This window comes from Miniopterus schreibersii, assembly GCF_964146895.1.
Source record: "Miniopterus schreibersii genome assembly, chromosome: 11".
Taxonomy (NCBI): Eukaryota; Metazoa; Chordata; class Mammalia; order Chiroptera; family Miniopteridae; genus Miniopterus; species Miniopterus schreibersii.
In genome coordinates, this window is record NC_138111.1 from 67880714 (window position 1) to 67952802 (window position 72089).

A 72089-nucleotide genomic window follows, 5' to 3' on the forward strand; every position below is an offset into this window, starting at 1 on the left:
AATAAATAAAACAAACAATAGCAAATGTTGACAAGGAAATGGAGAGAGGAGAACTCTTATGCATTACTAGTGGGAAGGTGAAATTGCACAGCCACTTTAGAAACCGATTTGCAGTTTCTCAAAAAGTTATACATACAAATACTATAAAACCCCACAATTCCACTCCTAGATATCTATCTATCCAAGAGATATGAAAACTTATGCCCACACAAAGACTTACAGAGAAATATTTATAGCAGCATTATTTATAATTTTCCATAACTGGACACAGCTCAAGTGTCCTTCAATAGATGAATGGACAGACTATGATATATCCACACAATGCAACAGTATTAAGCAACAGAAGGAACAAACTACTGACACAGGCTACATCATGAATGAACCTCAAAAACATTAAGTGAAAGATGCCAGCCACAAGAAAACACATATTTTATGATTCCATGTTTGTGAAGTGTATTTAAAAAGCAAGTTTATAGAGAAAGAAAGTACATCAGTAGTTGCCCAGGGCTGGGGTTATGAATGGCAATTAATTCCAAATGGTTATAAGGGGACTTCTGAGGAAAGAGTAAAAATGTTCTAAAATTGATTTATGCTGATGGCTGACAACTAGATAAAACTACTAAAAATCATTACATTTGGCATTTAAAACGAGTGATATTTTTTGTTTTACTTTTATGTAATTAACATTCCAGAACACCACACAAGGGAACACCTTTTGGGATCTTAAAACTCCATCAAAATTAAATCATAACAATATAGAAGATAAAGAATTAGCAATAAATGTACAGTTACCAAAGTAAATAGCTATATTCACCACTGGGCATTTTCTGGCATAAATCAGAATTTTTGTATCTAAAGAAAAAACAAAACAAAAATATTTGAAACTTTAAACTGTCACAAGTGTTCACTGTCACTGGCAGCTCTATCACCAGGCTCTTCTGTGTTGAAAGTCTTTTGGAAGTTTGTAACTTACAGTAGAAGATGCTTACAGATACTATTCATACATTTCCTATATTAAAGCCAAGATATTCTCAGATCGATTAGACTGGCGTAGTGATGTGGAATGAGCATGGAAAACAAAACTGAATTTAACACCACTTCCTCTCTGTCATTTTTGGCGAGTTTGAATTTTGGTTTCTTCATATTTTGACTTTAGACAGATAATCCAAAGCTTATCTGTAAAGTAGATAATATATAAGGTACATTATAGGTACAAATAAGTTATGAATACCACTACTATCATTATCATTAAATCGTGCAGTCTGCATAATAAAACTAAAACTATTTAAAAGCATATTCACAGGGAAACGAGGAGGCAATCTATATCAGTGTCACCAGCCATCGTGTTTACATACCAGAGAAGCCATTTCTTGGTAGTTCCCCATATTTCTCAGAAATTTCTTTAATAAGCGTAATTTCATTGTTAAGTCAGTTTTTATATTGAAAATTTCTCTTATGCTTATCAATAATATATTCTACTAGGAAAAGACAACCAAATTATATGTTGGTTTATATAAAATATAAAAATACTTTTTATATACTTTATATTTGAAATGTCCAGCTGGCTCACTTCTACTACCTCTGTAACTTTCTAAATAAACTTTCTCCTGTAATTTGAAAAAAAGAAAAAGAATGAAACCAGCAAGACTTATGTTTTCTTCCTGTCCAATGACTGAGGCAAGGACTTCCAGTATTAAGTTGAATAACAGTGGTGAAAGTGGACACCCCTGTCTTGTTCCTGTTTTTAAGGGAAATAGTTTTAGTTTTTGACCATTGAGTTTGATGTTGGATGTAGATTTGTCATATATGGCCTTTATTATGTTGAGGTATGTTTGCTCGTTTCCCACTTTGCTGAGAGTTTTTATCAAAAATAGGTGCTGGATTTTGTTTTACTGCATCTGTTGCTATGATCATATGATTTTTGTCCTTCATTTTATTTATGTGATGTATCACATTTATTGATTTGCAAATATTATACCAGCCTTGCATCCCTGGAATAAATTCCACTTGGTCATAGTGTATGATCTTTTTAATGTATTGCTAGATCTGGTTTGCTAGTATTTTGTTGAGGATTTTAGCATCTATGTTCATCAGGGTTATTGGCCTGTAATTTTCTTTCTTTGTCATGTCTTTATCTGGTTTTGGGATTAGGATGATGCTGGCCTCATAAAGAGAGCTTGGGAGTCTTCTCTCCTCTTGAATTTTCTGGAATAGTTTGAGGAGAATAGGTGTTAGTTCTCATTTGAATGTTTGGTAAAACTCTCCTGTAAATCCATCTAGTCCTGAACTTTTATTTGCTGGGAGTTTTTTGATTACTGCTTCAATTTCATTAGTTGTTATCAGCCTATTCAGGTTGTCTGATTCTTCCTGATTCAGCTTTGGAAGATTGCATGTTTCTAGGGATTTGTCCATTTCACTCAGGTTGTCCAGTTTGTAGGCATATAGTTGCTCATAGCATTTTCTTACAATACTTTGTATTTCTGTTGGGTCAGTTGTTATATCTCCTCTTTCATTTCTGACTTTATTTATTTGGGCCCTCTCTCTTTGTTTCTTGGTGAGTCTGGCTAAAGGTGCATCAATCTTATTTACCTTTTCAAAGAACCAGCTCTTGGTTTCATTGATTTTTTGGTATATATTTTTTTAGTCTCTAGGTCATTGATTTCTGCTCTGATCTTTATTATTTCCTTTCTTCTACTTCCTTGGTGCTTTTCTTGCTGCTCTCATTCTAGTTCTTTTAGTTGTTGTGTTAGATGGCTTATTAGATCTTTTCCTTGTTCCTTGAGGTAGGCCTGTAATGCTATGAAATTTCCTCTCAGGACTACTTTCGCTGTGTCCCACAGATTTTGGGTTGTTGTCTGTTCATTTTTCATTTTTTGCCATGAAGTGTTTGATTTCTTCCTTGATCTTATTGGTAATCCATTCATTGTTTAATAACATTCTATTTAGCCTCCATATGTTTGAATATTTTTGAGTTTTTTTATAGTGGTTGATTTCTAGTTTCATGCCATTGTGATCCAAGAAGATGCTTGATATTATTTCAATCTTCTTGAACTTGTAGACTTGTTTTATGTTCTAACATGTGGTCTATTTTTGAGAATTTTCCATGTGCACTTGTGAAGAATGTATATTCTGCTGCTTGGTGATGAAATGTTCTGTATATGTCAAATAAATCCATTAGGTCTAGTGTGTCATTTAAGGTCTCTGTTTCCTTGTTGATTTTTTGGTCTGGATGGTCTACTCAATGATGACAGTGGGGTGTTAAAGTTCCCTAGTATGATTGTGTTGCTGTCGATCTCTCCCTTAAAGTCCACCATTTTTTTTTACATATTTATGTGCTCTTATATTGGGTGTATGTATGTTTATAAAAGTTATATCTTCCTGTTGGATCCTTTTTTTTAGTATTATGTAGTGACCTTCTTTGTCTCTTGTTATGGTCTTTATTTTGAAGTCTATTTTGTCAGAAATAAGTATTGCTACTCTCGCTTTTTTTTTGTTTCTATTTGCATGGATTAATTTTTTCCATTACTTCACTTTCATTCTGTGTGATTCTTTTGCTCTCAGGTGGGTCTCTTGTAGACAGCATATATACAGGTCATGTTTTCTTATTCATTCATCTACCCTATGTCTTTTTATTAGAGCATTTAATCCATTTACATTTAAGGTTATTATTGGTATGTACTTGTTTAATGTCATTTTCCCCCTTTATGCCTATGTCCCTTACTCTCTATATTTCTTCTTCTTCTTACAGCAGGCCTTTTAGCATTTCTTGCAGTGCTGGGTTGGTGGTACTGAACTGCTTTAGCCTTCTTTTGTCTGGGAAGCTCTTTATTTCACCATCAATTTTGAATGATAACCTTGCTGGATAGAGCAATCTTGGCTGCATGTTCTTGCTTTTCATTACTTTGAGAACTTCATGGCACTCCCTTCTGGCCTGAAGTGTTTCTGTTGAGAAATCTTCTGACAGCCTTATGGGAGCTCCCTTGTAGGTCACTGATTGTCTGTCTCTTGTGGCCCTGAGGATTCTCTCTTTGTTAACATTTGCCATTTTAATTATGATGTGTCTTGGTGTGAGTCTCTTTTTGTTCATCTTGATTGGCACTCTCTGTGCTTCCTGAACTTGTGTAGCTTTTTCTTTTACCAAGCTAGGGAAGTTTTCTGTGATTATTTCTTCAAACACATTCTCTATCCCTTGCTTACTTTCTTCTCCTTCTAGTATCCTTATGATGTGGATACTTTTATGTTCTACATTGTCCCAGAGTTCCCTTAAACTATCCTTATTATTCTTAATTCTTTTTATTGCTCTGTTTGGATGTTTTTTTTCTATCTTCCTTTCAAATCACTGATTCTATCCTCTGCTTTGTCAAGCCTACTTTTAAGTCCTTCCAGTGTGTTCTTGATATCAGATATGGTATTCTTTATTTCCAACTGGTTTTTATTTAGAGTTTCTATTTCATTCTTCATGTTGATATAGTTGTCATTGAATTCTTTGTGGTACTCACTAAGTTGTTTGGGCATCCTTATAACCATTATTTTTAACTCTATATCTGGTAAATTGAATGGTTCCATTTCATTTGGTTCTTTTTCTGGAGATTTTTCTTTTTCTTTCATTTGGGAGTTGTTTCTTTGTCCCTCCATTTTAGCTGCCTTTCTGTTTTTGTTCCTATGTGTAAGATACAACTACTATGAGGCACAGTCTCTGTGGGGTGGCTTTATGTAGCAAGTGTCCTGTGGGACATGGTGGTAAAGTCGCCTTGCACTGCTGAGCTGAATGCTCTAGTAATGTCCCTTGTGTGGGTTATGTGGACCCTCCTGTTGTAATTGGGAGCTGATTGTTATTGGCCCATTCATGGGTAGGGTTGATTTTTACCCCACAGAACTGAGCTTAGCAGGATGGAGCCAGCTGGAGATGGGAGTGCAAATTCAATCCTTCCTTTGAATGGGGTGACACAGGATTTCATACCTCGAGAGGGGAGCTAGCTGTTTGCCTTCTAACTCAGCAGTACCCTGTCAGATACCCTGAGTGGAGGCTCCAAGGGGGTCACACCAGATCTCCAGGTCTAAGATATGTCCCCTTTCCCCTGTGTCGCTTCCCCAGCAGGGATGTGCAGGCAGAGCTAGGAGGAAGAAGACAAGGCTTTCCCCCTCCATTTGGGGTGTCACTTTCCCTTGGGAGGAGAGATAGGGTTGCTCTCTTCCTTCTGTCTCTGCTTCACTCTGCCAGAGGCTTTGCTCCTTTTGAGTCACTTCCAATGTCCAAGCTCTGCTTTATACCTCCTTCCCCCAGTGGATATGAGATTAGCTGGGTGTTGCCAGTAGAATCTGGGGATGCTAGTCTAATCCACCCTTTGACTGAGGTGGTGAGGGTCCTTAACCCTCAAGAGTGGAGGTAGGTGTTCTCCTTTAAGCTCCACTCCAGAGCTCTTGAAGGGAGGCTCCTAGCAGGTCGCACCAGATTTCCCAATTCTTATTTGTGACCCATTTTCTCTGTGAGTCTCCGGGCAAGATGGTGCAGGTGGGGTTTGGAGTGACAGCACAAGGCTGACCCCTCTGCTTGGGGTTGATTTGGTATTATGATCCCTCCAACTCTGTTCTTCTTTCTCAAGATTGCAGTGGCTATTTAGGATCTTTTTTGGCTCAATATAAATTTTTGAAGTGTTTGTTCTAGATCTGTGAAATATGCTGTTTGTAGTTTAATAGGAATTGTATTGAATTTATAGATTATTTTGAGTAGTATGGACTTTTTATAATATTAATTCTTCCAATCCATGAACACAGTATATTCTTCCACTTGTTTATATTTTCCTCTATCTCTTTTCCTAACATGTGATCTATCTTTGAGAATGTCCCAATGTGCACTTGAGAAGAATGTATATTCTGCAGCTTTGGAATGGAAAGTTCTGTAAATGTCAATTAAATCCATCTGATCTAGAGTGTCCTTTAGGGTCACTGTTTCCTTGTTGATTTTTTGTCTGGAAGACCTATCCAGTGAACTCAGTGGGGTGTTAAAATCCCCTAGTATGACTGTATTGTTGTTGATCTCTCCCTTAAAGTCCTCCAGAACATTTTTTTACATTTAGGTGCTCCTATATTAGGTGCATATATGTTTATCAGGGTTATATCTCCTTGTTGGATCAATCCCTTTAGTATTATGTAGTGACCTTTCTTGTCTCTCATGTTCTTCATTTGAAGTCTGTTTTGTCAGATATGAGTATTGCTACCCCAGCTTTTTTAAATTTCCATTTCCATGAAAATTTTTTCCCATTTGTTCACTCTCATACTGTGTGAGTCTTTTGTTCAGAGCTGGGTCTCTTGTAGACAGCATATAGTTGAGTCATGTTTCCTTATCCAATCATATATCCTATGCCTTTTGATTGGAGCATTTAATACATTTCCATTTAAGGTTATTATTGATAGGTACTTATCTATTGCCATTTTAATTCTTTATACTTATATTTCTCTCTCTCTATTTCTACTTCTAATTACAGCAGTTCCTTTAACATTTCTTGCAATGCTGGTTTAGTGGTGATAAACTCTTTTAGCCTTTTTTTTTTTTTTTTTGGTCTGGGGAGCTCGCTATTTCACCATCTATTTTGAATGATAGTCTTGCTGGATAGAGTAGTCTTGGTTTCAGATCCTTGTTTAGCCTTACCTTGAATGCTTCATGCCATTCCCTTCTGGCCTGTAGAGTTTCTGATGAGAAGTCAGCTGATAACCTTATGGAAGCTTCTTTGTAGGCAACAGATTGCCTTTCTCTTGCTGCCTTTAAGATTCTCTCTTTGCCTTAGATTTTTGGCATTTTAATTATGATGTATATGGGTGTAGGCCTCTTTGGGTTCTTCTTGCTTGGGACTCTCTGTGCCTCCTGAGCTTGTGTGTCTTTTCCTTGACAAGGTGTGGGAAATTTTCTGCCATTATTTCTTCAAAAAATTCTCTATCCCTTGCTTATTCTTTTCCCCTTCTGGCACTCCTATGATGTGATTATAAATATTGTTACAGTTCATGTTGTGCCACAGCTCCCTTAAACTGTCCTCCTGGGGTTTAATTGTTTTTTTTCTTTTTGGATTTCTGAATAAGTAATTTTTTTCTCTCTGTCTTCTAATTCACTAATCCAGTCCTCAGTTTCCTCTAATCTTCTGTTTATTCCTTCCAATGTCTTCTTTATTTCTGCAATGTCATCCTTCATAGTTTCTATGTCTTTTTTCATGCTTTCAAGCATCCTCACAATCAGTGTTCTGAACTCTATATCTGATAGATTGCTTATCTCCATTTCACTAAGCTGTTTTTCTGGAGACTTCTCTTGTTCTTTTAATTGGGGCTTGTTTTTTTTTCTCCCCATTTTAGCTGCCTGCTTGGGTTTGTTTCTATGTATTAGGTGGATCTGCTAGGACTCTCAGTCTTTTTAGAGGGTCTGTGGTACAGGCCAATGTCACATGCTGTTTGTGACTGGCCTTGAGTACCCTGTTTGGAGCTATCAACAGCCAATGGCTTTTATTTTCCCCTGCTGGGGTGGCTTATTGTGCCCTCTGCTAGGGCTGTGTGGGTTTAGACAGGACCAAGATGCACACCAAACTCTGCTTTTCCAAGGCCCAGATCCAGAAGCAGATCAGGCAAAGACTCAAAACTCCCAGAGGTCTGCCTCTGCCTACAGGCAGATTGATCTTAGTCTCCTAATGAGCCTCAGGATGCAGACCGCAGCAAAGGGTAAACTTCATAGGGTGGGGGGAGAGGTTTTCCAATAGGTGTGGCAATTGATTCCCTGCCCCCTGCCCATGCAAAAGCTGGCTGGCAGGCAAAATCTTCCCGAGCAAGGTGTCCTCTGCAGCATCAGAGAATGACTCAGCACAGGAATCCAGATAGCCCCCCCTCTGAGTTCCATCTCCAGAGTCCGAAATCCTGGGTTTTTCTCACACCGCTCTAGTCCACTCTGCCAGAGCCCAAGGTGAGTGGCTGCACACAAAACTTTGTGCATTGGCCCTTTAAGAGGGTGCCTGCATTTCCAGCCATCTCTCTCTGGCAGACAGAAACCCTGCTGCTTTTCACAGCTAGACATTATGTGGGCACCTTTCTTAGTTCTGGTGCTCTGGGCTGGGAAGCCTGGTTTGGTGTTTAGACCCCAGAGTTCTCACTGGGAACACCTCACAGCTGAGATATCCTTCCAAACTTCAGCTGCTGCTGTTGGGAACCCAGCCAGCCCTCTCTCACCTCCGCACTTCCTACTAGTGCCTATGTGGTCTCTGCTTTAGGTTTTTGGTTATGAAGGTGCTCTACAGCTAGTCTTCAGTTGATTATTCAGGATGTTTTTTCTATATTTTAGTTGTAATTCCTGTTTGGTCCTGGAAGATTGTCAGTGTAGCTTCTGAGGCTTTGGTTTTCTACAGTGTCTTTGTTTTATGTGCTTATTGTCTTTGGCTTGCCAAAAAATTTGTAAAATGAGTTTGATCGCTGCAGTTCTTACAGCTGCAATCTTGTGTTTTTATTCATGCCAACTCTTTCCTCATGGTGATGTGTGGGGGAAGAAAATGTGATACCCTATGATTAAGGCTCAGTCCTTAATGGGGCTGTGCCACATAATGTCTCCTTCACAAAAGCTTCTCTGCTTTCCTCCCCACTAAGTGAGAAAGAAAGGTTAAAGAGAGTTGAAATTATATATTTTCATGTAAATAAAAAGGAAAAGAAAGCTGAGGCAACAGTATCAGGAAACATAGTATTTATTTATTTACTTTTAAATATGTTAATATGTACATAATATAATAATATATTTTTATTTTTTAGGATAGAAATTAATTTATTCCAAAATGAATAAATGTTTAACTAAATGCCTACAAAGTGGAACATTATATCAAGTTCATTAATTGATAGATTTAGTATTTATAAGAATTTTTGGCCAACTATCAGCTATGAGCTTGTTCTCTATATCTATGGGTCTGTTTCTAATATTTTCCTTTTTTTTTTTAGATTCCACACTTAAGTGAAATGATATAGTTTTTATCATTCTCTGTCGGATGTGTTTCACTTAGTATAATACCCTCTAGGTCCACCCATGTTTTTGCAAATAACAGGATTTCATTATTTTTCATTGCTTGATAATATTCCATTTTGTATATATGTACGATTACTTTATCCATCCATCTATAGTTAGACATATAGGTTGCTTCCATATCTTGGCTATTACTAGTAATGCTGCAATGAACATAAGGGTGCAAATATCTTTTTGAATTAGTGTTTTAATTTTTTTCTGATAGATGCACAGAGGTGGAATGCTGGATCATATGATAGATGTATTTTTTAATTTTTGAGGCATTTCCTTACTGTTTTCCAGATTGGCTGTACCGATTTATAATCCAAACAACAGTGTATGAGGCTTCTCTTTTATCCACATTCTTGCCTGCACTTGTTATTTGTTGACAGGTGTGAGGTGATATCTTATTGTGGTTTTAATATGCATTTCTTTGATGAGTAGTGATAGAGAGCATCTTTTGATATGTCTGATGGCCATCTGTATGTCCTAATTGGAGAAATGTCTACTCAGGTCCTCTGTCTGTTTTCTAACTGGATTGTTTGCTTTTTTGGTGGTAAGTTGTATAATTATTATATATCTTAGATGTTAACCTCTTATTGAATACCATTTGTGAATACATTCTCCCATTCAGCAGTACTGGTTTAGTGGTGATGAACTCTTTCAGCTTTTTCTTGAAGCTCCTTATTTTTCTTTTGATTCTAAATGGCAGCCTTGCTGGGCACAGCAGCCTTGGTTGCAGCTCCTTGCTTTTCATCACTTTGAATATTTGGTGCCAGTCCCTTCTGGCCTGCAAAGTTTTTATTGAGTAGTCGGCTGACAGTCTTATGAGGTCTCCATTGTAGGTAACTAGCTTTTCTCTTGCTGCTTTTAAGATTCTTTGTTATTTCATGCAAATGTGGTACAGAAAAGAAAGAGTCTGAGAAATTGAAAGAAAAATTTTGGACATTAGAGTCTGCTGGCACCTTGATCTTGAAATTCCAGCCTTGAGAACTGTGAGAAATAAGTGTTTGTTTAATAAATAATGTTGCTCTTCAGGTCAAGATGGAGAAGCAGGAAAACACTGTGCTTGCCTCCTTCCATGACCACATTAAAATTACAACTAAATTATAGAACAACCATCCTTGAGAACCACCTCAAGACTAGTCAAACAGGTCTATAACTAAGGATATAAAGAAAAACCCACGTTGAAACTAATAGGAGTGGCAGAGACACAAAATGGTTAGCCCTACACCCACATGTGGCCATTAAGAATTGAGAGGAATATTTCTGCTGTGGAGACGCCCTGAAGAGTCAGGAGTCCCAGCCCCGTATCAGGCTCCCCAGCCTAGAGTGCCAGTGTTAGATAGAGGAGTCCCCACAACAGCTAGCTGTGAAAGTCATCAGGGACTCAGTCCTTGTGAGGCGCAGGGCTGCGCTAGACCCAAGCATCCTCTTAAAGGACCCGAGCACAGACTCACCTGCTCACAAACACAAGCCCTAAACTCTGGTGAAGGGACAGGAATTTAAAAAGCACCAGGGACATATGGGGATGAACCAAATTATCTGGCTTTGAGGCAAGGGTTGGAGGGGCAGCTCTCTCAGGGACTAAAGTGCTGGCAGGTGCCATTGTTCTTCTGTGAAGTCCTTGGTCCCTACACATACAGCCTGTAGGTGAAAGCCAGCATCAAATCCCAGTCTCCATTAACGTGGATAACACAGCTCTCCCTCTACACTGATGATTCTCTGAGCCATGCCTCACCCGATTCATGGACCAATCAGAACTCCTTTCAGAAGTGAATCCACACAAGCTATTGGCCTGGGACCACAATGCTGATTTTCCTAAAATCTACCAAAAGTCACAAACTCCAAATAAGTAGTGGTGGGTCTTAATGAGCCCTATACCTCTTGCTAAAAGGTCCTCAGCCTGGCACTAGTTGCAGCTGGCCTCGGTCCACAGCAAAGCCTCTCTCAGGTGCCTCTAAGCCCAGCAGAGGCAGTTACCAACCACAGGTCACCTTGTAGCACCCACCAGGTGGCCCAGGGATAAACTCAGGGAGCAACTGACAAGAGCCTGCACCATAGCCTCCTTCAAGAGACCCCAAAATCAACACACCTGGTAGCTCGCTTTAGACCACACCAGAGTACCACCCAATCAGCACCACAAAAGACACACTGAGAAGATGGACTTGGATAGCACCACAGCCCTACTAAAGCAAATCTTATTCTGTGTAGTCAGCCCCGGTACAACAGCTTGTTCACTGTTCTCATGGCCAATCCTCAGCCAGTACGCCTGAGGATCAGTCCCACCCACTGATGTATCAACAGCAATCTTTCAACATTTTGACTTAAGGGTAATAAAATTGATATATTTTAGATGTTATTTAAATTTTTGAGTTATATAGAACTTCACATTATGTGTATATGTTAAAAATAATTTATATTTTTTTGCTGAATTTTTATGAATTCTAATATTACAGGATAATCAGTTCTAAAGCAAAGTTTTTCCATTCAAGTGTTTTGAAAAAGTATTACGTCTAATATGCTTTTTGTGACTGCTATTAAAAATTATGCCATCATTTTAATAACCCTTTCTTTGTAGGTGAACATCTTCCTTGCTAACTGATTTTAAGATTGTCCTCTGTCTTTTGAGTTCTACAGTTTCAAGGGGTGTGGCTAGTTTCATGAGATCTCTTCTGCTTCATTAACTGATAATACACATTCTTCATCAATCGAGAACACAGGACTATCTTTCGGATGTTGAGTCTCCTCCTCCTCTCTAGTCTTTATTTCTACAACCCAGAGACATGTATATTATACCATCTTATGAGTTCTCTGTCTTCATAAACTCAGGCTATTGTAACACAATACCACAGACTAAGTGGTTTAAACATCATTATTTATTTACTTTGTTCATTTTAAATTAAATTAAATATTTTTCAATTACAGTTGATATTCAATATTATATTAGTTTCAGTTGTAGAGCATAGTAGTTACAGCCAGGGTCAGAGCTGGGCTGAAACGGGAGTAAGGGCAGGGTCAGGGCAGGGTCATGGCCAGGGCGGGTAGGGGGTGGGGGGGTGGGGAGGGAGGGTCATGTAGAGGTCAGTGGCCCTGGCGTTGGGCATGGAGGTGTGGATCCGCCGAGGCAGAGGTCGGCCAACGGCCCTGCTCTGGCTGTTATTGCTAGTGCCCTTGGCAGCCCCAGGGCTGCGAGGGCTCCTGTTCATGGCCACCCCTGCCTCAGCTCCAGGCGAGACAGTGGAAGGCGGTGCCCCCGCCCCCACCGTTCAGCGGTTGGCCCCGGGAGCCCCAGGTACATGGGCAGGGTTGTGTGGGGTGGCTGCGAGACACTGCAGGGCTGGACGGCCAGACTATAGACTGGGATCCAGTACCAAGGGATCACCTGAGTCTCCCCTCCCTCCCCTGCCCCCGCCATTACACTAGGCAGCCCAGAGACCACACAACACAAATGGATTTCAGGCTCCCCCTCCACTCCTGTGCCCCTGATGGGAAGTGCCCCAGGACCTGAGGGTGGGGCCTGGAACAGGCGCTGGTTGGAGGGGAGCACCAGGGCTGCTGAATGAGGGCCCCTGAGTCTGGCCCAGTGATCCCTGTTTCCTCCCTGAGGCCCAAGCATAGGCCTGAGACAAGGACTCGCCTCTCAGAGGGCCTGGGCTCACCCCTGAGCCCCAATTATCCTCAGGTGCATACTAGAACCTGAGTTACAGTCATAGCCCACCCCTCTAATTTTTTATTTCTCAACTACAGTTGACATTCAATATATTATTTTATATTAGCTTCAAGTGTACAGCATAGTGGTTAGACATTCATTTAATTTACAAAGTAATTCCCCAAATAAGTCTAGTACCCACCTGGCATCATACATAGTTATTACAACATTATTGACTATATTCTCTACGCTGCACTTTACATCCTCATGACAATTTTGTTAACTACCAATGTGTACTGCTTAATCCCTTCACTCTTTCATCCAGTCCCCCTAAACCCCCTCTCATCTAGCAACCATCAGTTTCTTCTCTGTATCTGTGAGTCTGTTTCTGTTTGATTTGTTCACTTATTTTGTTTTTAGATTCCACATATAAGTGAGATCATATGGTATTTACCTTTCTCTGTCTGACTTATTTCACTTGGCATAATACCCTCTAGGTCCATCCTTGTCACAAATGATAAGATTTCATTTTTTTCTCAAGCCCAAGTAATATTCTACAGTATATTTGTACCACCTCTTATTTATCCAATCATCTATTTAATTTTTACTTTTTATCTTTATTCTCATTCAAGGATATTTCTTCCATTGCTTTTCAGAGAGGGTGGGAGGGAGAGAGAAAGAGGGAGAAACATTGATGTGAGAGAAACACATTGATTGGTTGCCTCCTGCACACCACCCCAGGACTGGAGCCTGTAACTGAGGCATGTGCCCCTGGCTGGAATTGAACCTGGGGCCTTTCAGTGGGGGGCCCTACACTCTCACCATTGAGCCATACCTGCTGGGCTATCCAATCATTTATTGATGGGCACTCAGGTTGTTTCCATATCTTGGCTATTATAAATAATGCTGCAGTGAACATAGGGATCCATATATCTTTTCAAATTAGTGTTTTGGATTTTTTGGATAAACACCCAGAAGTGGAATTGCTGGGTCATAAGGTAGAACTATTTGTAATATTTTGAGGAAGCTCCATATTGTTTTCCACAGTGGCTGCACCAATATGCATTCCCAACAGTGAAGGAGGGTTCCCTTTTCTTTACATCCTGGTCAACACTTGTTTGTTGATTTATTGATGGGAACCATTCTGATAGGAGTGACATGATACTTTATTGTGGTGTTAGTTTGCATTTGTCTGATAATTAGTAATATTAAGCATCTTTTCATATGTCTATTAGCCATCTGCATGTCCTCTTTGGAGAAATGCCCGTTCAGGTTTTCCACCCATTTTTAAATTGAAACATTGTTTTTTTCTGATGTTAAGTTGTATGAGTTCTTTTCAAATTTTGAATATCAATGCCTTCTTGATATATCATTGGTGATTATCTCCTCTGATTCAATAGGTTCTTTTTGTTGTGTTGATTGTTTTCTTTGCTGTATGATAGCTTTATTGCGGTGATCATTTTTGTTGTTGTTATTGTTAATCCTCACCTGAGGATATTTTTTCCATTGATTTTTAGAGAGAATGAAAGGGAGGGAAAGAGAAAGAGAGAAACATCCATGTGAGAGAGACACATCAATTGGTTGTCTCCCGCAAGCATCCTGAACAGGGCTGGGGATCCAACTTACAATCCAGGAATGTGCCCTTGACAGGGAATTGAGCTCTCAACCTTTTGGTGTGTGGGCCTATGCTCTAATCACTGAGTCACATGGGCCTGTACAATAACTTTTTGGTTTGATGTAGTCTCATTTGTTTATTTTTACTTTTGTTTCCCTTGCCTAAGGAGATATATAAAATTATTACTAGGAGAAATGCCAGGGAGTTTACTGCCTATTTTCTTACAGAAGTTTTGTGGTTTTGGGTCTTATATTTCAGTCTTCAAACCGTGCTGAGTTTATTCTTGTATATGGTGTAAGAAGGTGGTCTATCCTGCCATTTAAGGCTGCTGTTTCCTTGTTGATTTTCTGTCTGAATGATCTACCTATTGATGTAAATGAGGTGTTAAAGTCCCCTAGAATTGAAGTATTACTGTCTATCTCTCCCTTTATGTCCCTCAATATTTGCTTTATAAATTTAGGAGCTCCAACAGTGCCACCTCCTCTTCTCTCAGATATGGAGAATCTTGAGTCATAGAGGGGGAGTGAATTTTCCCAAGCCTCACAGCACCAGACTCCTGCTTGTGAACCTCTCTGCCTGAGATATTGGGGTCAGGTGGAAGGGCACAGACACTGAGAAGCCACAACCTTGAGCAAGGCATAGTTATCCTATGAGATCTATAGTACTTGATCTTCAGGTGTAGCACGTGCTATTGAGGGAAATAAGGTCTGTGATGTGCCCAGCCCTTGGCAGGCCCACTCAGGGAAGTCTGTTGCCCAGCAGATGCTTCTGTGGCCACTCCTGTTTCCCTTTGTCTCACCCTACAGGGCTTACTCAGCTATACTCTGCTGCCCAGTCCTTGGCAGCAACCAGTGAAGGCAGAGTCCAGGCAGTCCTGTGATTTTGGCCAGGCCACTGACCCTTGGCCTTGTTTTTCCCATCTGTGAGGTGGAGAATGGCCTCCCTGGTAGGGGCATTTGGGGTACTACCAGTGTTTCTATAATAGGCCGGGAGTTTTCTCCACAGTGTGTGGGAAGCCCAAGGTGATGGGGAAGATCTATGGTGGCCAGGACGTGGTGGATGGCCGGTGGCCATGGCAGGCCAGTTTACTGCACCAAAACTTGCACCTCTGTGGAGCTGTCCTCATCGACTCCTCCTGGCTGGTTTCCACGGCCCACTGCTTTCTCAAGTGAGTCTTCCTTCCAGTGCCCAGCAGATGGGCTGGTGGGGGAGGGGATGCAGGGGAAGAGGAATGAAAGGTGACGGGAGTCCCATGTCAGCCCTCTGGGCTTTGCTCTGGGCAGCCTGTGGCCTTCAAGCACGTGCCCTTCCCGCCTTGGACCTGCATCCCCTCCTCCTGGACTGTCTTCCCCACTCACCTACCCAGATACTCATCCTTCACCTCAGCCCAGTGCCCGCCCCCAGGGGACTGGCAGTGTCCATCCAAGCTGCATACACTGCAGACTGGCTCTTTGCTGCCTCAGACCATGGTTTCTCCTCAATGCCCTCGTATTCCTGAGTGTCAGGCTCCAAGTAGGGACCTGGGGCTGCAAGGACAGGCAGCAGCTAGGCAATTCTCATCACTTCAGCAAAACTGCATGCCTGGGAGAAGCTGTGGTGCCAGGCTCTGTGGGGGGAGGTGGGGCTCTCTGACCTTAGAGAGTGACTCAGAAGTCTTAGCTCCTCTGGCCCTTCTGGGCCTGGCTCGGTGCCCCACTTCTGAACAGACAGGGAAGGGGCCCAAGGAAGCAGAGGCACCACAGCTTATATCAGGGAGTTGGAGTTCGTGTACCAACTGGCTTTAAGAACCCAGTGTCCTATTGGCACCTCTGTGCCACATTCCATGTGAACCCTTCTGTGGCATAGGGGGTGGGAAGACCCAACCTCACCATGCCTCCATTCTGCCAGGAAAGAAAACCCAATATGGGGTGAGAAGGCCGACCCCACGGGAGAGGAGGGAGGTCAGCTGAGGGCTGTGCTCCAGTGGGTGTGGAGCAGGAGGGGTTTGGGCCCAATAAGAAAGATTTGGGCATGGAGAGCATGGGGAAAGGCTTTCCTGGTGCATGAACCATGTGAACAAAGTCAGAAAGATGGGAAGTTTTAGCATAAGTTCAGGGAACAAGGTGAGGTTTTGTCTCCTGCAATCATTTGTTCATTTAATACAACTTCTGAGAGTGCCTATAACCAAGTGAAAAAGCAGCCCTTGGGCAGTTAGGTGTGTAAAGAAAGGAGGGGCAGGAAAAGTGTTTGGCCAGGAGGTAGGTTGCAGGAGCCGTGGGAAGGGTCTGGTTAGAGCTAAGATTAAGCCAGAGCTCCTCTTGTGTACAGTAAATGGCCCTGATGTGATGGCCCGACCAAGGACACTTCCAGTACTAGGAATCTCTGTTCCTTCAATTCCAGGGTATGATGGGGAAGCCATGTGTCCTGAGATTGTGAGTAGAATATCAATTAGCCTCAAGAAAGAAGGGATCCTGACAGTTAGAAAGGGGAGACAAAGCTGCCTGCATCATGTGGGATGGAGGGGTCCACAGGAATGTGGGCAGTTAGGCAAGGATGCAGGGAGAGAGAGCTGGCCCACACACTCAGGATGATGGTGACAGTGGGCCCTTCTCCCTGCAGTAAATCCCATGAACCAGAGGACTACCAGGTTCTTTTAGGAAGCACCCAGCTGTACCAGCACACCCAGCATACCCGGAAGATGTCCGTGAGAAGGATTATCGTGCACCCAGACTTTGAGAAGTTCCACCCCTTTGGGAATGACATAGCCATGTTGCAACTGCACCTGCCTGTGAACTTCACCTCCTACATCAGCCCTGCGTGCCTCCCAACCCCTGGAGTGCACCTGTCCAAGCGCTCGTCCTGCTGGATAACCGGCTGGGGAAAGCTCACCGAGGACAGTGAGGGGGTGTGGAAGACGCTGGTGGATGAGAGTGCGGAGGGGGAGGAGGAAGAGAAGGCAGGAGAGGCAGGAAGAAGGGAGGAATAGCTCAGACTGAAGGGTCCCCACACAAAGAGGCCTCTGGTCCTTGGCCCTCTGTGCCTCATTTCCAGAGGCCTGAACCATTCTAGTTCTAGTTCTGAAAAGTGTGTAGATTCTAAAGCATCAGAGTTCCCTAAGTCCAAGGCTCTAAAAGCCTGGGAATCATTGACATTTGAAATCAAGAATCTGGGTTCTTAGTCTTCATGGTCCTTGATTACAAGGTTTTAATCAGCCATGGATCTGAGACAACTTGGTTCAACTTGAAGGTCATGCTGAGGGCCTGGCCCATTCCAGGCCACTGCCCAACACCCTGATTTCCCATTGCCGGAGAAGGTGCTTGGGAAAAGTGGAAAGAAAACACATTTATGGCTTCTGATCACTGAGCCTGCATGATCAAGTTTCAATGATCACAACCCTCTGAATCTCACTTTGGTAAATTGTCTACTTCATAGGCTTATTAGGTGAATTGAATAACACAGAAGAAAGTTTGTGTTATTTTTTAGATTGAACTGAGAAATATAGGCAAAAGCTCATGGACAAGACTATTTATTAAAGACAGGGGTGTTAATAGTTTGGGGAAATGCTCATGGGGAAAAATAATATATATTTGTAATTATTTGTAGGGTCATCCTTTGGTATGGTCTTTCTCAACAAAGGTGCTACAGGCATTTTGGACAGACCATGTCTTCATTGATAGGAGATGCCAGCATCTCTGGCCCTTGCCTACTAAGTTTCAGAGTTTCAGGAACTCCCTCTAATCATAGGAGAACCATGGCCCCAACATATTCGTTCTCCCTCCCTCTCTCTCTCTTTGTCTCTCTCCATCTCTCTCTCAATCTCTCTCTCTCTCTCTCTCTCTCTCTCTCTCTCACACACACACACACACACACACACACACACACACACACACAGGCTGGTTCTTCCTTGAGTGAAGGGACCACATCTTACTTGTTTTAATATCACAATCTGTGCCACAGGGCCTGCCACCTGGTAGGTAATTCACTGCTGCCACTCTGGTTCAATAGATAATCATTTCTTGCCTGAACCTTGAGACTGGTCTCGTGGCTCCCACCCTGTGTCCTCTGCTTTAGTCCCCACACAGCTGACCTTTTCCTTTAAAACATGAGTGATGCCACTTCCCCACTCAGCACCCCAAGTGCCTTGTAATTTGTGCTTAGAAACCAGTGCAAACTCTATACCTTAGCTATCAGCCCCTGCGTGATGCTGGCTCCCCTCCCTCTCTGCCTCATCTCCTACTGCATCCCTCAGGCACGCCGTCCCAGCCACCAGGCCTCCTCCCTGCCTTGAACATGCCAAGGTCACCCTTGCCGCAGGGCCTTCACCTTGGCTATCTTCTCTGCCTCACTGGCTCACCCCAAAATCTTTGCCTGACTCACTTCTTTACATTTACAACCATTCCGCCTCTGACAGTTTTACTTAATCCTGTCAGCTAAAATAGATAATTCCTACTATCCACATCTTCCTGTTTCATTTCCTTCACACCACTTATTAGATGTAAAAGAATTGTATTTACATTACTTACCCTGTCTCCCCCAGCAAAAATGTTGCCCTGTTTCATTAGTGTCTAGAAGATACAGAGCAGAACGGTAGATGAATCAATGAGGGACTAGATGAGAGTATGGAGGGGGAGGCAGGTGGGAGAATGGGTGGGTAGAAGGGGATGGGTGGGTGGTGGATGGATGGCAGGCAGACAGATGGAGTGGACAGATACATTGACAGATGGAGAGGAGGAAGGGCGGGAGAATGAAAGAGGGATGGATGAAATGGGTGACGGGCAAGTAGGTGGAAGGGTGAGTGGATGGACAGGGGCGTGAGGGAAGGTGGGTAGATGAATGGAGGAATTAGTAGATGGAAGTATGGGAAAGGTTCACGACAGTCAAGTGGAGAATGATGGGATGGGCCTGAAAGGGTAGGTGGTTCAGCCCCAGTAAATGGCATGTCAGTGGGATTTGCCTTTTTTCTTTGTCGAATAGGAGAGGTATGTTTATTGCTCTGAGAGAGGTGGCGGGAACAGGATGAGTTTGAAAATGTTTGAGAAACAGGAGAGGAGCTGATTGGGGATGGGTAGAGGACTGAAGCCATGTCAAAAGCTCAGCTATGCTGAGAAAACAGCATGTGTAGGGGGCGGTGGTGAGCAGTAGGACAGAGTGGGGTTCAGAGCAGCCTGGCCTCTGCTAGGCTGCAGCGAACTTCACTGGTCTCCTTGTCCTCACAGGACAACTGCTCCCACCCTTCCATCTCCAGGAGGGCAAGGTGAGCGTCGTGGAGAACAAGTTCTGTAACATGCTATATGGACAGAGACTCAGCAAAGACAAGAACTACTCTGTGTACGAGGAGATGCTGTGCACCGGGGACTTCTTGACAGGAAAGGCCATCTGCAGTGTGAGTGAGGCCATTTCTCTTCTTCCCTTGCCTGAGCTCAGTGTCTTTCTTGAGTTCCATCCCTCACCAGTGTCCCCAGGCTAGTCCCTCCCTACGTCCACCCCCCATGATGGCATCTGCTGGAAGGACCCTCAAACAGCATCTATTTTTGAGGCATATTTTAAACTTTTTATTGAAGTATAATGTATATTCAGAAGAGTATATAATTACTAAGTATGTAGTTTAATGAACTTAGTGTCTTAACATTATATCAGTGAGACCATCCAAACATCATCCACGGTTATAGCTGGTTCATTCTCACGGCTCTATAGGACTCTGTCATATGAATTGAATTCTATGATCAGTTCTGCTCTTGATGGGTATTTTAGTAGTTTCCAAGCTCTTCATTTTATTTCATTTCCAAGTGTTTTGTATATTTCATGTTCTATTCACAGAAGCCCATGAGTAGAATTGTTGGATTCCGAGGTGTGTGGATGTTCAGCTTTGGCAGGTGTCACCAAACATCTCCAAAATGGTTGCCCCAGTTCTGCTCCCTCCAGCAGTGGATGAGCTTATATCTTTGCCAACACTTGGCACCTTCCATGCTTTCTTATTTTGGTGCTTTCTTATTTTCTTATTTATTGTTGCTTTAACTTGCATTTTGCCAATGGCTAATTATGTATGTTTTCATGTTTATTATCATCAGATATCTTCTGTAAAGTCTCCCTTCAAGTTTTTTCCCTCCCATTTTCTGTTGGATAGTCCTGTTCTTTTTGTAGCTCTTGGTATATTTGCATATTCTGGATACAAGTCCGCTGTTGGACATATGGGTTGCGAATATCTGCTTTTGCTCTCTTAATATCCAATTTTATAGGTGGGAAAAGAGGCCCAGAGAGGGAAAGTGGCTAACCTAAAGAAGGCAGCACAGCCTGATGCAGTGTTCTGACCCAAGCCCAAACCTGCCTCCATGGCACCCCCAGGGCCCAGCCTCCTGAGTTGGCATTGGTGCTCTGAGCTCCTGCATGGATGGTGCCATGGATGGAAGGGGGGGATGAGGGCTCTGGATTCAGAGACACTGCTCTACCACATGTCTCTACCCTGGGACCTTCAGTAGCCTCTGTACCTTCTGAGCCAGTGTCCTTCATAGTGTAGGATCCTGAGGCTTCCTTCACGGGACTGTTGAAAGGATGGTGCAGAGGGTTGAATAGTGCTTCCCAAATTCATGTCGTTTGGAACCTCAGGATGCAACTTCATTTGGAAATAGGGTCTCTGCCGTTTTGATTAGAGAAGAATCTTGAGATGAGACCATTCTGAATTTAGAGCAGGTCCTGAATCCAGTAACTGGTGTTTGTAAAGAAGAGGGAAAGACACAGAGACACCCAACTTCAGACTTCTGGCATCCAGAGCTGGAGAGAATAAATTCCTGTTGTTCTTGTAAGCCACCAGTTTGTGACAAGCTATTGTTGCTGCCCCAGGAAAGGTGGACAGGAGGGATGAGATGCATCTGACCCATGGGAAGGCCTTGTGGACAGCTGTTTCTTTACTGCCCAGTGAGCTGTGGAGGCAGAGGGTGGGAGCTTGGCTACCTGCCTTCCTGGTCAAAGGCAGACCCAGATGTCTTGGCTCTCAGTCCTAGCTAATGGTATGGACCTGCTGGCTCTCTACCATGGCCCATCTTTGCCACAATTAGTTGTGCTCACATGTGGAGCCTTTTTTGGCCCCTGAGTCCCCATATGGCTGTCACCTTAGACCTTTCTAGCCTTGTCCTACATCTGCCTTCTCCTGCAAAGGCCATTCCTATGGAGCTCAGGGCCAGCATACTTTGTCTGCCCCTTGGCCCCACTCCTCCTCTAGTTTCTCTCCCTGCTGAGGACACAAATGAGCTGCACACCTGAAAGTCCCTCCCCCCTCTCTTAGCCTTTTGGTCTCTACAACCTGTCCTTGAGATTTCATCTGGATTCATGTTCTGGGTTCATCTTCACCTGCTCTGGACCCCATCCTCCATCCTTGGCTCCCTTCTCTTCCCTGAAGTGTCCCTTCCCCTACACAGGGCATCCAGAGACAGCTTTGAGGAGCTCAAAGGAGACTTAGAGCTCAGACTGTGGGGCAGTAGAGACCCGGTTCCAGTCTTCCGTCTGTCATTTACTGGTGCTGTGACCGTAGCTGTTTCCTCACCTGTGAAATGGGGTTGCTAATGGCCTCGATTTAGTAAGGTTAGCTGCCTGGCATTGAGTAGGTGGTTAACATGGGCTGGCTTTCATTTTCCTGTCTCTTCCACCTCCCTCTATCTGGGTTGTATTTGTTCTTCTGGGCTTGTCCTACACCTGTGTTCTCAACAAGGGTGGAATTCACTGCCCTGCCCCACTGGACACACACACACACACACACACACACACACACACACACACACACACACACACACAGAGTTTGCTCTGTCTCTATGCTAGTGCAAACTGTAGCTCGCTTTCCATACCATATGTGAGTACTGATGTTCCCTCTGCCTTCTGAGAGCTCCCCTGGGGCAGGGGACTGTTGGAGCCTTTGCCATGTCTCCCAGGCTGGTCCAGAATCCATTGTCATTTGGCAACGACATAGCTCATCTGTGTGAATTGCTGAGGCCTAGAGAAGACAGTGACCACTTCCCCAGACAGGGACCAGGCCTTCCCCAGGCCTCAGAGAGCTAGGGGTGCACTGTGGGGAAGGCCAAGGGCACTCCAACTGGGATCACTGAAGGGAAGAGCTGCGGCAATGATGGTGCAGTCCTACTGTCCAAGGGGAACCCAAGTGTCAGTTTCCTGGAGTTGCTTTGACAAATCACCTCAAACAGGGTGATTAAAACAGAAATTTATCATCTTACATTTCTGGAGGTCCAAAGTCTAAAATCAAGGTGTGGGCATGGCTGGTTCTTTCTGGAGGCTCTGGGGGAGAATGTTTCCTTAGTTTTCCTGGCTTCTAGAGGCTGCACACATTCCTTGGCTCCTGGCTTCTTCCTCCTCAGAAAGCATCACTCCAGCCTCTGCTTCTGTCGTCACATCACCTTCTGTGACTCTGACCTCCTGCCTCCCTCTTTCCTCATGGGGACCTTGGGGTTACATTGGCCCCGCCCAGATGATCCAGGATAATCTTCCTCTTTCCAGATCCCCAGTTCAACCACCTGCACAGTGTCTTTTGCCCTGTAAGGTGTCACAATCACAGGTTCCAGGCATGAGGATGCGCATCATTGGGGGTCATTCTTTGCCAGCCACAGGAACCCTTCTCTCTCCCGCTAGCCGTCCTAGCCCAGCCCTGCCTGTCAGCTGGAGATCTTGTTTCTCATTTCACCGAGAGCACTGGAGCAGTCAGACTAGCGCCAGGTCATCTCCCCAGCCCTGCATCCCACACTCTCCATCCTCCATCTGTGCCGAGCCTCAAGTCCAGCTGACCTCACAGGCTCTCCTGCTCCGTCCTGTCTCTCTTCACGACTGCTGAGTGAACTCGTAGCAGCAATCTGTTCCTGCTACTGCCCAGTTTCTCTGCCTCTCTTCTCAAAAGACTCCTCCAACACCATCGAGTCTCTTTGATCCACTCCACCCAAGTGTGTCTCCACCATGCCACCAAAGCCATGTGGCCAGTGTCCCCACCAGCCTTGGTCTTGTCAGATAAGGCTGTCCTGAGTCTTCCTCTCATTTGGCACATCGGGAGGTCTCACTCCCATTTCCTGGGCCCCAAACTGGACAGCTGCTCTGCTCTGCTTCTAGTCACCTCCCCACTTACCATGAAATGCTGGCGATCCCAGAGTCCCATGCTCAGCCTGCTCCCTTCTCTCTGCACCTTCTGGTTAGTGGGGAAGGCTCAGATTCAACAGGTCCCGTTGGCTGCTCCTTCAAAATACATCCCAAATCTGACTGTTCCTCAGCACCCTGGCCACTCCCCATCAATAATCTCTCACCTCTCTCCTGTGATTGCCTCTTGACTGGGCTTTCCTCTCTAACTCATGCTCAGAACTGTCTGTCCTCCCCAGGGCACCAGAATGATCCACCTAGACAGGTCAGGTCATCCCCCCCGATTACAGTTCTCCACTGGGGATAGGCCCTGTGACTCACATCCTCTCTGCGCCCCTGCTCCTTGCAAGACCAGCCTCATTCCTCTTTCTCCCACCCACCTGGCAGGTCCCCTCTTCCCTCGTTTGTGCTTACTCTTCCCTTTGCTCCTGCATCAGAAAGGTAGATTGTTTCCTGTTTGGAGTATCAGGTTAGAAAAGCCTCATGTTGTCACTAGATAACTTCCCTGACCCTGTCCCTTTTATGGTTTGTTGTCACATCTGACCATCATGGGTTAATTGGCTTGTTTAGAAAGTGCAGTGAAAAGGGCCTTGTTTTTTCACACCTGTGCTCTCAAGTGAGGAGGCTGCCATGGATGCCCCCCTTGCAGATTGGATGGGTGCGTAGGAGAGTCACCAAGCTTGGTTGTGGCCCCTGCTCCCGCACCTCCTGAGGATGAGAGCCTCCTTTGGCCAATGAAATGAGGGGACTACTAGTTGGTCTTTCCCTGATAGCATCTCAGGGCTCTGGTAACCCCTATAAGCTTTCTGGGAACCCTTGCCTGTTCCCCCAGGAATGCAGGTCACCTCCACCAGGCTTCAACCTGTGCATTTTCTAAAAAAGTTGAGAGCAACCTAAAGGCCTAAATGAATGAAAAAGGAAGATGGCAGCAGAGTAGGTAGATATTTCTCACACCTCATCCCTGAGCCAAACTAGAAATAAAAATAAATTGGAGGAAAGTCATCCTGAATTACCAACTGAAGGGTATCTGAGGAGGAGACTTTTAACCAAGGATGGGCAGAAGAGGCCACCTTGAGACTTATAGGAAAGGCAGAGACAGGCTGGCCCTACTCACATGGAAGGCAGGCCAAGTATACAGAGGGATATATCAGCTGGTGGGGGAGGTTCCCCTGAGAAGCGTGAAGCTTATATCCCAGACTGGGCTCCCCAGCCCTGAGCATAAAAGCCAGGAACAGACACCCACATAGCATCCAGCTCTGGAAATGTGGAATGATTTTTGTCTGCCAAAGAGAGGTGGAGCCTGCTGGAGACAAAGCCTTTTTTTCAAAGGGCTATTGTGGGAGATTTTCTATTGCAGCCACTCTCCCTGGACTTTGGTGGAGGGAATGCAGTGCAGACTAGAGGCACCTGAAGAAAGTCTGGAATGGGTGGCTTTGGGTAGTCATGGGGGAGCAGCTGCCAGGATCCTTGTGCTGGGTCATCCTTCAAAACCACAACAGACATTTTTCTTGAGAGGCGCAAGCTCCTTCAAGTAGCATCAGCCTGGAGAAATGCAACTACCCCGCCCTTTGTAATCCTGCTTGCCCCACCCTGGGTCTTAAGCCCTGCTGAGGAGACAGCGGCATAGGCCAGATCATACAAGGCTAGGAAGACTCAGAGCGTGTCAGTGACTGGCTTTTGGCCAGGAACCTGACTGGCACTTCCTTCTCATGGGAGAGCTGAGAGAAACACCCTCTCGGCTTCTGGCTGACCTAACCTTTGGGCTCCAGAGGCCCCACTCTCCTGTTACTAGAGGTTCTGGCCTGCTTAAGTCAGGGAAAAACTCTGGGACAGACTCAGACTTGTGGCTCTGAGGCCAGGGAACACACCCACCACCTTCCCTGAAGTCTAAACAACACCTCCTCCTCACAGGAGATCCAGGGATCTCATTCTGATTCCACCAGAGGCTCTTTCAGAAACTGAGCTTTTCCAGGGGCTAAGAGTAGCAGCCAGCCAAGAGGTAGAGACAGGCAGAGGCATATCACAGGGTGCCTTGGGATGTTAGCTGACCCACCCCAGGCTTTGTGCTGGTAAAGGATGGCCATGGAGTGCAGCTTGGTCCTTCCTGTGTACAGCCAATCCTAGTGAAGGCATCCACAAACTGCAGATCTCTTGTAGTTTCAGCAGGTTGCTGAAGCCAGGTGTGGAAAGTGTTTGACATTGGCTTGCACTATAGAACCATCCGGAAGGCTTGGAACTGTCACACAAGTGATCACCTTCAGCCAACATCAGAGCAAGATTCAATAGGCTTCACAAACAGTATATCCAAAGGGAGATTGTAGCAGGTGTATACTCTGCTAAGGCGAACACCACTTTTTTTCTTTTTGATTTATTTATTTATTTATTTTCTTCTTTCATATCTCTTTTTTTCCCCTTTTTACTTTATTTTTTCTTTTTTCCTTTTCTTATTCTCCCCTACTTTTGTCTTCCCCCCATTTTTCTTTTCCTACATTTTAATTTTTTGCTCTTCCTTCTTTCTTCCCATATTCTTTTCTTTTCCTTCTCATATTTTTCTTTATTATTCTTTTTTATCTTATTAATTTTTGTTGTTGTTGTTTTTAATGTTGGTGGTGGTTTGTTTTGTTTCGTAATGTCAGCACCTGTACAACAGTTTGCATGATGTGTTCAGGGTTGAGCCCTGCAGTCAGCCATTCTGAGGGTAGATCCCACCCATGAATAGGGCAACAACAATCAAGACCCAATTATAATAGGAGAGACCACATAACCGACACAAGGAACATTCCTAGAGCATCCAGCTCAGGAGATAAAGAGCTGCACCACTGGGTCCCACAGTACACTTACTACATAAGGCCACCTTGCAAAGACTGGAAGTCATAGCAGTTCTATCTCATACATAGAAACAAACACAAAGAGACAGCTAAAGTAAGGAGACAAAAGAAACAAGCCCTGACTGAAAGAACAGGAAGAATCTCCAGAAAAAACATTAAATGAAAAGGAGGCAAGCAATCTATCTGATATAGAGATCAAAGTAATGGTTATAAGGATGCACAAGAAACTTAGTGAAAACTATAACAGCATGAAAAAGGACATAGAAACCTTGAAAAAGAACCAATTGGAAATGAAGAATACAATGGAAAGAATAAAAAGTAGGTTGGGTGAAGTGGATGATTGAATCAGTGATTTGGAATACAGGGTGAAAAAAACACCCAATCAGAGCAGCAAAAATAAAAAGGATTAAAAAGTATTATGATATTTTACCCTGGTTGGTGTTGCTCAGTTGTTAGAATGTTGGCTCATGCACTGAGAGGTTGCAGGTGCGATTCCTGGTCAAGGGTATGTGCCTGTTTTGCAGGTTTAAGCAATCCTGGTCAGGGCATGTGTGGGAGGGAAGCAATCAATGTGTCTCTCTCACATCGATGTTCTCGGTCTCCCTGTCTTGCTGTCTCGCTGTCCCCCTCTCTCTCTCTCCATTCCTCCGTCCCTTTCACTTTCTTTAAAAGTCAATGGAAAAACATATCTTTGAGGATTACCAAAAGAAAAAAAAAAAAGAATTGGGACAACATGAAACACAAAAAGGATACCAGAAGGAGAAAAAAGCAAGGGATAGAAAACCTGTTTGAAGAAATAATAACAAAAAACTTCTTACCTGGAGAAGTAAAAAGTCACACAAGTTCAGGAAGCACAGAGAGTTCCAATCAAGATGAACACCAAGACACATAATAATTAAAATGGCAAAGGTTAAAGACAAATAGGGAATCTTAAAGGCAGCAAAAAGAGAAACACTTAGTTACATACAAGGGAGTTCCCACAAGGCTGTCAACTGATTTCTCAACAGAAACATTTCAGGCCAGAAGGGATTATCATGAAGTATTCAAAGGAATGAAAAACAAGGACTTGAATCCAAGATTACTCTATCCAGCAAAGCTATCATTTAAAATTGAAGGCAAAAAAGGCTAAATGAACTCAACACAAAACCAGCATTGAAAAAAATTTTAAAGGATCTGCTTTAAGAAGAAGAAAAAATATATAGAGATAGGAAGCTAGGTATAAAGAAAATATGGCAGTAAATAAGTACTTAGCAATAATTACCTTAAATGTAAATGGATTAATTGCTCCAATCAAAAGACATAGGGTAGCTGAATGTATAAGAGAACATGACCCATATATATGCTGTCTACCAGAACAAAAGATTCACACTGGCTGAAAGTGAAGGGATAGAAAAAAATATTCCATGCAAACAGAAAGAAAAATATGCTGGTGTAGTAATACTTGTATCTGACAAAATAGACTTCAAAACAAAGGCCATAAAGAGACAAAGAAAGTCACTACATAATAATAAAGGTATCAAACCAACAAGAGGCTATAACCTTGGTAAACTTATATGCACCCAACATAGGACCACCTAAATATATTAAAAAATACTATTGGTAGATCTTAAGGGAGATGTTGACAGCAATACAGTAATAGTAGGGGATTCTACCACCCCACTGACATTGCTGGATAGATCTTCCACACAAAAAAATAACAAGGAAACAAAGACTTTTAACAACACACTAGAACAGATGGATTTAATTGATATTTACAGATCATTTCATCCCAGAGCAGCAAAATATACATTATTCTCAAGTGCACATGGAACACCACATATTAGGACATAAAATAAGTCTTAACAAATTCAAGAAGATTAAAATCATATCAATCATCATCTCTGATCACAAAGGCATGAAACTAGAAATCAACTACAATAAAAAGATTCAAAAACAGTAAACACATGGAGGCTAAATAGCATGTTATTAAACAATGAATGGATATGAATGAGAGCAAGGAAGAAATCAAAACTTCCTGAAACAAATGAAAATGAACACACAACAACCCAAATCTATGAGACACACCAAAAGCAGTCCCAAAAGGGAAGTTCATTTCATTACAGGCCCACTTCAATAAGAAGAAAAAAAAAAATCAATTAAACAATATACCCTACACCTAAAACAACCAGAAAAAGAACAAGAAAAGTCCAGAGTAAGCAGAAGGAAGGAAATAATAAAGATCAGAGCAGAAATAAGTGACATAGAAACTAAAAAAAAACACACAATACAAATGATAAATGAAACCAAGAGCTGTTTCTTTGAAAAGATAAAGATAAAAGTCCAGTTGATGAACCTTCAACTGGACTCATTGAGAAACAGAAAGAGAGGATCCAAATAAATGAATTCAGAAATGGAAAAGAAGAAGTAACTACTGACATCAAAGAAATACAAAAAAATTGTAAGAAAAGGTGATGCTAACAAATTGGACAACCTGGGCAAAATGGACAAATTCCTAGAAACATACAATCTTTCAAAATTCAATCAAGAAGAATCAGAAAACCTGAACAGACCTACTACAACTAATGAATTTGAAGCAGTAAGAAAAAAATAACAATCCAGCAACCTGGACAGTGTGGTTCAGTGGTTGAGCATCAATCTATGAACCAGGAGATCAAAGTTGGCTTTCTGGTCAGGGTATGTGCCTGGGTTTTGGGCTCGGTCCCCAGTAGGGGGAGTGCATGAAGCAGCTGATCAATGACTGTCTCATCATTGATGATGTTTCTCTCTCTCTCTCCATCTCCTCTCACTGAAATTAATAAAAACACTTAAAAAAAAAAGGGGGGGGGAGTAACTCTTTCATGGCCCTTCCTTTGAAAAAGCTCCCAGGAAACAAAAGTCCTGGACTGGATGACTTCACAGATGAGTTTTACCAAACATTCAATGAAGAACTAACACCTATCTCCCTCAAACTATTCCAAAAACCCCAGAAAAAGGAACCCTTCCAAGTTTTATTTTTGAGACCACTATTATCCTAATTCCAAAACCAGATAAATACACTGCAAAAAAAGAAAATTATAGATAAATATTTCTGATGAACATAGGTGCTAAAATCCTCAACAAAACATTAACAAATCGGATCCAGCGATATATTAAAAAGACCAGCCCAGCCGGGTGTGGCTCAGCGGTTGAGCATTGACCTAGGATCCAGGTGATCGGGGTTCGATTCCCGGTCAGGGCACATGCCCAGGTTGTGGGCTCTATCCCCAGTTGGGGGGGGCATGCAGGAGGTGATCGATCAATGACTCTCTCATCACTGATGTTTCTCTCTCTCTCTCTCCCTCTCCTTTCCTCTCTCTGAAATCAATAAAGATATATTTTTTAAAAAAGAAGAAAAAAAAAAAGACCATACACCATGAGCAACTGGGATGCAAGGTTGGCACCATATTCACAAATCAATAAATATGATACATCACATGAACAAAATGAAAGGTAAAAATCACATGATTATATCAACAGATATAGAAAAAACATTAGACAAAATCCAGCACCCATTTATGATAGAAACTCTCAGCAATATGGGAATAAAAGAATCATACCTCAATATAATAAAGGCCATATATGACAAACCACAACCAACATCATACTCAATGCAAAAACTAAAAGCTATTCTCTTCAAATCAGGAACAAGACAGGGATGTCCGCTTCTACCACTCTTACTCAAGATAATACTGGAAGTCTTAACCAGAGTGATCAGACAGGAAGAAGAAATAAAAGGCATCCAAACTGGAAAGGAGCAAGTAAAACTGTCATTATTTGGAGATGAAATGATATTGCACATAAAAAGCCCTAAAGGTTCCACCAAAAAACTACTAGAATTAATAAATTTGGCAAAGTAGCAGGATACAAAATCAATATCCAGAAATTGGAGGCATTTTTATACACCAATGATGAACTCTCAGAAAGAGAAACTAAAAAAGCAGTCCCATTTTCCATTCTACAAAAAGAAAGATATCTTGGAATAAACTTAATCAGGGAGATAAAAGACCTGTTCTTGGAAAACTACAGGACATTGAAAAAAGAAATACAGGAGGATGCAAACAAATGGAAGAATATACCATATTCATGGATTGGAATAGTTAACATCATTGAAATGTCCATTCAACCCAAAGCAATCTGTAGATTGAACATAATTCCTATTAAAATACTAAAGTCATATTACACAGATCTAGATCAAATATTCCAGAAATTTATATGGAACCAAAAAAGATCCCAAGTAGCCTCAGCAAGCTTGAGAAAGAATAAATTTGGAAGGATCACAATACCAAATATCAAAGTATACTACAAAGCAACTGTATTCAAAACAGTCTGGTATTGGTACAAAAACAGGCATTTAGATCAATAGAACAAAATAAAGAGCTCAGAAATCAACCCATGCTTTTATGCTCAATTAGTATTTGACAAAGGAGGCAAGAGCATACAAGTAAACCCAGTCTCTCCAATAAGTGGGTTGGGGAAATTGGACAGGTACATGCAAAAAACTGAAACTAGACCACCAACTTATCCCATACACAAGAATAAACTCAAAATGGATAAAAGACTTAAATGTAAATGATGAAACCATAAAAATCCTAGAAGAAACCGTAGACAGTAAAGTCTCAGACATCTCTCGAAGCAATATTTTTGCCCATATATCTCCTAGGGCAAAGGAAACAAAGGAAAAAATAAACAAATGGGACTCATCAAACTAAAAAGCTTCTGCACAGCAAAAGAAACCACCAACAAAATGAAAAGGGACCTGTATGGGAGAACATATTTACCAATGACACATTTGATAAGGGGTTAATTTCCAAAATATATAAAGAACTTAACACCAGAAAGACAAACAATCTAATTAAAAAATGGCCAAAGGACCTGAATAGACACTGCTCCAAAGAGGACATGCAGATGGCCAAGAGACATGAAAAATTGCTCAAAGACACTAATTATCAGAGTGATGTAAATTAAAATTACAGTGAGGTATCACCTCACACCTGCCAGAATAGCTACTATCAATAAATCAACAAACAAGTGCTGCTGAGGATGTGGTGGAAAGGGAACCCCACTGCACTGTTGGTGGGAATGCAGAATGGTGTAGCTACTGTGGAAAACAGTATAGAAGTTCCTCAAATTAAAAATAAAACTACCGTTTGACCCAGTGATTCCACTTCTTGGAATATATCCTAAGAATCCTGAAACACTAATCAGAAAGAATATATGCACCCCTATGCTCATAGCAGCACAATTTACAATAGCTAAGATCTGGAAACAGCCCAAGTGTTCATCAGTAGATGAGCAGTTAAAAAAGCTGTGGTACATTTACACAATGGAATACTATATGGCTGTAAAGAAGGACTTTTACCCTTTTTGAAAGCATGGATGGACCTGGAGATAATTATGCTAAGTGAAATAAGCCATTCAGAGAAAGACAAAAACCATATGATCTCACTAATATATGTAATATAATGAACAAAATAAGTTGATGAGCAAAATTGAAACAGAAGCATGGATGCCTGGAACAGAGTGACAAGTGTCAGAGGGGAGGGGGTGGAGGGACTGGATAAAAGTAGCTGAAGAGATTGTGAAAGACATATATGTATAGCCCATGGACACAGACAACAGTGTGGTGAAGGCCAAGGAAGGGGGGCAAGGGCTGAGTGGAGGTGGGCAAAGGGTGTTTCAATGGGTGACATCTGTAATGGCACCAACAATAAAAACACACACACACAAATAAAAACAAAACAAAGCAAAAAACAAAAAGAAAGAGGACCCAGGTGGGGATATGCTACTGCAGCTCAGGGTGTGGCAGGAGCTAGGGTCTGTGGAGGCTTCAGCTGCCAGGCTCTGCTCACTGCCCAGCCCTCCTAGGCCCTGTACATGCAGCTGTCTCCTCTTGGCCTGGGGCAGTGCCTTATCCTGGGACTCTGGGACCTTTCAGGGAGCAGGGGCAGAGGGTGGGGTCCTCCCATGTGTTGTTAGATTTAGATCCAGAATCTTCCTGGGGGTCAATCTGAAGCTCTTTGAACTGTGACTCCAGTGCCCACCAGGGTGACTTTGATGGGTCCAGTGGGACACTGGTGTCTGGACTTTCACAGAGGACCAACCAAGTATGGTCTGGACAAGCCCCACCTGGCCACTTGGTGTCTCAGTCTCTGACGTCCCACTAACCCTCCTCTTTCTTAGGGTGATTCCGGGAGTCCCCTTGTCTGTGACCTCCTCAACACCTGGATTCTGGTAGGGCTGGCCAGCTGGGGCTTGACCTGCCGGCACCCCATCTACCCCAGTGTGTTCACCAATGTCACCTACTTCGCAGACTGGATCAGGGAGACCCAGAGGCTCGCATCTCCTCCTGATCCCACAGCTGCTCTTCCTCAGACCCAATTTCCATACCAGCCTCTGCAGACTGCAGGCTCCCCTGGGCCTGGCACTGCCCTTGTACCTCCGCAGACCTGGCTCCCACTGCTGTCTGTGCTCAGGGTCCAGTGGCAGGCCCTGCAGTGACCCCCCGCCCCCACTCCTGCTGTCTGCCTCAGACCCCAGTCTCCATGCCTCCCCTCCCCCAGCCCCACCAGCTCTCTGTGCTTCCTTCTCCTTGGCTTTCCTGTCCCTCAGCAGCCACCCCCCAAACCAAGCCTGAAAAAAGAAAAACAAATAAAAGTTTCATTTGTTTCCAGTATCTGGTCCTCACTTCCCCTCTCCTGCTCCTTAGTACTCACCGTTCCCTTGGGGTCATTCATCTGGTTCCATGGGCAAGGAGATGGGCCTGGCAAGGAGACCGTCCCAGGAGGAAGGCAGGGGTGAAACGCTGAGGGAGCCAGGTCCAGAGCTGGGAGAGAGCAGGGTGTCTGCACTCAGACTCTGCTCCTGTTGGGGGAGCACCCAGGCCTTCAGAGGCAGCGAGTCAGTCAGCATGGGGGCGATGCTGGTACAAATGCCTCGAATAACAGATAAAGGAAACATGGGCAGCTAAACAACAGGAATTTATCGTCTCTCAGTCCTGGAGGCTAGAAGTTCGAGGTCACGGTGTGGGCAGTGTTGGTTTCTCCTGAAACCTCTCTCCTTGACTTGCAAACGGCCCTCTTCTCCCTGTGTCCTCAGGTAATCCTCCCTCTTTTGTGTCTGTGTCCTAATGTCCTCCTCTTATAAGGACACCAGTCAGATTGGATTAGAGCCCATCCTAGTGACGTCATTTGAACTTAATCACCCCATTAAAGACCTTATCATCCAACACAGTCACATTCTGAGGCACTGGGGCTAGGGCTCCAACAGATGGGTTTTAGGGAACACAGTTCAGCCCATAACCGGAAGTAAGACATTTAGCCAGGTGTGTGCAATGCAGGGGAGCAAGGGTCTTTCCAAAAGTAGAGAAACATCCCTTCTAGGCCTTGGAGGAAGACTGATTCCTAGTGCAGGTGGAGGGAAGTTCCCAGAGGGCAACTGAGCTAGACTAGGGTCCATGACCCCAACCATGAGGAAGGGAGTCCAACCGGTGCTGTAGTGGGCTCTCAGATGTGGGGAGGGACCTGGCAGAGTGAGTCAGAAGCAGATAGAGGAGCCAGACTGAGAGCTGAGGTTCAGGCCAGCACGCCTCAGACCTCTGTTTCTGCATTGACTCCAGTGCCCTCCTCACCTATCCCCGTGGCCCCACTCTCCTGATCTGAAGGGACCCAACCAACTTCCCACCTCCATGGTCCCAGACCCTGTGTGAAGCTCTCCCTCTGTTCAAGGCCCCAGGCTATCCTGCCTTGAGGTGCCCACACATGTTCCCCAATTGGACCCTGGTGTCACCTTTCTTGCTTAGCTTCTCCAGGACTTAGTGGCCAGGCAATAAGCCTTGACACAATGTCCGAGGTCATTCGTCCTAGCAATCTGCCTGATACAGGGGCTTTGTGCAGCCATCAGGCCCCCAGCAGGCCTCACAGTGCACCTAGCCCAGCCTTCAGAATCCCTGAGAAAGTGGGAAAGCTCCTGTTCAGTGCGTGTCTAGGGTGGATCAGATGCCATTGGAAAGATCCAGTGCAAATTCTTTCCAATTCTGCCATTTCCCAAATATCCTAACCCTCACTGGAAGGTGGTCGTAGTTACCAGCCTATTAACACGGAGATCTCACTGGCTTGAGCCAGGAACTTGCGCTGGAACTCCCTTCCCAAGGTAATCTTGGGAGGCCTTGAGAAAGTGTCTGCCCAGTGTCCACCCTGCATGGGCATTTCCGGCTTTCCTGGTCTCTGGCCATCCCTCTGGCTGGAGCTCCACCAGGGTGAGACCACTCTGCGTAGCTGTGTGCCCACCACCAGTGTCAGCCTTTAAGAGCTCCCCTATTTCTAAAGGAGGTAGGTGAACCTTCTCTCCCTTGGTGGTAAACCCAGTTATGGGGTCTCTGGCAGGGTTCCTCAGGCCCCTGGATGACAGTGTGGCTCATACACATTCTCCAATTCACATGGAGAAACTTACGGAGGAGCTGGCAATGTTACATATTTTGACCTAATCTCGGTGGTGGTTGCACAGGGATATAGTCATGTAAAAAGTCACTGAGCTGTACACTTAGGATTTGTGAATTTTACTTTTTTAAAAAAAATTTAAAAAAATATATCTTTATTGATTTCAGAGAGAGGAAGGGAGAGGGAGAGATAGAAATATCAATGATGAGAGTCATTGATTGGCTGCCTCCTGCAAGCCCCTGACTGGGGATAGATACCGCAACCCGGGCATGTGCCCTGACCGGGAATAGAACCCCGATCACCTGGATCCTAGGTCGGCGCTCAACCGCTGAGCCACGCCCGGCCATGTGTGAATTTTACTTTATTCAATTCAAATAAGCTACAAACATTTAAGATAATTTGCATGTACCTATAACCACTGATGGTTTTAAAACATGTTTGCAAATCATTTGATGTTCCACCCTTCAAAATGTGCAGCTTAATTCCACTCCCTTGAATGAAGAGAAGTGATGCTATGTGACTTCTGAGGCTGGGTCCTACAAAGCATGTAGTTTCCCCCTGGCTCCTGGCTCTCAAAATGTTTGCTCTTTGGTAAGCCAGCACCATGTCATGGAGACATTCAAGCAGCCTTGCGGAGAAGCACTCAGAGTAAGGAGCTGAGGCCTCACACCAGCAAACTGTAGCAACTTGCAGTCATGTTGATAGTGGGGAAGGACACGTAATAAAAATAGAGCTACAGTTGTTTAATAATTATTTACAGTACTAACTATAGATAAGAGGTTTTCCTAGGAAACTGGAGGATGTGTTGCAAGAAGAAAAACAGGGCTGTAAAAAGAAATGCATTTTAAAAGCAGACCAAGGACAGGACATGCTTTAGCTTGGTTGCTGTGCCTGGACTCTGACCGCCTCCAGAGTTGGCCTCAGGAACACTGACTATTCTGCAGTCCCAGGAATGGGCTGAGCTGTTTGTAACATCATAGATTAGTCACCTTGCTATTGGACTTTGAGCTCCTGAAGCTGGACTGCAGACCTTCCCCTCCCCTTTCCCTATTGCACTTGAAGCTCACAGCTGCATGCACTTATCTTTTCCCTCACTGGTATATAATCAGCTGACTGGTGAAGGGGATCAGAGCAGAATTTCCAGGGTAACTGACTGCTCTCCCCATACTGCCGGCATTAAAAGAATAAACAAATCCCTTGTGTCCACTATCAAAGTGGGTCAGCCAGTGTGCACATAGGTCCTCTGCCCATGATGACCTCAGATCACTGAAGCCATCACTAACAGTGACTACAACTCATAAGAGACCTGGAGCCAGAGCTACAAGGTTAAGGTGCTCCCAAGTTTTTGTGCCACAAAAACTGCCAGAGATACTAAATGTTTCTTCTTGTTTTAAGTCAGTAAGTTTGGGGGTAATTTGATACACAGCAATACACAAGACCTGTCTTCAGGGTTAGGGTTCTCTTTGAGTAGGATATTTCACAACTGTAAATGATTGAAATGTTTGAGGTTCTTTATATTTTAGATTCTAATTTGGAAAAACAGTTTTGAGTGCTGTGTAGAAGGTAATATTTAAATTAAAACATATCTGGGTCTAAAAATTTAAAAATGCAAGTAACATTGTTGGGGGCAGAGATGTTGATCATACTCTGTTAACCATGATTGTGAATGGGGAGAGGGCACCTAATAGAAATAGGACCATAGTTTTCTAATGATTATTTACCTTACTAACTATAGATAAGAAGTTTTCATACAGACCCTAGGAAACTGGAGGATGTGCTGCAAGAAGAAAAACGGAGCTGTAAAAAGATGAGACACCTTGGGGCCTGGATGAGTCCACTGATCAGAAAAGAAAATGCATTTTCAGAACAGACAAAGACAGGATGCACTTTGATTTGGTTGCTGTGCCTGGAGCCTGACTCCCATCTGGGAGTTTACCTCAGGAATGCTGACAATTCTCAGGTCTCAGGAACTGGTGAAACTGGTGTTTAATACCAATGAAAATTAACTATCTTGTTTATCTGACTTCAAGATCCTGGAAGGAGACACATGGACCACAGACCCTGCAGCCATCCTCCCCCAGGCCCTTACCCCTTGCATGTGGCCCTATATAACCAGCCAGGTAATAAGGGAAGGGCAGAGCAGATTTTATGTGGATGAATCCCTCTGCTCTCCCATTTTGCTGGCAATAATGGAATAAACGTTCAACTATGATTCAACCTTGTCTCTGCTTAATTGGTTGAAGTAGCGATAGGCAGCCGGGACCCATTGTGTCCAGTTTCAGTATTATGTTATTAATTTTCTTATTGTTTCTTTCCATTTTTGGACCCCAAGTGAATACAGCCTGTACGTATTCAGAGTCGGGTTGGACCAAACTGCTGAGGGAGATGAGAGAATCAGAGTGAGGCCCACTCTGAGGCATTTTCCCACAGCAGCAAACCAAGGCGCCAAGACTGAGGACAGTGTGAGAAAGAACAGAAGGAAACCGCCGCCTCTCTGTGGACAGCTCTCAGCCCCTAACCATTTGTGCCGTAGAGTTCACGTTTCTGTCAGTCATCTCCTTGTTCATGCATTCGTAGCATCAAGAAGGCAGGCTGCTACTCGCCCAGTGACGAGTGTCTGGTTGGGCGCGTGTCCCGTCCTCGCAGCTGCCTGCCCTGCCGGCTGCCTGTGCTCAGGGGGCACCTTCAGCTTTGGAAAGGGATGCAGCTTGTTGCTGTTACAAGACGCAAGTCCCCTACACACACTGAATGGTCATACATAGGAAATATGCAGCAACCCTCCTTTTTGCTTGATACTCAGTGACTAAGAGAAATTTATTCCCAGCACAATGCCAGACTTGCAGCCTCAGGGCGAGCGGAAGGAAAGCAGCTTCCACCACTGCTTCCACTCAGGTGCTGCTCCTCTCCCTGGGCCCCAGCCTCCCATCCCTCCGTGACCTCACCAGCACGTCTGTTTACGAGCCCTTTAAATACCTGCTTATGAGCAATTTTCAAAGGAAAATGATTTAAACTGTCAGTGCTAGGAAAGAGCAAGCACCTGATAAAGGATGTGTAGGAATTCTCCCCCAAACAACCATTAGTGTTACTCTCCAACCACTGGGGGTACTTGAGCATCAATTTTCTCTGAAAAGAAAGGAAAATTGACAGGACAAGAATAATTACCTGGACCACCAGGCTGTCCTGTGCCTCTGGAGACTGTTATCTCTGCCCATAGGTGTGTCCTTGATGCCTTTCCCACCCCCGTGGGTCCCTGCATGAAGCCCCAAAACACAGACAACTGAGGGGAAAATAAGCAGCTTTAGGTGGTGAAATGCAGGTGTCAGTGGAAACTATTCTTAAGCTGGCAGAGTTAAGATTCAACAAAAACTATTAATTTATAAGGACACAGAAGAAGACAGTTTTTACTGTCAGGAGAGAAAATAAATACTAAATAATGATGATGATGATGATTTTAAAAATCTTGAAAATAACATAAATCCTTTTTCCCAGCTAAACAGCTTGAGTCCTTTTAGAATTAGGTGAAAGGTTGAGAGCACTTAAATAAGATGAAGAAACCTCGAGAAGATTTCTCTTTTAAACAAAGGAACTTTGGAAAACCCAAGAAGGAGGTAGATAGTAAAAGTTGGGAGATGTGTGCATGCACATCTGTGTGAGTAAAGCTGAGCTGCCTACATTCTGCTCCAGTTGGAGTTCTGACAGTTGGCATGAAAAGAAATGAGCTGGGGCCCAGGGAAGAGATGGTGAGGGTCACAGGGAACACACCACTGAGGGGAGCACGTGGTACCTTGATGACAGGCACACTGGAGATACAAAACAGGAAAATCTAATGGGGAGGTGGGAAATGCCAGCCTGAGGGACCTTTGGTTCAGTGGGTTCAAGGCTGGACACAAGCGGTAGTGGCAAGGGGACAGGTGTCAGGGTTTCGTCCATGACCTCATGCAGGCGCCTCCTCAGCCAAGAGCCCACAGGTCTCTGAGCAGGCTCTGACCCTGCAGCCAGAGCATTACGCATTTCATTGTCATTTGAATCCAAGAGATCAGTGTCTTTTCCCCCATATTCTCTGAGAAGAGGGTGGGGGCAGGCAAGATTAGGGAAATCCCGAGGGGCCTAGCCTACCAGAGCCTATGCTCGGAGGCAGAGGGCATCCTAGCTTTCCCCCCAAGATCATGACTTTTCAGAAACCAGGGCTGGAACCAGCTCCCAGACAGTGTCTGTATGAGGACACTACCTTCAGTGGAGACAGAGCCTGGGGACAGCTCATGGGCCCAGGGCTTTTAGGTTTCTGTGCTGCCAGGCAGTCTAGGTCATCACACAATACCTCCTCTCAGATGTGATGAGCCAGTGAGTCAATACACTCACTGAGTAACCACAGAGCATGCAAACAGGTGCCAAGTGTTCTGTCACATTAAAGGGCAAAGAATCACAGGCCACATTTCTTTCTACTTCCCATTGCTTCACCCATGGGGCAAAGTGGCCAGAAGCTCTTGATTTATACCACTTCAGGGATGCTGCTAGAATAGAAGTTGCCCCTAAAAATACTGTGATTAATGACATATGGAGCAAAGTGGAGTAAAGAGAGCAGGGTTTTGGCATCAAAGGCAGATGCCAGATCTGGCTCGGCTCCAGGCTGAGGGATCTTGGACCAGCTGCTGACCTCTCTGGGTCTTCCCTTCATCTGTAAATTTTGAATGCTACTGTTGATGATGATGCTAATCTTTAGCTCCTAGTGTTATGAATAGCACATCAAGTGTGAAGAGCCATGTGAATGTCAGGTGTTCCTGCTGTAACTCAGGGGTAGAGTCCTTGGTCCCATGAAAGCCCAGAGGCACCCAGTCGGGCCCATTGCAGGGCTTCCTGGAGTCCACATAACACGTTCTCCATGAACTGGGGGGGGGGGGGTGCAGACACACCTCCAATTCCGGGGAAAGCCATCTCTAGGCCCCACTGCCAGCCTGGACAGGTGGTTGGGGCTTTTCTGCACACATGGTGGGCAGAATGGAGCTAAGTGCCTTGCAGGCTTATGTGAAATGAGCTCAACTTTACACTAGTTTTTAGAAATTACAAACTGTTGCAGTTGTCTGAGTCTGGAGTCAATAATTTTGAAAACTTGATGACTAGAATAAAAGGAAAACATACTATTTAAAGATTACCTTTCATGCTCCTACTATGTGCCAAGCAGCCCTCTAGGCCCTGAGTGCTGCCCTCATGGAGATCACAGCCTAGCGAGGGAGACAGATACCAGTCATGTCACTCATGCTGGGTGCTGTGCAGCCAAGGGGATGTGTGAAGGGTGATGGGCCTGGTCTTGGAAGGCTTCCCTAAATGAGTGAATTTTAAGCTGAGATCTGCAGAATGAGTCACACTTTATAGTGAAAAGGTGGTGGGTGCCTGCTTTAAACAGCACAGACTAAAACTGGAACAAAACAGGGGAAATGAGCATGGCCCTTGTGCAAAGATGACATACAAATTTGTGAAATGTTCCACATTTTTGCACAATGATATGCATGTATTTAATGCCACAGAACTGTATATTTAAATGATTATAATGCTAAGTTTTATGTTAGGTAAATTTTGTCACAATAAAATAGAAGAGGGGTGATGTTGGGAAGGGCCTGTTGTAGGCAGAGGGAACAGCAGGTACAAATGTCTTGTGGGGAGAGGGAGCATGGATGAGAGGAAAGCCAGCAGGGCTGCTTTGTCCAGATGTGGGGGTGTTGTATGGCCCAAGATGAGGCAGAGGCCAGACCACACAGAACCTGAATGTTGACCTGTGTCTGCGACTAGTGGGAGATTGTGGAGAGCTTTCATCAGGACAGTGACATAATTTGTGTTTTAAAAAATCACCCTGGATTAGCATGGAGAGTGGGTGTGTTACCAGAAAGATAAGGAGACCTTGGTTCTTGTGTTCCACAAGGAAAGATTTCAGTCAAGAGACAAAGTGCAGCAAAGCCATCAAGAATTTATGGGCAGCAGCAAAAACACAGTCAGGACAGTGAAACAAGGAAGGGCAAAGAAGTCAGAGTAAAGGGGCTCTTGGAGGCAGGTTTAGGGAGTTAGTCCGGGATGAGCTGCCACTGCCCATTGCTCCCATGGCTGCAAGTCTCGTGGGGTCCCTTAGAGTTTAGGAGATTCATGCCTGTGGGGCAAGAAGAGGGAGAAGGGAATGGCATGGGCATCCTCCGTAGAGGGAGCCTGTTCTGGTTCCTTTGTGTTGAGGGTATTTCTTTCTTTCTTGCAGGTGGGGAATCTTAGGGGAGGTCTCAGGAATAGGTCTCAGTAGAATATCCATCAGCTTTCTAGATGAGCTCTTTCAGGGTTGTGGTCTCTGCTTATTGGTCAGCACCAGGGCAGGGGGTCATTAGTCAATGGAGCTGGTCTTGAGGCAGCCAAGGCATCATTTGCCCTGTTTTGCTGCTTTTCTGGGCCTGGAACTGAAATACAATGGAGGCCTAGGCATTATCTTTAGGGAGGGAAGGTCAGGGTGCCTAAACTTCATGACCAGGGATATGCCAGGAAGGAATGGACACGCTGGGGGTGAGATCCTTGTTTTCCCAGTTTTTGCCCCTTGCTAGGCATTTGGGGCTTTCGTTTCTGGTGACCTTCTGGACCAGGCCCACTGTCCTTGCTCTGCTTGTGTCTCTCTAACTCCCTATTATAGGTGGAGAGCCAGTGAATGTGGCTGACCAGTTGGGAAGGTGTAGAGTTCTCCAGGAGAGGGGTGAGTGCTACTTTGAGAGAGTTGAGAAAAGTCAGAGGGTAAATGGATGAACTGGTTAAGGGCTTGCTCTGGGGATGAGGGAAAGGACCAGTCAAGAAAGATAGCCATGAGTCTGGATAGATGGTGGCCCCAGTGACTGGAACAGGAAACCCAGAGAGGAGGTTTGGAGGGTGGATCATGTTTTGGACACACTGAGTTTGTGAGCCTCGGGGAGGAGATCCCTGTACAGGGTGTTGGCTCAAGGCTCACTGAGGCCCACACTAATGTCTGGCAGAGTGTCGGCGATGCTACCTGCATCGCAACACAGTGCTGCTCTCCGAGGCCTGTCTGTCACTTGACATGTGAGGACTCAGGACCACCCCCAGGGGAAAACAGATGGAACACCCAGTCAGCCTTATGCAGCAGCCAGGCCTGCTCCCCCGGGCAGCTGACAAAAACAGCTCCCTCTTCTGAATGGTTGCTCCCAAAGAAGCTTATTGGCTCTGCAACAGACTCTTGACTAAACTGCATGATGTGGTGGTTAAATGGGGTTGGGTGTACAGTCCGGTGTCCATCTCTGGTCTCTTAGAGCCAATGCGGGCAGTCTTCAGAGTGCTTCTGAGACGCCGGCATTAGACGCAGATCCTGGGCGCTGGGTGACTGGAGCTAAATTTTATGTCCAGTTACAGGCCTTGTGTCTCTGGAATGGCTGCTTTTTCATTTGATGATTTTGGAAAGTCAAAAACATACACATTTGGGATCCACCTGAGGCAGAAGTAGCTCTATATTTTTAGACTTCTCACCTCTTTCCCTCTAGCTTCTCTGTCGTCTCTAGGACCACACCGGACTCATTCCGAAGTAACCTCATTCTTTATGCCTCACTGATGAAAGATACATAAAGGATTGGGCTGAACAATCCACTATCAATAAAACAATATTTTAAAAGGCTCTAGCTTTAGGACATATATCTAGGGAAGTGAGAATGTAATAAATGTAATAAATGATTAGTCACACGTGCCAGAAGAAGTCACACTGGCTGGACTGAGGGGCTATCTTTAATCATGCTCACTGACTGAGTTCCCTCACAGTGTACAAAGGTGGATGGGCCAAATTCTGGGCCAAGTTCAGAACTTTAATGCTCTGGAAGGGACTGGTCATCACCAATTTAAAAATGAATAACAGTATGAATTAACCCTTGAGTTTGATGGTAAATGGACTGAGGGAATTTGTTCATCTAAAAAAATCAACCAAGATGACCTTGATGTGTCCTCAAGAAAATACAATATGATGTAAGGCTACATATAAGTAAATAAATGTTATAAGCATATCTCAGAGAAGCATTATATTACGAAAGCAGAAGGATGGTAGTATAGCTGTAGGAAAAATGGTCAAAAAGTGAGACGGGGGTGTTTCGTCGCTGCTCTGATTCCACAGTCGCTAAGCACCAACATCTTAATAGTTTGGCTCTGATTTTTGACTTTGCCGCTGGTGGAGGAACAAGTTGGTACAATGATTTTGAATCACCTAATCAAAATATTCTTTAGTGTAGATTGCTACATTGTTTCTTAGATTTGTACAAATTCTTTGATGAGTTTGGTGGGTGCTGGTCAGTTCCAAAGCCTCTTATCTGGGTTGATCTTCCTCAGGAGCCCACCATCTGAAGGGTGGTGGTCACTTTAGACTTGCAGTTGACAGCATTTTTCTTTAAACAGAACATTTTGAATTTGAGCATTTGGCCTAAAGTCCCATTTCACATCAGGGCTGGTTTAAATATTCTCTTGGACAATGGTTCAGTCTTAGAGATATCTGCTTTTCTCTTCTACAATATGGTGTCCCAGAGCATGAAGCTTGTATAATAAAAAGCTTGATTGGCCTTTGTCTCTCATTTCTGGGAGGGAGACTAAATCTTAAGAATTTCCTGAGTATCAGGAGTATATTTGTTATTCATGGGCCCCTTGGATCAGACAAGATGACTCCGAATGGAGGCTGGTCACCAGAAAGACCAGCCCTGTGATTAGAGGGTTGAGGTTTTGAGGCAGCCTAACATCCAGGGAGGGAAGGGGAGCTGGAGATTGAGTTTGGTCTTGTGGCCAATGATTCCATCAGTCATAGAAACATAAAGAAACCCCAGTAAAAAGTCTGGACTGAAGTTGGTGGAGCTTCCTGGTAGTGACGGCATGAATGCGCTGAGAGGGTGATGCATCTTGATTTCATGTGGAGAGGGTATGGAAGCTGTGTGTTCACAACTCTTCCAGACCTTGTCCTATGTACACCTTCATTTGTCTGGTCCTGATTTAAACCCTTTATAATGAAACTGTTCTTATAAATATAGTTCTTTCCTGAATTCTGTGAGTCATTCTAGTGAATTATCAAAACTAAGAAGGGTCATGGGGACCTCCTGGGCTTGTAGCTATTTGCTCAGAAATACAAGTGTCCTGGAAATGCCCAGAATTGTAGCTGTCATCTCAAATGGGGACAATTTTGTTGGGAACCATGCAGTTTAACCTGTGGAGCCTGATGCTACCTTCAGGTGTTTGCATTACCTTTGGGTAACTGTGTTACCACAAACAAAGACTGTACTCAGGGCAGGGGAGGAGGTGTGCCTGCCCTCCCCTGGTGTCCCTAGTATTTTTGTTGGGTCACATCTCCCAGGTAAGATTACCTTCCCTTAACCTTGTATCATTTCATGTACTTTGTCTTTAGTGGCATATGTTTTGTTTCTTAGGAAAGACTCATAAATGGATAAGTTGCATTTTTAGTTACTGTTGAAACAGCTTGCAACTTTTCTGTTTTAAGTAGTCAAAATTTATCAGGAGATCTAAAAAAATCATGTTTTAACAACTGGTTTCTGTGCATCCACCATCTGGGCTGTTATCCAGGATGATATTGAGCCAAATGATACTGGTGTCCTCTATGAAAAACTAACTCCAGGATTAAGCATTTGAAGGGGATAACAGGGGCTCCTCATGAACACAGAAGCTCCGATGCCTTAACATACAAACGTAGGGAGACAATGTCAGCCTGTGACACAAGATTCCTTGAGCATGGGGTCTGCGGAGGGCATTCCGCTCCACCTCCGGGGCATCTGTCTCCTTGAGAGCAGCAGCTCCTCCTTCGGAAGCAGTTCCGTTCTCCCCCTCTGCACCAGTGCGGGTTCCTCAGCCCTGCCTGCAGGTTAGAATCACCAGGGAGGTTAGATAAAGTGGCTGCAGCTGTCCTTACCTTCGGAAATTCCTGCTGACGTAGGCTAGGGTGTTCTCCTGGGCTCTGCTGGGCATGGCCTCTCAAGGCACTGTGCCCTGTGCTTGCGGCAGCCTGCTGGCTTGGTCAACACCAAGAAAAGGTGTCTCCTTGGCTGCGTGTCCTAATTCACTCTTGGGTCAGGCACATTCTGTCTCACTCTCCGCTTACACAACTAGAAAGAGAGTTGACAGTCTGAAATGCTTCATCTAGTTCTGCAGCTCCCATGAAACATCTCCAAAACTAATGCTAACAGAGCCAACAACTACCTTATTTAATGAGAACTCACACTGTGCTAAAGGTTTTCCATGCATTTTCTTTTTATTGGCATTTTTAGTGTGAAATAAGACACACACATTCAGAAAGAGCTTACAAACCAACAATATACACCTGGGAGAGTTACCACAAAGCAAACACTCATGTAACCAGTGTTTAGCTAAACAGAAATAAAACATAGTTAACACCCCAGGAACCACCCTGTCCTCCTTCTCACTAACCCTCATTCTCCATCAAAGACGGCCTTCGCCCTGACACTGAAGGTAATGACATCCCTGTTCTTCTGACTGTCTACCACCAAATATGCATTTCCAAAGCTGGGTTTTATCTTGCAGCTGGTCAACTTCACACACATGGAATCTCACAGGATGGGTTCTTTTGTGCTCAGCTTCTTTTGCTCAATATCACAGTTGTGATTCATCCACATTTTTTTATGTAGCTGTGATTCATTCATGTTCATTGTTACGTAACATTTCATATCCACTTATCCACTCTTGTTAACATCTGAGCCAATTCCAGATTATGGTCATTGTAACAATGCTGCTACGAACACTTGCATGCATCTCCTGATCCCACAGGGACTGCTGGGCCATGGCCTTACTCACCCTTCCCTCCAGCAGGCCATGCTGAGCCCTTTTCCAAAGTGGCTGCACCAATTCATGCTCCATTCTCTCACCAACAGTAGTATTGCCAGTTGTCCTCATGCTTGCTGTTTACAAGCCTTCTCTGTTATATGGGACCAAAAAATCCACTCACTCCAAGGCCTGAGTCCTCATTTTCCCAAATGATGTATCCAGATGAACCAACATTCCAATTTTAAAAGAGACCATGTACTTTTTCTCTTGTGGCTCTTCCAAAATTCCTGTGGAGCAGAATTATTGCCAGTATCCTGAGGGTGAGCAAACTGATGCATGTAGAGTGTAGCTAACTTGCCTAGTAAGTGTCAGGCGTGAGTTTAGCTCCCAGGTCTGCCTGACTCCAAAGCCCATGGGCTCATGCCCTTAATCCCTAGGCTCACAGTCCCAGCAAGGAACAAATTTATAGATTTCTGTTTCTTTGTTAGTCACTCTCTCGACCACTGTTCCCCACAGGATAGTTGCACATTAACTGGTTCCTGATAATTATTAAATATTTACTTAAAATGCTGTGACTTCAATCGTGGGAAAAGTCTTGGAAGAGAAATGTTATCCGGCCCCACTTAGTAGAAAGTTATCTCTAGTTAGTCTCTTTTAGTTTTCAAACAAGTTTTAACACCTGCACTCAATCACTTGGCATGGTCCTCCCAATCAGAAGACTGCACAGGGGAAAATCAAACATGAGAATTCAAGTTTCATCTGGGTTCCCATGGCCATTGCACCACAGGGTCCTGCCTGTGCTGCACTTGGGAGCATTTAGTTGACTGCACATGGCTGACCCGACAGGAAGAAAGGACAAGCATAGTGTCAACTCACAGTGTGTCATACTACTTCAATGTGTCAGACACAGGGCAATGGAAAATAGAGGGACAGAAGGGGAATACCAACAAGTGCCGATGAAAGAAAGCTGGAGAAGAAATATTAATATGAGAGTAACTCTAATCTCTGTGATTTCTTTGTTGCACATAACGAACATTTCCACCCCACCTACAGCTACATTGCTCAGTGTTTGGTACTCACTCTGAGGGGCAGTCCTTGCGTTCTGCTTATATTCAAACAGTCTTATTGGAAAGCTTAAGGTTCTTCTCTTCTGCTTCTGGGTAAAGGAAAGCAGTATTCATCTAGTGTAAGGTCCACCAGAGAAGGTTCACCTTGAGCTCACCTTGAGGTATCACCATTGATTCTGAGGTTTTGCACCAAGTTTAGTTTCTCTTGAGTCCTGGCTCTGTTCTCACCTGCCAGACCTTGTGTGTTAAATTAACTGCAAGAGGAAGTAGCAGCACATGTTGGTTGACCTGGATCAGCTTGAAGTCTCCACCATGGACAAATAGAAGTTTTCCAGGAGGTGGCGCTGCAGGTCCTCTCTTAGTGGAATCTCCAAGGGACAGGATTCCAGCAAAAAAAGTGAACTTTAGAGAAAAAAAGTTGACTACTTGGTCTTAAAATGTTCAGCCTGCTTCTTTTCTTCCTCTTATTTAAACTAGAGAAAGAGGTGAAAAAGAGAAGTAGAGAAAAAAAATAGAGTCAAGGGAGAGAGAGAGGGAGGGGAGAATCAAGGTTTAAAATGCTCCAGGACTCAGCGTCCCCTAGCAGCTCACTCAACTTCCTGAGCTGTGGGGCCTTCTGGGGAGGGGCTCTGTGAGGAGGCCTTCCTTTGCATTGCATTTTTGGTATATAGTACTTTGAATTTTTATCTTACCATGGGTATATGCTATTTGAAGTTTTTATATACTGAAATAACCATGCAACTTCCCAACACCTCTTTAGTGCTCTGGGGTGACTGCAACACTTTCACACACATCTATCAGCTCAGAGCAAAGGGAATCTCCCCTCCTGTCTTTGCTGTGGGTGAGGGATCCCAAACCTCCACTGTAATACTATTGGCACAAGTTTCAACTTATTTGTGCAGCATCTGTCTTATTTGCTTAATATAAAAAAAAATTCTCAGTTTCTCTTACTTAAGTAAATGTGTTATTTATTTTTACTTTAAAAAATTGATTTTTAGACAGAGCAAAAGGGAAAGGGAGAGAGAAACATCAATCTGTTCTTATAGACGGCTAGCTATTAATCAAGGAAGAGCACAGGGGAATCAGGTATTAATAAATGTAATCCCCTGGGGGGCACAAGCCTGCTCCACTAGGAAGCTACAGCTTCGCATGCTCTGCAGGCATCCTCTGCCCTTGGACCTGATACCTCAAAGACAGCGGGAGAAAGGCCCCTGCTGGGAGCCTGCACAGAAGAAGCCAAGATGAGGACCACAGAGGCCTGTCAGCTTCGCCTGGAAAGGATGGGATTGGATGAGGGACACAGAACCCGGGACGATCTGGGAAATGGAGGGTGGGCCCAGCACAAGCTCACGACAGCTTAGGGAAGTTCATCGGTGAGTCTGAAGAAACACCTGGTGTGTCCAAGCCTGAGATAATATAATCAGCCCAACAAACAAGCCCTCCCCCCCTTCCTTCCCCTCCCCTCCTCCGCCCTTCTGCTCCCTTCTCTCCCCCCCTCCCCTGCCCCTCCCCCTCCTGCACTTGCCCCTTTAGGTGCCATTTTGTAGTAGCCATGGGGCCCTAGCAGCTGCCTGGCGCCCACAGCAACCACAAGGCCTCCAAAGGACTGAGCTTTAGTGTCGCACAGGATCTCCGGACACTGGCCTCTGCTCCGAGCTTGATGAGCACCAGGCTGGGCTTTTTCCATGGCCGACTGGACGGAGATGAGACGTTGGGTACCTAGCGGCAGCCTTCCATTTCCACCCAAAATCAATCTCACCACGCCACAGTCTCCCATGCATGGGCCCCTGGAATGCTTTCCCTGCGACTCCGTGAAAGAACACGCTTTGCACCGCCAAGAAATCCAGGGGATAAAGCCTGTTCCAGGACCTCTGTGCCCACCCCCTTCTCTCAGCTTTGCCTTCCCCTGAGTTGGCTTCCTCCTTGGGCAGCACTGTCTCCATGGTGACCGAAGCAGTTCCAGGCTCCATCATGACTGCTGGCAGACCCAGAAATTCCTGCGTTCTCCTTCCCTGCAGTTCCAGTCCAGGCCCAGGGCCATCCCTGAGCCAATCTCTGATGGGTCAGGCTGGGCCACAGGCCTGGGGGTGGCTTAGCCCCCTTTACCACAGGAAGGTGAGTTACAGATGGGCATCTTCCCTGCACCCATTTCAGTCTGTTATAAGGGAAGGGGGGTGGGGATTGACACGGGCCAGGCAAAACCAATAGCTCCAATATGAGGGAGGTGTTGTGAGCCAGGAGTTGTCTACTCACCCTTTAAGAGCAGCTCTAGTTCTTAGAATTTATCCTAAGCAGATAATTGGACAGACATGCAAAATATATATGTATATGTAGGATGTTCGTTGAAATGTTGCTTATAATAATAACTAAAAACTCTTTAAAAAGAGAATTGTTTAAATAAATTATTGACATCCAAACACTCTGCAACCATCAAGGAGATGATGTGAGTGTATAATCATTAATTTTGAGATGTCCAGACACACTGATGAATGAAAACACAGGTTACAAAAATTATTTGTGGTAACATTACAATTTTGAAAAATTATTTATCTTTTTTATTTTACATGAATAAAGAGATGCTCCATAGTTTTCTAAATACTCTATTAGCAGTGTTTATTGCTGCACAGTGGACTTTGGCTAATTTTTACAAGCTTTTCACTTTCTTGAATTTTTACCACGAGCACGTATAATAAATTGGAAAAAGTACAATTATTTATTCTTTTCAAAGAGAACTCTAATGTAGTGTAAGATTGTCAGCATGGGGATCCTACTTCTGCCTTTAGAAGCTATATGTTCTCAAGGAGCAAGTTGGCCAGTGGAGGCTGAGGGATGGCCTGGAGCTCCTGGATCCTAATGTACTGTCCCCTGTCCTTGTCCTGGTCATCTGGGGAGACTGGCTTTGTGCCTTGCTTTCCCTTCGCCAGCGGTCCCGTGCTCATGGTGTTGGTGAGGTGGCCCAGTGTTGGAAGTCATCCTCCGGTTTTCCCTGCAATCTGTGGGGGCTGCCCATCTCCTGGGAATGCCTAGGACAGGAAATCTTCTTTGACCAGTGTCCCCCCCACCCCCTCCCTTCTCTGTGTCTCTTGTAGCAAAGCATCTGTCTCCTGCTCTCCTGGCTGGGCACATACCTTCAGCTTATCTGCACCAGAAGCAGCTGGGGGCTTGGGCATTGGTCTGAATTCTTCTCGATTTTACCATTCAATTGGTGTGTGAAAAAAGACATGTTCTGCTTTCATTCCTTCCATCGCTGCTACTGAATCATTGTCCAAAAGTCAAAAGGCCCTTGGTTGCTACGCGTGGGTCAAACATGAGTAAGCTGTGGTTCAAGTTCAGTAAAGCCTTTCTGAGCAGCTGAGCTCACTTCTCAGTTGGTACATTCCAAGGTTTTGCCATTTTCCAGCCTCCATTTCCCACACGGTTACTAAAGGAAAAGTGCTAATTAAGTTTGAAATAAAAGCTGAAAGTATCGAGGTGTTTACCTTGCATCACAGCATAAGGCACATTTGCCCGTTTCCCCTCTACTCCATCCCCTAGGCCGCCCTCTTGTTTGTCCTGTCGCTCCCCTTGAACAGAGGGGAGGGTCACAGGCGGGGCCTGTTTTCCAGTAGGGCTGTCTGGGTAATCGCAGTTTTAGCAAAGACAATCCCTAACATCTGTAGAGTGCATTCTCCACACTGCTGCCAGGGTGGTTTCACTCAGCTACTAAGACCAGATCTTAGCAAGTTACTGCCCTGCTTAGAAACCTTTGATGAGTCTCCATTGCTCCTGTGATAAAGGCCAAAGTCCTTAGCCAGCATTTCAAGGGCTTCCCCATTTAACCCCAACCTGCTCCCCTTTCCTCCCTCCCTCCCCTCGCGGACAGCAGGGCTGATTCCTCAGGGATGCTACTGCCCTGCCTCCCGGACCTCACTGTCCCCGTGAGGCCTCCACCCTCCCCCAGCCGGACCCCACAGCAGCACTGTGCTCTTCTTACCACACTGACTCAGTCTCCCCCCTTTATTGAGGTATAATTGACAAATAAAAATTGTATGTATTTAAGGGGTAGAATGTGATGTTTTGATACACATAGACTTTGTGAAATGGGTAACAAAGTGAAGCCAATTAACATTGCCATCACCTCACTTAGTTCCTTTTTTTGTTTGTCCAGTAAGAACTCCAAAGATCTATTGTCCTACAAATTTCCAGTACACACTACAGTATCATTAATTCCAGTGCTTGCTAGGGGCTGGGGTGAGGGAAGTGGGGGGATGGACAACATTTCATTTGTTCAGAAAGACTAAACTCTAGTGACCAACTCAGTTTTAACTGTTTGTCTTCTCCACTGGAGCCCACACCCTCTGGGGGAGCCCTTCCCAAGTCTGGCTAAGCTTCAAGATCCTCTGGGCAGCTTGATGAAAATACAGAGATTCCTGATCCCCACACCAGGCCGGCAGAATGAGAATCCCTGGGAGTGGAGCCCAGGGCTTCATCCATTGAAAAAAGTTTTCCAGGTGATAGTGGTCAGCAGGCGGGTTTGGTAACCGTGGCCCCAGGATGGGCCATCATTTCCAGTGGGCCCAGCCCAATACAGGAGGGATGGAAAGAGGCAGAGAGCTGAGGGACCCAGGCCTGGCTTGGGGCCAGGGCCTGCTCTGGGGGCTTTTACCTCTGCTCCTTTCACCTCAGCCACCAGGAGAGACAGAGGATGGTGTGCCCATCGCAGAGGAGGAATCCTCAGCCCAGGTCCCCAGTAACACAAGCAGCTTTGCTGCCTCTCTAGGCTCATATTCTTTTTACTTAACCCATGTTAAGTAAATGTTAGTTAAGACAAATTCTCATCTTCTTTTAGGGCCTCCATGCCTTGCTCCCCTACATGCAGTCCCACTGCAAGACCTAGCCACTCTGCTCACACCTCAGAAACGGCCTCCTCAGTCTTTTCTCGCCTCCTCGGGCCTTCCCCCCTCTAACCCATTTCCCAGCTTCAGCCACATGATCATTTAAACTTGAAATTCTGCCAAAGCCACTCTGCTTATGGTACCTGTTACCACATGCAAGCTTTTCATGGTCACACAGACAGATATGTCTATTTTTCCTTTATAGCCTCTAGGTTTTCAGGCTGAAAATGGATGCCTAGGCAGGCCTTCCTGCCCTCTGCACTCCAACGCAAATGACAATCCAGGGGTTAAGCTTTACAATGTATAAAGAGTTTGTACACACTGACATAGAAAGACCACCTTAGAAAAACGGGCAATAGGTCTCCATAAGCAAATCACAGATGAGGAAATTAAACTAATAAACAAACACATGGAAAGAACCCTCAATCACTCGAGGTCAAAGAACAAAGTGATGTCACTCTCCATCCCTCATCCTGGAAGACATTAAGAACAGCTCATACTTATTGCTGGCAGTGAGGCAGGGAGAGGGGTCCTCTCCTAACTGCTGGTTAAGTGGGGATTCCACCGGCCTTTCTGGAAGGCAGTCCAGTAAGCTGGTGCAAGCAGGCACTGCAACACTTTGTTCTGACTTCCCATTCCTGGGATCTACTTTCCAGAGCAAAACCACTAGTATAAGGTCCTGCGACAAGAGTGTTTACTGCTGAATTCTTCAAGTAGCAAAACCCGGGAAATTGGGTGACTGTCTCTGAAAGAATTGTTGACTTTGTTATGAAGCGTCTGCATCATAGTAAAATATGATCCCATGAAGTATGTAGTGGGGCTAATTGACCTGAAACATTGACATAAGGTGCAGTTGAGGGAGGAAACCAAGATGCAGCCGCGTGTGACAGGATCCTGTTTTGTAAACGCTTCCACACAAACACATTCACACAGAGCCTTTTAGATGCAGTTAGTATGTGTGAGTGTCAGTGTGAGTGTGTGTGTCTGTAATGGCTACGTGAGCACAGAGAATACTGCCTGAGGGCCCACACTACCTGTTAACGTGGGTTAGGGGGATGCCAGGGTTGCTGGCGGGTAGAGAAGAGACAAAGAAGGGAGGGGTCAAGCCAGGACAGAGCAGGTAAGCTTAATAGTAAACTGTAATAAGTCACACTGGCATGCATGATACGATCACACTTACGCACTTTTATAAATTATATACATGTGTGCACGTGTAGTACAAAATCTAATGTAGAAATTCAAATCCAATCAGCTCGTTCTTCCTAAAACCTCTCAAACCTGTGACCCTGTGGGTCGATCCAGAGTCTCCAGCCTGGGCTCCGCAAGCCCCTGCTCAGCTATCCACCCTCCTTTGAGCAGCTCCCCTCCTCACTGTCATGGGGGCACCTTCCCTGGGACCCTGGTCCCTGCCCTGCAGCCTTCGCTCCTCTTCAGCTCTTCACAGAGGCTGTTCTTCTCTGCCAGGGGCATTCCTCCATTTCTGTTTTCCCAGATGACTCTTGCTCCCTTTTATAGGTCTCAGCTTAAGCACCAGTTTCTCAGGGGACTTTTCCTGACCCCCAACCCTGTTATGACGTAGGGGGCGGGAAGGGCACTGGGTGCTAGACCTGTGGGGTCACACTGGACTTGGGTTCAGCAGCTTTGGTACTCGGATTGTGGCTAGGAAAGAATTCAGAGCCATGACTACAACTATAAGAAAACATTTATTTAGAAAATCACAGAGGTAAAGGAAGGGCCCTTGGAGCTTGGGAGTGAGGAAGGTAATGGTAAGGCGTCGGGGGGGGGGGGGGGGGGGGGGGAAGGGAGTGGGACGGGAAAAGCGAGGCCCTGCTCTGGGGAGGGAGAGAGAGCTGGGTCCTCAGTCCTAAGGGTGGAGATGTTTTTTTAAATCCTAACCCAAGGAGTGGGGATGTGTTTTTCCATTGATTTTAGAGAAAGTGAAAGGGATAGGGAGGGAGGCAGGGAGAGAGAGAGAAACAGGAGGTGAGAGAGACACACTGACTGGTTGCCTCCCCAGGGGCCTACAACCCAGGTACATGCCCTTGACGGGGAATCGAACCTGAGACCTTCTGGTGCATAGGACTACACTCTAACCACTGAGCCACTCCAGCTGGGGCTTAAGGGTGGAGATTTTAGGGGAGGTCCCAGGGGATGATCGCAATAGAATATTCAGCAGTTTTCCAGGTGTGTCCTTTCAGGGGCTAGGTCTCCACTGATTGACTGGCTGGCACCAAGGCGGGGGTCATTATTCAATGCAGCTGGTCCTGAGGTCGGCTGTGGCTGGTTTTTTTGCTCTTCTGGGCCTGGAGCTGAAATACAACTGAGACCTAGATGTTACCTCTAGGGAGGAAAGGTCAGAGGGTCAAAACCTGGTGACCAGCAATATGCTAGGGGAGGAAAGACCACCCTGGGGGCAAGGTCCCACCCTTCAGTGGTCCTTTGCTAAGCACCTGGGGCTTTCTGTCCTGGGGACCTACTGTGCCTGGCCCACCATCCTTGCTCTGCTCACGTCTAACTGCCGACCACACTTAGGTGCCTTGATATATATTCCCAAGGGTTCTTTGTCCTTACTAAAATTCTATTGTATTAATAGCCTCTTTTCCTCAAACTTTGCACAAATTTCCCCAGCTGTACTTTCCTATTTTACTGTTTGTTGTTTCCGGATTGGATAAGAGTCCATAGCAGGGTCTTGAGTGTTGCCTGGACCTTGTAACTGTGGTGACGTGGAATCACCCCTCCAACCCTCTTGCCTCTCAGCCATGACGGGCCCCTTTGGTTTTCCAGGGGCAGCAGTTTCACCACCAGAGGGCGTCCCCAACCCTGTATCAGGTTATCTGCCACCTCATCCCCGGAGCCACCTGTGTCCTTTGGCTGCCAGGGTCCCCGCCCTGCTCCTGTCCCCTAGAGAGGGATCCCCGGGCAGAGGAGCCCCGGCTGCTGATGGGATCCCTCCCGCCCTGTGATCCTGACCTGGGCCTGTGGGGAGCTGCAGTGAGGGTGGCTTGAAGTCCCTGAACCTGTCTGGGGCAGCTGGGGCTGAAGTTGCTGTTGCACCTGAGAATTAACCAGGACGGGGAGTTCACACGAGGCACACACAGCGAGGGCACGGCAACCCCGTTGTTAGGCATTATCTTGTTTCCACCGCCTGTTTCTAATTAAGCAGGTTTATGAGAAAAGCAACCCAATGCACATAAAGAGAAACAAATATTAGTTCTGCTTATTTTCAAACTGTATTGTTAATAAAGTCTTCTCTTTATAATATTGCTTCATTTCTGTAAGTGGTTGAATTTTGTCTTCACACAAAGGTGGGGGGGCAGGAAGAGAAGGTTGTGACTGTTTTCCCCAAAGACAGAGGGGAGCCCGATTCCCATCAAGATCATCGCCCTGGGTCAGCTTGGGTGAGGCCTTCAGCTTCCAAACCAAGAAGAAAATGCGAAAGTCACTTTACTGCGCAGACCTTTGAAACTGGGGGAGTCTAATTCCAAGAGCTTTTCCATTAAGCCACCCGAGCTTCCTATGGCATTGGCAGCCACCCTTGCTCTGCGGGGAGGAACTGGGTGAGAACTTCCATCAGTGGGGTGGGGGTGCGGGCGGGTCACATGTAAAGCTCACAAGTGGGTGAACAAACAGTGTCCTGCTCAGGAGGCAGCATAACGGGGTGTCGGCTTTGCTCCTAGGGAAGTGCCCTCGCGGCTCGGTGGCTCTGAAGCGCGGGGCGCAGGCGGGGCCCTCAGCCCACGCTGCCCGCCTGCTCCTGCTTCCCCTCGGGGTTGTCCAGCCTCCGCAGCCTGTCCTCCAGCCGCCGCCTCCACTCTTCCCTGAGCCTGAGGAGGGACACAGGACACAGGGTCAGGGCCTGTCCTCCGCCTGCTGCTCCAGTGGTGCTGTGCCTTTGGCGAGCATTGTAGGGGAAACATGACTTTTACAAATTAGTGAAAAACTGACTAGACAAGTGAGCCAAGTCTATGAGCACAGAATCCCCCACAGCGATTCCTTCCCAAGCTGACACGGGGACTCAGAGTCACGTCCATCCAAGTCCCAGCAGGACGTTTGTAGGTAAGAGAAAGCCGATTCCAGACTCTAAATGCAAAGGCGAGGAAAGCGGAGCAGCAAAAGCCATTTTAAAGAGGAAGAAAGTGGGAGAACTCACAGGACATGACTTGGAGACTTACTGTAGGGCCACCACCATCGAGACAGTGTGGCGTCGGTGCAGGTCCACTCCCAACAGATCGTGGATAAAACAGTCCAGAAACACATGGACACCAGCAAGGCCAAGTGATTTGACAGGGGGCAAAGGCAGCTCAGTGGCGGAAGGCACAGATATACATGTATATATACACACACACACATATATGTATATATACACACACATATATGTATATACACACACATATGTATATATACACACACATATGTATATATACACACACATATATGTATATACACACACATATGTATATATACACACACATATATGCATACACACACACATATATGTATATATACACACACATATATGTATACACACATATATGTATATATACACACACACATATATATGTATATACACACACATATATGTATATATATACACACACACACATATATGTATACACACATATATGTATATACACACACACATATGTATATATATACACACACACACATATATATGTATATATATACACACACACACACATATGTATATATACACACACACACACACGCATATGTCTATATATATAAACAAACGGGGCTAGGACATCACACACCCATATTCAAAAGAAAAGATGGACTTGGATCCATACCCCACATCTTATACAAAATTAATCATAGATCTAATGCAAAATGTAAGACTGAGACTGTTAGGAAAACCCCACAAAATGATGTCATTATTTCCCTTGGGGTATGGGAAGAATTCTTTGAGAACACAAAAGGGGCGATTCATGAAAAAGAACATTTGGGACTTAAATTTGTTCTGTGAAAGACGCTGTAAAGAGAATAAAAGACGAGCCACAAACAGAGAGAAGATATTTGAAAATCACACATTTTGGGACCTGTTTCCAGAATATACAAAATTTCAAACTCAATGATAAGAAAATAAACAACATAAATACATAACAGGTAAAAAATTGAGGTGCCACCCATCTCACAGAGTGACCAAAAGGGACAAACAAACGAAAACAATCAAACACCAAAAACCCACAACACAGAAAAACATAGAAACAAAATTTTAAAAACTCTCACAGCGAAAGCCCAAAGGAGCACTGGCAAGGACACTGGGCCCCTGGAACCACCCTGCAGGGCTGTGGGGGTGCAGGCGGCAGGGTCAGGCTGGGAAGCAGTTTGCAGTTTCTTATCCGGTTAACCCTACGTTTACCACGTGACCAGTCACCTCAATCCTGGGTATTTACTCAGGACACATGGCACCTCATGTTCACACAGCAACCTGCATGTGAACGTTCATAGCAGCTTTATGTATAGGCGCCCAAACTGGAAATCATCAAAGTGTCCTTCAGCTGAGGAGCGACTGGGCAAATCACGACACGTGCATGTCACAGAATAGTCCTCAGCGATGAGGAGGGCGGGCGATTGAAACACTCCACAAGAATTAATCCCAAGTTCGCTTTGCTAAGTGATAAAAGGCAGACTCAAAAGACCACAGACTGGACAGGTCATTGATGACATTCTGGAAAAGCAAAACTGGAGGGACCGAGGACAGAGCAGTGGTGGCAGGGACTGGGAGTTAGCAGAGGAGTTCCCCATAAAAGAGCAGAATGGGGAACTTTCTCAGAGAGATGGAACTGTGCTATGTCCTGACTACTGTGACTGGTCATCCCGAGCACTTAGCAAAACTCACAGAACTGCACAGAAGGACAAAACGAGTGCACGGTGCTCACGTGTCAATTAAGAAGAAGACAATCTATAGTCAAATGAGCAGAGGAGGCAAACTGGCTCTTCCAGGAGCAGCAACCCAGCTGTCTCCCATGCAGAGGAAAACCCCAACCAAACCTGTAACTAATTAAGTTCAGTTCAAAGCAGCCAGATTCCAGTTTCACTTGTTAGATGAAGAATGATGAAGTTTGACAACACCCAGTATTAGCGACCCTGGAAATGGGCACTCCCTGCTCAGGGTGACGGTTTAAATCAGTACAGCCTCTTTGCAAGACAAGGAGGCAGTGTCTATCAAGTTTTAAAAACTCTAATTCTTTGACCTAACATATTCATGTCTATGAAGTTATCCCATAATATTTGTCCATATTTGCAAAAATGTATGTACAGATATCCCTGTTGCAGCACTGTTTGTGAAGCCGGAAAATGAGAGAAAACCTACCTGTCCTTCGATGTGACTGGCTAAATAAGCTGTTACATCATGACACTGGAAAACATTAAAGAAGACCCGAATGCGCTATCTTCTTAGATAGACTAAGTTTAAAAAGCAAGGGGCAGAATGGTGAACATATAGTCCTATTTTACATAAAAATATTGGATACATGTTTATCTTCTATTCAAACTGGAGCTTTAGGGAGAGATGTATAAGAAAGTGTGGACTGTGGTGATCTTCGGAGGACAGGTCTGGGAGGCTCCCTGGGAAGGAAACTCACTTCTAAATATACATCCTTTCTTGATGCTTGAATTTAAAACATATACGCGTGTGTTAATTTCTTAAGATTAAGGATAACCAAAATGAAAAGACTGGATAAGTGCTTTGACTAGTTTTCTAGGGCTTCCATAACAAAATCCCAGATTGGGTGGCTTGAGCAACAGAAGTTTATTTCCTCACAGTCCTGGAGGCTGGAAGTCCAAGATCAAAATGCCAGGAGGCTTGGTTTCTCCCAAGCCCTTTCTTTGGCTTGTAGATGGCCTTCAGGTTCCACCCTCACGTGGCCTTTCCTCTGTAAGTGTGCATGCCTGGCGTGTCTTTATGGGCCCAACCCCCTCTTTTAAGGAGGACAGTAGTTCTTGGATTCGGGCCCACCCTAAAAGTCTCATTTTAACTAAAACAGCACTTTTAAAGGTCCTGTTCCCAAATATTGTCACATTCTGAAGTATGGGAGTTAGGGCTTCACATATGAACTGAGGGGGGCATGATTCAGTTCAGAACTGCTAAAGCCCAATAATATAGTCTATTACAGAAAAATTAATATTCAATAAAAAACTTAAAAATGGATGCAACCTTATATTCCACTCTTGTAAATCACCCTAAAATGAGTGTAATAATACCGCCTACTCTTTCCATGTTCGTCTGTTTTCTTCAGAGAGATTCCCGGGGTGAGTTACCTGGGGCATAAATACTTCGAGGGCTCCGGGAACCTGTTAGCGAACTGGCTCCAGGAAGCTTCTTACTTAAAACTGCTCAGTTTTGGGCGCAGGAAAGAGTGCAGAGGACCTGTGTGCCAGCCTGCTGTTTGGTGGTGGTGCAGCGTAAGCAGATTAGCAACCGAGGACTGGGAGTTAGAATATTGAGAGGAGTAGGGACACGGGAAATGTTGAGACACTGGTTGTAATCCTCCTTCTACCTCAACCTAAAATGAAAGTAAATGACATGAACATAGTCTGCCTGTTTGAAAGGGGGGGAAACATGGAACTGGGGCTCTCCTGTTAGCGGGCAGCTGGTTCACACGTAGATCTTTCCACGTTTTACTTAAGCAGTGATGACTTATTGAGCTTATATGGCCTTCTATTGATATCCCCCTATGAGTAATTTCCATAATTATATTTCTTCATTATGATTATTAAATGTGCATTTCATATTTTAATTTTTAACTGACCTCTCCAATGTGGGGGCTGTCTTGGCTTACAAGTGCTTGTTAAGCATCTCTAAGAGGTCCTTCTACTAAATCTGCCTCCAAAAGTCCACAAATTTCATCAGTGGCATCTTTAGAGGCTCACTAATAAGGGTGCTGTTTGTGTGTTCCATTGAACTGGAGGGATTTCTTAATATAATTTGGATTCTTTCACTAATTAAAGGGGCATTAACTCTTCCTTGGTGTGGTGGGCATGAAAATGTGCCCTCGGAGATCCTGCTGGCCGGTGGCCTTCTTTTGTAAATAAAGTTAGATTGAATACAGCCCTGCCCATTTGTTGACACACTGTCTACAGCTGCTTTCACGCAGCAATGGCAGAGTTGAGTAGGTGCGACACAGACCACGTGACCCACAAAGTCAAAAATATTTACTGCCTTGTTGTTTACAGAAAATGTTTGCTGACCCCACATCTGCATTTAGGTAGGTGATGGAGAAAATCTCAATAATGTAGGTTGAACTTAGAAGTGCGCACTGTCTGTAGCTACTGTGTTGAGACTAGCAAAACAAACAAACAAAGGGAAAAACTGGTGGAAATGTTCTTCCAGAAGCAGAAAACTATTACCTTCAATGATGTGACCTCTTTGTTAAATTGGATCGTAATTAAGCATTTGTCTGATTTTGTCAAATCCTGGTTGAATTGCAACTGTAGGTTGGCTATAGATAGAAGAGGTTGGCAAAAACCAACAAGAGCATGCCATGGGAAGACGCTGGCTGTATGGAATTCATGATAAAGAATACTGTGTAGTTTCTTATTCTTTGAAAATTGCTACACATCCTTTACGCCAATAAAATCTGTGATAAACTCATGCACCTATATACGCTGCATGGATACATCTCTTCCACAGAGCCAGTTGCTCACATTTGCCAGCACTCCACAACGCCCGGCCCATCTTTCTCACAGGTGCTTCCCCAGTGAGTCCCACACCCGTCTAATCTCGCCACGCCCTCCGCTCTTGGAGGACCCAAATCAACACATTTGGAATGATGAATTTATTCCAGGAACAAAACTTAGAATCTGGGATTTAGATTCATTTATTCACTTTTTATAGACACCATCAACTACTATTTGTTGCCAGATGCTGAAGGACTCAGGATCTCCTCTACCCAGTTTGCCTTTACATAGTGTTTTTTAAATATTTAGACTGTTTGCTGTCCCTTTCTGGTCAGCATCTTTCACTGCTGTGTCCCTTCCACTTATCTTTGGGTGGTGAATATATGTGAATATATGTACCTTTTACCTTGTAGTAAGAAAGGTCAGTATGAGAAAGACCACGCTTAAAATTTGGTCTACGTTCTCCTCTTGCTCCCCCGGGCTCTTGGGGACTGCAGCCTCTAACGGGGGTTCCACTAGCACATAGAAAAGCGTGGGTTTGCTCGCGGGATAAACAGGAATGGAGCTGACTGGTGGCAGAGCTCGTCTCTGGGGGTGGAGAGAGGCTGTTAGCCCCCGGGGCCGAAGAAGGTCTTTGTAAGTCAATGTTGATGCAGCACATGAGTGACATGTTTTCAGAGCAGCATCTCAGAAACACGCAGGCAGGGGACTTGCGGCCTTGCTGAACACGCGGCGGCCACTCCACTTGCCAGCGGACATCTGGGCAGACAGACATTGTGGCGGGGCTGTTCCCAGTTTAGGATCAGGAAGCCCAGACACCCTGACACCCTGAGGCAATCATGTGCTGCAAGGCTCTGCCCATTGAGAGCAGGTGCCAGCCCTTTGATTCAGAGCAATGTTGACACACTTGACCCACGTTTTATCACTGAAGTAAATGTTCCCCTCTGAGCTAGAACAAGTTCATTTGCCAATGAGGAAAAGACCACATTCGCCTTCCCCCAAAATCTTAATGCGTATAATCCCGGACGTGGGATCTTTCGTGCTTATACATACCTGTTGACCTAATCCTGAAATTTACGATAATCTCACGGGCTGGGGACTGCAACAGAGGCAGGATGGGGCAGGTATTTTTTAGTTCATCAAGATATAAGCAACAGAACCTCCTTTTTATTAACATAAAAATGCTTATCTTTATCTTCAGGTCATTGGTTCTCACTTGGGGTGACTTTAACTTCCAGGCACATTTGTTAATGTCAGGAGATATTTTGGTGCCAGAAAGGGGCAAGGGCGTCCTACTGGCATCCAGCGTTTTGAGGGAAGCTGCCCAGCACCTTTCAAAGAACAAGATGGCCCCAAACCAAGGAATAACCTGGCTCTAAATGCCAAGTGTGCTGAGGCTGAGAAACTCTGGTACAGATTGTAGGGAGACTATGAGCAGATGAATGAATCATGTCTTCAATTTTCTATATTCTTGATATTCTGACATCTTAAAAAGCTTGCTGGCCACAGAAAGGCTGCCCGTCCAGGGCCTGCTGCCTCTCAGAGACACAAAAAGGCTTGGCTGCCAGCATCTAAATCAGTCCTGCGCCTGAGGCCCCCACTCCTTCCTTATCTAACTGTCATGCGTGAAGCCATACTTGTCCTGTCCTAAGTCATTCCCGGGCCAGGGACCAGGCAACTGGGGACCACCGGGATAGACTGTCTAAAGCCCTCTGGGGGTATTCAAACCAGCCAGTCCTGAACTGTCTACCCTCCCCTTCCTGGCCTTTCCCATGGAGACCCCAATAAAGGCCCTGGCTTAGACTTTCCCTTTGGTTCTGCTTCTGCCACCTGATCAAAGCCTGGTGACTCCACTGTGGCTCTGCACGGCCTGGGGTGACCCTCCTGGGGCTTCATTCTTCATTGACCTTGGCTGCACCCACTTTGCCATGCCACAGCCAACATTCGCATTCTTAGGACAATGAACTCAATTCCGACTCCCCAGCTTCACATCTGGTCTGTTTCTGGGGAATCCTACTTCTCAAAGGCAGGAGAGGAACAATCCACATACTTTCTCAGGGCGCTCCTTCCCTGCCGATCTTCCTCCAGCTCCCGGTAGCAAGTCTGTTTGCTAATTTCTTTTTCCCAGAAGCTTTTGAGCTCCTGACAAGTTTCACAGCAAAAGACTTCTCGACGGATGTATTGATTGTTCATCCCCTAAAAAACAACAAACAAACAGAAACAAAAACTAATCCCAGCTCTTTGAATAAAGCCCCTCTAGTCCCAGAGTGGCAAGAGATGAGTCTGAACCCAAGCACTGCCACTTCCCCGTTTTCTGGCCATGGACAAGTCACAGTCACTGTGAGTCTGTTTCCTCAGCTGTAAATGGGGATAATAATCGGAAAATTTTGCAAAAATTTGAAATGAAAAAAATTTAAAAGGTGTCTCGTAACCCTTCCAGATTATCTGACTCTATCTGGGCCAGCCACTTTCACTGACTTGGAGCTAGTTTACAACTCCGTAAATCACAGGAAAAATATGGGAGCACAAATCATTCTGCACATAGGAACTCAAGTGGAATTTGCCCGGTGGGATGCAACCGACATCCCTGTGTTCATCAGCCAGTTTCCATGTGCTTATAAACTCCCTCAGTGTTCTTGATCGCCTGTATATCTGTGCCTGTTTCTTACTCTCCTGTGAATCAAATGCAGTGTCTCCCTAGTTGTCTCATTAACTAATCAGTTTAATAAAATACTTGAGATGCTTACTTTACATTTGTATGAAAGTCATGATTTTAACTATCTTATAAAACTATCCTGTAACAGTTGCTCTACAGCTGCACATGAGTGTAAAATGGGTAATGCATTCGAATCGTAAACAGGCACTGAACAGTGTTGCCCTCCTTCCACGCTTCCTCAGAATGGCAATAACCTCGTGGTTTACTGAGCACGTATTGAGATGGGCACTTCACACACTGCTGAGTGTCATCCTCACTACGACTTGGAGATGGCCATTTTCAGACCCACTGGTCTGATGAGAAACCGAGAATTTGCCTGTCACCTCATAACTGAACTTGAAGAGTGGGAATTTGAACTAGATCTGCCCATCTTCAGAGTAGGCGCTCTCTCCTCATAGATTCTCATCATACGAGATGGTGACCATATTTGAAAATGGTTACACCCAAAACAAGCTCGTTTGGCACGTGTGTGTGTATCCCAGGAAAGGACAAGTGTTTAATACTCAAAAATGTTTGCTTTTTACCCGAACACTGACCATTTCCCAGATCTAGTTGCTCTGGCAGGCAGGTAGATGCCAAGGACTGCGAAGCACATCCCTGCCTGCCTGGTGGTGACTGCCTGCTCGGAGAGGAGCTTTGCCCTGCTGAGGATTGGCAAGGCCTGGATGTTCACCCTCCCACCACAAATCATGGCAATTCCATGAAATCCGATTTCCCGACGTGGCCATAGGATTGGGGATGGGAAAGGACTTTAGAAAGTGACAGAAATAACACTTCTTAATTACTTTATATTTGTCCCATGGAATAGTAATTCTATATTATAGACCTATAATGTTTTATAATATATAATACAGAACGTATAGTTTATAACATAGACTAACAGAGCATTTTCTATTTTACTCATGTTATGTTTCTGATAACAGACTGGCACCTGTATTGGAGAGGAGGCAAGGCCTTTCCCCGGGAGGATATGTCAATGCTCTGAGTTGGAAGAAGCTTGGTTTCCTGGACGTGAACGCAGCTTGAAGTATTCGATAAAGATTTTAATAAACCACTTCTTTTGTTTTTCCTCCTGGACCATCTCCTAATCATCTGCTCATTTCTGTAGTGGGGAGCACGTGAGAGGACGTTTGGTTGTTCAAGGCAGGGTGGGGATGACAGCAGATGGGTGTGTGGAGTGAAGGGAGAGAGAATGTTCCCGAGAGGCTGTGTCTGCCAGGGGCTCCTGGGCGATTCTCACTTATTGTCACAGAGACACGTGAGGGCCACTGTTCTCTCATTTTGCCCATAAATAAGCTGATTTTGAGAATTGAAATATATTTGAAATATGTATTGTGTAAATTTAAGGTGTACAACATGTTGATTTGACAGATTTATACATTATAAAATGATTGCCACTGTGATGATAGCACCTCTGTCACATCGCATAGTTATCCTTTCTTCCTTGTGGAAACAATTAAGATCTAGTCTCACAGCAAGTCTGGTTATGATACAGCATTGTCTACAGTCACTGTGCTGTGCGTTAGCTCTCCAGGGCTTATTTGTCTAGTAGTTGCAAGTTTTCACCCTAAGCAATATCTCTCCTATTTCCCCACATTTAGCCCCTGAAAACCACCATTTTACTCTCTCCTTTTGTGCGTTCAGCTTTTAAAATTATTTATTTATTATTTTTTTAAATCCTCATCTGAGGATATGTTTTTATTGGTCTGAGAGAGAGAGGAAGAGAGAGAGAGAGAGATACATCGATGTGAGAGAGAAAGGGATCCATTGCCTCCCGTAGTCTCCCAGGGATGGAACCCGCAACCTGGGCATGCGCCCTGACCTGGAGTTGAGCCTGCAACCTTTGGTGTGTGGGATGATGCTCCGCCAACTGAGCCACCCAGCGGGCAAGTCAGCCCTTTTTAGATCCTACCTGTAAGCGATTCACACAGTATTTGTCTTTCACTGTCTGACTTTTCTCATTTAGCATAATGTCCTCCAAGTGCATCCATGTTGTTGCAAATGGTAGGATTTTCTTCTTTCTCAGGATTAATAATATTACTTCCATTATACACACACACACACACACACACACACACACACATACACACAATCTTTACCCTACATCACCCTTCATCAGGCAGATGTCAACCAGAACCACAGTGAGCGACGCCGCACTCCTTGAGAGTAACTAGTATTCAAAAGACAAGGAAAGAGCAGGGACGATATGGAGAAAACAGAACCTCGTGGAATGTAAATTGGTGCAGCCACTGTGGAAAACAGTCTGGAGGCTCCTCAGAAATTAAAAATAGGGTGATTATATGATCCCGAAATTCCCCTCTGGGTGTTTAGCCAAAGGGAGTGAACGGAGAGGGAAGCGCCACCTGCACAGCCGCGGCCCCTTCAGTGGCATCAGTCACAGAGCCAAGTATGGAAACACCCCGAGTGACCGTCGGTGGTGAAATGGGTGAGGAAATGGGTTTCTGGGAGGTGAGTCCACCTTGGGGTCATACAGCTTGAGAGTGGTGCGGCCGTCGGAACCCAGAGCCAGTACCCTCCCCGCCTGCCCGCCCCGGCCCTGGAAAGGACCGAGTGTGAGCTTGGAGCCCTCTCCATCCTGGAGGTGCCCAGGGTCCTTCTCTTTCCTGTGGCTGAGAGACACTGAGCTCTTGTGACTTAGCAGGGTAGAGTCTCTTGAAGAAAATGACCAGGTCTCACTTTGACTTTAATGTCCTGAAGCTTGGTTACTCTTCATTAAGTTACTTAAGCGATCCCTTCCAAGTTACTTTTCTCACAAAGAGAGCCAGCCTGGAGACGGCCACGACCCCTCTGCAGTGCCTCAGACCCTGGGGGAGGTCTCACTTCAGGTGGGGGTTGTGGGGTGGTGACGCGTTTGTACTCCCTGGGTAGGGGAGGGATCAACCAGCTGCCTCTGCAGCCTCGCCCTCCGGACACCCTCACCAGGAGCCCCGCAAGGTTCTCTCTGAGCGCCTGCTGGGGTCCTAGGAGGGAGCGGGCGGGCCTCCAGCCCGACAGGAGCATGGGCCATGTCCTCTAAGGGCGTATTTCCCTCCCTTTCTTTCCCAGGCTAATGGCGTCAGTATACTGAATTCTAATACATTCCAAAGCCCTCAACATTGAAACAGTTGTTAACAAATGAATATATCAGATTTTATATTTTATTCATAGAGCTAGAGTGCGGGATGTGTGCCCCTCTAAGGCAGTTCGGTTTCCCATGGATTTGGTTCAGGCTGCAGGGCTATGTCTGGCCTCTCGTGTGGCCTGATGTGGCCTCTGCCTGTGTAAATGCCAGGTGAGAAAACAGCACTTGCTTTCATCTGGGAGGAAGGTGTTAAAACAGACCTTGCAACTTAACTAGACAGAAAGTAATGCATGATTTATTCACATACTGCTTTATTACAAAATGCTCCTAACCGTTGCAAGTTCACATTAGGTACCTGGTATTCAGAGAAGTGGTTTGATTAAATAGGTACACACTGGAACTCTCACCTCTTTTTGAAATTTAGATTTAATGTTTTCTTCTAAAGAACTTATCATTTAAGAAAAGAAAAAGGGGCCCGTGCAGGAGCACAGGCAGCTCCCATCCTCACATGGTCACTTCAGGGCACACTGCACAGTCAGTGCATTTGGTAAAAAGGGGTGTTTGGATATGGTAGGGGGACTTATTCTAGCAGACCCTGTGATTGCATGGTTCTGAGCAAGGTTAAGGGAAGTAGCTGAAAGCAGGGTGGTGTTCACATTAAATCAAGTGAGCCCAAAGGACACCTGGCAGCAGGCTCTGAAGAATCTGGGGCTCTGCTTTCTGTGCCCTATTGGACAGAAGGCTCTTCTGGGGCCTCTGTTTCCATCAGGGAGCTTGAGTGTGGTGGCTGTGACCTTCGGGAAGACTTCAGGAAGGACCATGAACTCAGATGCCCTCAGAGGCCAACCAGGTGTCACAAAGCAGTGAAGCTACTAGACTGAGCAACGGGGGGCAGTGGGCACCACAGTCACCTGCAGATCATAGTTTCTGCTTCCAGATATCTCGCTCAAGAGGGTAAACACTGTGCTGGCCAAAGCAAAGATGGCTTTCGTCTGCATGAAAGAGGTTGCCCCTCTTCGGAGATGCACTCTCTATCTACAGCTCTGGCCTTATGTCTTTCTTCCTTAGCTTTTCTCAAAACCTCTCCTCCCGCTCTTCCTGCAGGGCATCCTGAACTATCTCCCTTTCTTTCTGCCTCCCTCTTTCTTGTCCAGTCTCTCTGAGCAGCTGCTTTCCTGCCTCTGCACCCGAGTATGTGAATATTGCCCTCAACTGGCCAGACTCATTTGTGCTGTCATCCCAGCAGCAACCAGGTTGGATTCTACACCGAGACTCACCTCACCCGCTGGGGGACCTGTCGACACAGCTAGGACATGTCCTGCCTGCCACACACTACTGCAGTCCCCACATCACTCCCCAGACTTGGTGGCTGTGCCTAATGATGGGATGGCCAGGGAGCTGAGAAGAAGGACAGATGACTGTTGTCACTATTGTGACATTGGTCAATAAACTCTTCCTGTGCTCTGAGTCCAAGTTCTGTTACCCATGGAGTAGAGATTAAATGCGGTCATCTAGAGGAAACTGCCCAACACACTGCCATTCATTCCCCAAACGTTCATCTACCAACACAGCAAGTTCTTGCTGTTCAGAGCTAGCAGTCTGTTGTCCTGTCCGTTACCAGGGAGTCACCACCTACATTCTCATTGCCTTTAGTTGATACATGATATAAATGCTTTCCTCCCTATTAACTATATTTAAGGTTTATTTATCTCTGTTCCTGGACTGACAAGACTAGACAGCCTTCGATCTCAGGGGCAAGATGCTTCCCTTCCTGTCCAAGGTCCAGTGTTGCACTGTGTACAGAGAAGCCTTTAGCAAAAGGCCTTGGGGATGGGTTTCACCCTTACATCATTTAGGATTCATATTTGGGGATCACTGTGGTCAGACCCTATGAACATATTCACTGGGTGATGCTCAGCATGTGTAAGAGTGACTATCTCACTCAGGTTGACAGTTGCCACTCTGCTAAACATTGGACTCAATCCCCCCATGTTAGTTCACAGCCTAGCTGTTTGTTTTGCTGGAAAATGCTGGGAAACATGAACTTCAGCACCTAAGGCCATGACAACTTGTAAGAAGATTGGACTCAATTCCCCCATGTTAGTTCACAGCCTAGCTGTTTGTTTTGCTGGGATCTGCTGGGAGACCTGAACTTCAGCACCTAAGGCCATGACAACTTGTAAGAACTTCTACGAGGGGAAATGCACCCTGTGTTAGACGAGTTACGCCATCCCCTTCCCTTTGTGTTTTACTTGTTTTACATTTGTTGTTCCATTTACTGTGCTCCCTGTGAGAATCACAGTAGCAGCTGGGATCATCTGCTTCATACCCTTAACAAACAAACCTGATAGCTATTTTAGAAAAACATCATAATCAAGCAGGGACCAGGTGTCTAGTCTTCCCTGGGGCACTGACTGCTACTCTCTCTGCACCTGCAGGTGCTCCAGGCAGGGAAATCGCCACCTGCCTGCTGCCTGCATCCAGCACGGTCCCCAGGGGCTCCGAGGAGAGTGACAAAGCATTGCTTTCCCAAGTTGTTCTCTCAGCGGGATTGGGAGGAAGGGAAAGCCTGTGATCTTGAGACAGATCTGTGGTGCTTTCCTAGTCACAGAAATAAGAAAATTCTGAGGAATGTGCAGACATGTGAACCCCTCAGGTCCCCGAAATCTCCTGAACCACTCAAAGATCTTCAAGAACTCTTATTTTTTACTGAGAAATTTTTCAAAATGAGGTGTCTTCATTGTTCTCATGCACCTTTTTGTTGTATAAACCCAAGTTTACATCTTTACATTTATTTGTCCTAAAGTCCAGTTGACTATGTTCATCCCACGGTGTGAGCAGATTAGAGGGAATTAGACTTCAGGTGACCTCCTGTGCTTTTGTTGTCTTTTCACTGTCCTCTCATCCTGAGATTCTCTAAGAACATAGAATAACTTATTTTATTTACACCCGAAAGCTGAGTTTTCCTTCACCCTCAATGGCTCAAAACTCAGAATCAGCAAGTTGAAAGAGCGATAGTGGCTAGAAGTTCACATGAGTGAGTGCTTCTGGTCACCTTATAATCAACACTTAGGAATTGCAGCTGCCTCCTCTCTTTAAAAAGACCTATCAAGTTCACTGCATTTGCCTTTTTGTTTCCCCAATTTTGATAAAAACTTGGATACAGCAAAATATTTCTCTTCTTTGGGATAGACAATAGGCTTAATTGCATTGGTATTGACAACTGATACCTGGTCCTGGGGTGACAACAGGGAGTGACAGAGAGATCAGCATGTAGCAGGACTGTTTTCACTAAGGGGCCAGGCAAACCTGCCGGCTGGTGGGCCTTCACCTGCTCTCTGGGGGGCTGCTGGGCCGTGGTCTTGGCTTGTTTCTGTGCTCTTTATTGAGCACATACTGAATGCCTTCATTCTTTAAAGTGCTCTACAGTTCACAGTCCTTTCTCACCACCCTACTCAGCTCCACATTTGCAGAGGAGGTGCAGAAAAGAAGGTCATTGCCCAAGGCCACTTCATTGAAGGGGAGGAGATGGGTTTCAAGCCCTGCCCAACTCCAAAACCTGTGCTCATCACTGTCACACTACCTGGCCAACCAGCCAAAAAGATGGCATCCACAGAAAGAGCTGGTGGCTCAAGAAAGCACGCCTTCTGGTTAAATTTCCTCTGAGCAAAGTGAAAATCAATTCTTTATCAAGGTGAACTAGATTAACTTCTACCCAAGATTATTCTAGGCTATTACAGTAAGACAGTTTCCTTTTTCCCTCTTTAATGCCGTTTGTCAGAGGAGTACAGCATGATCCGTTTTATGTGTGTCATGATAGGACACACACACAGACGCACAAACAGATGCTCATGGGCACTGACTCCTCCTAACCAGCACCTTATAAAATGTGTCCCCCTCACCATCCTGCCCAGAGGCCCCTTCTATCACCTGGCAATTCCGCTTCTGCAGGTGCCAGGGATGTGGCTGTCACTTCAGTTTTTCTCAGGTGGCCTTTGTCACCTGTAGTGAAAACACCTTAAGGAATGATGTGTAGGTCCACCTGCTAAGATGACTACAAGCTCTGGTGGGTTTTGCTGGTTTCTCCTCCCATCCCACCCTTGGGCCAGCGGACAGGGATTACGATGAGTTTTCCTTCCTCCCCTTTTCTCCCTCGCGGTGGAAGGAGGAGCATTAGGGAAACACTTCTCCTCAGTTTAGCACCTTTGTAGAAACCATTTCCTTTTTAACCTCTCCTCCAAAATTCAGGCGGGCTATTTGAATGTAAGTCTTGAGTCTCTGTGCACAGATTCCCCTCCAATTAATAGCCTTCAAAGCCATTTCAGATTTTGCCAACAATTTGATGTTTGGGTGTTAAGAAAAGGTGCAGGTGAATTAACAGGTGGGGGCGTCGAAAAAAGACAGAGGAACTACGGTGAGAGAGCAACCCAAAGAATGAGTCCAAACTAATATAAACTATTGAAATCAATAACTGAGGGAGGAAGAGGAACTCTCCTTTTCAGAACAATTTTGATGAAGAAATGTAGAGGAAATGAAGGGAATAGAGAATCACCATGGGAATATCACAGTAGTAATTGCTGCAGGCAGAATCCATTCATGAATAATAAAATTAGAGGGTGAAACTTTAAGAAAAAGCAGGATATTTGCATAGCCCCAAAAATATCCCTCCAAAAAATCACTAATTATTGTGGGTTTAAACATGACCGCAAATTCCTTGATGGCTCCCCCTCTACCACAGATGGAGCTGAATTTCCTGTCCTTGCATCTGGGATGACTGGGGGACTGACGGGAAGTGGCGACTGCAGAGCAGAAACAAACACCACAGCGACCCTGTGGCCAAGGTTCACATCACTGCGAACAGGCAATGTTGATGCCACACGTCCCGGACACAATGTGATAGAAGGACATCGCCTGTGTGGCACACTTCCCCTAACTCCACAAACTTCAGTCTATTCATGAGGACGCTGTAAACAAACTCAAATTCAGGAACATTCTACAAAATACCCAACTACTCCTTTAATATGCCTCGCTCGCGTGTCATGATGGACACGGAAGATGAGAAAAGACGGGACAAACTGCCACAGACTGAAGGACACCAAAGAGACATGATGCATATACACACACGCATCCTGGACTGAACCCTAGAACGCGAAACAGGACGTTAGTGGAAAACTGGAGAGCCTGAGTAAAGCCTACAGTGAGTTTTCTTGTATCAATGTGAATTTCATACTTTTGGTAAATGTACTTGGTTATATGGGATATTAACAGTAGGAAAATCTGGGCGACAGATTTGCAAGTTTGTCTAAAGCTAAAATGATCTCAAAATAAAAAGGAAAACAAGCCTTTGTGCAAGAGCGTATACATCTTCCTGACACTCCTGAGGGCTACGGATTCTGGCTGAGTGTCTCGCTGAAGAATGTTTCCCGCCAACACGGAGATGTCCCGTCCTGAAGCCAGTAGCATCCTGGAGCTCAGGCTGGGCATGGAAAGAGCCCTGGGCGAGGACTTGGGAGACCTCTACCTTCCACATGGGCAAGTTACTTGAACTAAGCCTCTGTTTTCTCATCTATAAAATGGAACAATATATTCTTTCACAAGCATAATGAGTTTTTGTTGAAGAAGGTGCTGTGGTAAATGTTTAGGACCCGACACAGTAAATGCTTGATAAAATTATGGGCTGTCTAATATACAGCCATAGTGTCAATTACCTACAAACCGAGGGCCATGGACTCAGGCGTCTACGGGGTCTGGGTGTGTTTAGAAGGCTCCATGGCAAATCCTAGAACACAAGGGCTTTGAAGGGAGGCACTGACACTCAGCTCCAACTGACTGTGGCCAGTGGAGCAGCTATTTGAGTTTTCCAAGAGAAGCTGGAAACCCTGATTTTATAAAATGTGTAATCTTATCTTTAAATTGTTGGTAATGAGCTTTAGACTTTTAAAGCACTCTATGGACCATGAAAACATACCTGTTGGCCGTAGTTGCCCTTTTTAGTCACCAGTTTTTGAGTCTGATATGGACTAATGGGGAAAATCTCTGAGATCCCCATGCCTTAGGTTCCAGGAGAAACATACACTGGGCACATGTGCAGTTAAAATAAAACACCACAGAGCAAAAGCAACTGGAGTTTAGCTTCTTCTCTCTCCCAGGTCCCTGCTAGGCACTGTGGGTTTATATTGGCAAGATCCAGGCTGTTTCATCTGATGTCTAGTCACTAGTCGGGGTGGGAGGGGACTGGGAGACCATCCTGCCCCGC

The 72089-nt window shown here is 45.0% G+C and overlaps 2 protein-coding genes across 2 annotated transcripts; one reads left to right on the forward strand and one right to left on the reverse strand.

Annotated features, from left to right (window-relative positions):
• Positions 1 to 15308: 15308 nt before the first annotated feature.
• On the forward strand, positions 15309 to 32729 carry LOC308563592 (putative serine protease 47; the record flags this gene model as incomplete). Its single annotated transcript, XM_081150798.1, has 4 exons — positions 15309 to 15451; positions 16882 to 17192; positions 19479 to 19645; positions 32412 to 32729. The coding sequence occupies 4 exons, from the start codon at positions 15309 to 15311 to the stop codon at positions 32727 to 32729; spliced, it is 939 nt and encodes a 312-aa protein (XP_081006924.1).
• A 22396-nt stretch (positions 32730 to 55125) lies between these two features.
• FAM240B (family with sequence similarity 240 member B) lies at positions 55126 to 62228 on the reverse strand (the record flags this gene model as incomplete). Its single annotated transcript, XM_081151187.1, has 2 exons — positions 55126 to 55219; positions 62086 to 62228. The coding sequence occupies 2 exons, from the start codon at positions 62226 to 62228 to the stop codon at positions 55126 to 55128; spliced, it is 237 nt and encodes a 78-aa protein (XP_081007313.1).
• Positions 62229 to 72089: the final 9861 nt, after the last annotated feature.